This window comes from Amborella trichopoda, chromosome 8 (genome assembly GCF_054954075.1).
Source record: "Amborella trichopoda isolate Santa Cruz 75 chromosome 8, AtrichopodaSantaCruz75HAP2 v2.0, whole genome shotgun sequence".
Taxonomy (NCBI): Eukaryota; Viridiplantae; Streptophyta; class Magnoliopsida; order Amborellales; family Amborellaceae; genus Amborella; species Amborella trichopoda.
Genome location: NC_142343.1, coordinates 2,236,241 through 2,297,587, shown reverse-complemented (window position 1 = coordinate 2,297,587; position 61,347 = coordinate 2,236,241). Strand labels below are relative to the sequence as shown.

The following is a 61,347-nucleotide window of genomic DNA, read 5'->3' as shown; positions in this document are numbered from 1 at the left end:
AAAATTAAAAAAAAAATTATATACGATTGCACCATAAAATCCATAAAAAAAAGTTATTTTAAGGTTGAAAAACCCTCTAATTAATCATCTTGACATCGACATATATAAATATAAAAAAATAAAAAATATTTTGAACCTTAAAAATAGTGCACCTTGCAATACAATATCCAGGCCATGCATTTTAAAAAAAATTATATGTTTATAGGTCTACTTGATTTTAACCATTTATTGAGTTTAAAATTTTATAATTAGATATAAAAATAGATTCTCAAATAATTCTAAGAATTTTTTAGACCGAAATTACATGCTATGATAAATTTAGAGGTGCACCTTAATTGGATTTTTAAAGTTTCAACCTTATAGAAACCACACCAAAAAAAAAAAGTAGGTTTTTAATGTGGAAAATGGTTCGATAGGGATGCAGCCCCTATCAAAAGCAACCAAACCACCACCTCTTAAGTCATCAAAAATTACAATTCCATCATTAGAAAACCTTTACATCGATTATCTCGGCTTTAACATTATGGCTGTGAAAAATTTTAAGATTTTAAGCTCTAAAAATAGAGTATATTGTAACAAATTATCTAAATCGTCCATTTCACTCTAAAAATAAGGGTTCACATATCCGCAAGATTTGTACCATTTTTTTAGTTTCAATTTTTATTGTTGGTGTTGGGAATTAATTGTATAGCCATCATTGAGATTTTCTTTGGCGAAAGTGTTTTATGGACGAGGATATGAGAAGAGGATTTATTTTATTTTCATAAAGCCTAGGCCTTACAGAAACCCCATCGTACATAACTTTATGATGGTTCAAAAATCAACTTTTGCATCTATGAAATTTGAATATTAACAAAATGGTAGAGGGCCACGAATATGTAGATAACGTTATGATGGATAAAAAATCAATTTTTACGTCCAATTATGATATTTGAATATTAGAAAATGGTAGGCCACGAATATGTGGAGATAGATAATATGTTGCAAGATATATTGTATCCGTGACTTTGTCTTTTCTCGTATCTATAGTAGTACAGGTTGAAATGATTAATTTACATGTTTTCGAATACCAAAACTCCAAATTTTGGTGAGATTGATATGAGGCTTTACGTTTTTTTTAAATACCCATCAAAATACACATAACTTTGAGTTGGAATAGTAGAAAATGGTAAAATGTTAAATAATTGGAAAAGAGGCATATTTGGAAAAAATTTCCATAATTTAATTGGGTGATATTTTGTGATTATGAGTGAGATACATTGGGCTAATGTTGATATAATTACACATGCCACTTGTCTGTGTCACGGGCATGTACAATGCTGATGAAGAAATGACTAGATAAGGTGAGTAGCCGGTTTTTTGGAGCTCTAATGTTTTAAACATCAGACTAACCAATTGATTTCTAAGCTCCCAAACGCCTCTGTAATTCGAGGAAATTAAAAAATATGACAAGATTTTTACGAGTCCTAGGACTCGCATTAAATATGTGGCTTCTCTCTTTAATCTATTTCTAATATGGAATTTGGACCTTATATTTTAGATTTGTATAATCTCTAATCTATTGAGGACACAATTTCTATGCGGTCAGCCTGCATATTGTATAAATAAATATAATTTAATCCTAATTTTTAGAGAATACACAATATTTAACATGGATATCATGAATATGAGGGAAAAAATGGAAACTATAAATGATAATTATATTTTTGAACCGTTAGTTGCACTTGTTTTTAGATGTAACACATATCTAGCTCCATCTTTGAGATGGATGCTTTATACCTTTGGACTGCATATTGTAAAAATGCGATCCAACTCACATGAAACAATTTTCCATCTATTAATATACAAAAAAAAACTTTAAAAGCAACAAAAAACCATTGTTTGGATAAATTTTTTGAACCTTTGTATTTTATTCTTTTAAGATGGACCATAACTTTACATCCATCTTAAAGATTTATGTTTGATATCTCGGATAATGTAGAAATGCGTCCCCTGACATGATCATCATAAGATTTTTTTCTAATTATTTGGGGTCGGATACATATTGAGGTCATAAGTCCTCATGTTTTTCCGCACTACTTTAAACCATTTATTTTTGGGCCTACTCTTGCCCCTTTCAGTCATTCCACTTGAACTAACTCGAACTTCCTAATAAATGATGTACTTGGTTATAGCCACACATGGTCAGCCCACCCAAGTCTATTATCTCTCATCTTATCGCCTATTAGTGCCACACCTAATTTATCCCAAACGAATTCATTTAGAATTCTATCATTTATTGTCTTGCCACTCATCCATCTCAACATCATTATCTCCGCTAGACTCTTTCTTTGGGTATATTGTTTTTTGTCCATCCAACATTTAGCCCTATAGAACAATGTTGGTTTCACAATTGTGCTATGGAATTTGTCCTTCAACTTCATTGGTATGCGACGACCACATAAACTTCCAATTGCACGTCTCCACTTTATCCACCCAACTCTAATTTTTTGTACGACATATTCCGTAATCTCTTCATTTTTTTGGATTATCGTCCCCAATATATCAAAAGTGCAGTCCTTCTTGTATTTTTTGACCGAAAATCTTAACTACTTCCTTGTCTCTACTCTAACTATTACTAAACTTGCATTCCATATACTTTGTCTTAGTCGGACTATTTTTTTTTTTTGACAAAAGTTCAAGAATATTATTAAAATATCAACAAATTACATCAGGAAATTACATCGTTAGAAACCATCAACTTTGTAAGGGAGGTACCAATTTTCGCTAGATTGTCCTCCAGATCATTAGCTTGAACAACGGAAAAAAGAAGTGCGGAAGAGAGATCTAAGACCTGAAGCAAGAGTTATCGCAATTCCCAATGAGGCTTCTTAACCTTATTGTACTAGTCAATGACATTAAGAGAGTCACCTTCAACTATACAGCTAGACGTTATGTTTCTGGGTTTGAAAATCTTCAACCCATATAGAAGGGCAAAGATTTTAGCATAATTAGCTATTTTATCACACAAAGGGCCAACATTGGAGAACACAATGTTGCACTCGCAGTCTCTCACAACTCCACCATACCCTGCAAGGTTCGGATTACCAAGGGAACTCCCATCCAAGTTAAGTTTAAGCACCCTACTAGGCGACGGAGACCATCGAAATTTAGGCCTGCATTTACGAATACCCAATTGGAAAATATTGCAAAGGTTAAACCTAACATCAATTTCCACAATGTCCTTCCCAAACTTAGAAATAGATAAGAATTCCAGATAAAGTGTTGAATTTTCCCCAAAACGAAATCCTAAGAACAACTCGTATCCTCAAATACTCTTCTATTTATTTCCTTCCAAATCTCCCAAAGAGTTACCTCCTTATCAATTTGCCAAATAGTTGATCCAATGGGAGGCAAAGTAGGCACTGATAAAGCCCCCAAAATACCTTTGACCAAAGGAGATACTACAAGGGGCACCCCAAGCTGTCTAAAGAACCACCTCCAAATCTTTGCAGAGAAATAACAATGTAAGAACAAATGTGCAGAAGTTTCACTATCCGCTTTACTGAACAAACAGATATTAGGCAAGATTTTACCTCTCAGAATGAGATTATTCATGGTCAAGACTTTGTCTTGTACTACTGGCTAGGCTGGATCTTCAGAGGCAGAAGCAACTTCCATATCATGGCAATATTCGACACGGACCACCGCCATCGATCATGAAAGAGTAAGTGCTACATAGCTTTCACCAAGAATAATCCATCTTTGGAAAGGTCCCACACAACTTCATCCTCTGCCATTTGTGAGATATAGACCTCACTTAAAGCAGCTAGGAGTTCAGAAAACTGATTGAGTAACTCATCCGAGATACGGCTGTAGTGAAGACAAACCTGCCACTCAACCTTATCACCCCTTAAAATGAATAAATCTCGAATAACTACATCGCAGTTTTCAACCATTTGGAATACCAATGGAAAGACATATTTTAAAGGATAATCATTTAACCATTTATGATGCCAAACGGAAATATCAGTCCCCTCTCCATGTAACCAGTGAATATCCATCTGGATTAAGGATTTGCAAAAAGTTATTGCTTTCCAACAAGGCGACATGTATCTCGAATTCCTTCCTACCCACATATTGAATTTATCCTCCCTGTATTTAGCAGCGACAATCTTATACCATAAATGGTCATGGAACTTGAGACTCCACCACCACTACTTACAAAGCAATGCCTGATTAACTAAATTAATTTTCCTCACTCCGAAACTGTCACACCCCATGAATTTACAATATTATTATTCCTGAGATGTGACGGACAAAACATATATACATCTATTGATAGGACAAATTTACAGTGGCGAGGTCTTACATAGTAAATAAAGAAAGCTAGCACAACAACAGTATCTTCCAAGGTTGATCTTGACTAGCACTCAAAATGAATCCGTAGTTATCCTGAAAAAATGTTTACCATAGTTTGATGAGTTTGGCTACTCAGTAAGTGATCATCATAATCCTAAAAATAATCATGATTGAAAGATATCAATATTTTCCAAAATGAGATCTATTAAAAGAAATGCATCAACAGTTTCACTTTCAATAAATGCATAATTAAGTATAATCCGAGTAATTGAAATGCTTATAACACTTTTAACGGCAGTACATAATTCAAAGGATTTCACAAAATACCCTACTGGCGTCCCAAGTAGGTCACCTATATACCTCATTAGCGTCCTGATGGGTCTACTTAATCCCTATCGGCGTCCCAGATAGGTCCACTTAATCCTGGAGGTCCACTTATACCTCACCGGCGTACCGGATGAATCCACTTAATCTCTACCGGCGTCCCAGATAGGTCCACTTATACCTCACCGGCGAATCGGATGAGTCCACTTGCATACTTAAATTATTTCTAAATCTCTTTAAACATTCGAAAGCAGCAATATCATGTACTCAACATATCACTAAAATCATTAATATGAATTTCACTTAAACCATTAATAACAGTCACTCTCTATAACATTTCAAAAATAACCAATCAAATATTTTGGGCTCAAATTTAGAAAGGTAGCAGTTTGTAAAGGCATTCTAGCATAATTGCCAATTTAATATGTATAGAAAAACTCTTATAAAAATTCAAGAATACGGAGTTATCACAATTTATGGGATATCAATCCACAAATAAACATTTCACGACAATACTATAATCAATTGCAAAAATGTCAATTTTTTTTTTAAATAATAAGGCAGTCATTTGCACATGAATTTTACAATGTCTAAATATTCAAAACAGTAGAAAGAAATATCACAATTTACTAAAAGCAGAAATATCACATTTATTTCTAACAATAGACAAGAAAAATAAATAAATTTATTTTTCTAATTTACAGCATTCAAAATTTCTAACATAGATAAAATATCACAATTTTTATTAAAAAGATTATTTTTCAAGATAATGAGGTCACGTGCGCATAAAATTTATCGCGCCTAAAATTCATGATAATAAGCAGAAATAATTATTTCATTTTATTTTTAAAAAGAATGAATTATTTTTCGAGACAATGAGGTCACTTACACACAAAACTGATAAAATAAAGATCCTAGACGGAAATATCACTATTTATTAAAAATAGACTATTTTTCAGAAAGACGATGTCACTTACCCACAAATGTTTGAGAGGAAGCTTCCGATAAAAAATTCGGTTCGAGAGAGGAGTTCACTTTGTTTCGACCAGAGAGAGAGAGATCTCAAAATTTTGTTTTAGGGTGGGAGTGCTCACATCCCCTATTTAAATTCTTATAACGTATTATTATATTATTTTATTACGCTCTACCTCATACCTGAGGTGTCGCGTTAAAAGTCTACTTTTATCGTACGAAAACCACGTCCGCTAAAGGACATTGCCAGCTGCAAGCAGCAGGAGGCAAAAGCAGGCAAAAGAAAAGTAAAGGCAAAGGCAAAATCTTTTGAAAATAGTGATGGTCCTCAAGGACCATCATATTCAAACAGAACATCACCTATTTAAAAGCATATTTTCTCCTCTTTTTTTTTTTTTTTTTTGTTGAAATTTTAGGATTGTTACAGAAACGCCCTCCATTTTTTGGAGTACAAACCCTATCCCATCGCAACAAGTGGAATTTATTGGAGTCGCCTAGAGAGCCCCACCAGAAATTCCTCATAAGCCTTTTGATTTTACGAGCCACAGAAGCTGGAACCTGGAGAAAGGACATTTGGTAAATGGGAAGGTTAGACAGGCACGTTTTAATCAAGGTGATTCTTCCTCTTGATGATAGATATTTGTATTTCCATAAGTCCAATTTCGTTTGAATCCTTTGAATCACCCTATCCCAAATAACAATAGGGAGTCGACCATCTGAGATAGGGAATCCAAGATATAATATTGGGAATTGTTCAACCTTCGCACCCAAAACCTCAGCCAAGACATTCACCAAACATTCATCACAGTTAACACCAATAATCCCCGTCTTCTTAAAGTTAACCTTAAGACCAAGAGCCACTTCACAACAATGTAAAAGGGTAGCAATATTAGAAATCTGATCAACCTTCGTATCATAAAAAAGCAAGGTATCATCAACATATTGTAGGTGAGAGATAGAAGGGCCATCATTGGGCAGTTGGAAACTCGAAAAATAACCCTTGAAGACAACATTACGAACAAAAAGGCTAAAACACTCAGCATAAATGGTTAATAAAAGGGGGACAGTGGATCACCTTGTTTACTACCCCTTTAAGCTCTAAAGTAGCCAAATGGCTTACAATTGAACATAATAGAGAAATGAACAGACGAGAGACAACCGTAAATCCAGCTTCTCCATTTGTCCCCAAATCCCATATTTTTCATAATCTCCAAAAGAACACCCCATTCGACTCTATCATAAGCCCATTCCATATCAAGCTTGATCACCAAGCCAGGAGTCCCACTTAAAACTCGTGAGTGAATGCATTCCTGAGCGACCATTACTCTATCAGTGATCAGTCTGTCCTTAATGAAAGTAGAATGAGGGACCAAAATTATATACGAAAGCACCACTTTTAACCGCTATGCTAACACCTTAGCAACAAATTTATAAAGGCTCTACATGAAACTAATAGGTCTGACATCCCTCAAAGAGGCAATAACATATTTCTTAGGGATTAGGGTGATAAAGGTGGAGTTAACCCCTCAAAACAAATCCCCACTTCTTAGAAAACCTCTGACCATATTCAAGAGCTCAACATTGACCACATGCCAAAAGGTATAGAAAAATATTAAAAGAAAGCCATCAGGGCCCCGCGCCTTATCACCTGGTGAGGAGCAAACTGCTTTTCCTAAGTTCTGACATAGTAACTTCTTCTTCCAAGAAAGAAACCCCAAAAGATGGCAAAACTCGAAACCCAACTCTAGCTAAGCTAGGGGTGACCTTAACCTCAGAGGTAAAGGCCAGCGGGAAGTGGTTATAGACAACTTCAGCCATGCGATCCTTGTCGTCCGAACCAACATCCTGAATACGGAGACTATACATATCATTATGCCTAGTACTAGCATTAACCATGGCATGGAATAATTTCGTATTCAAATCCCCTTATTTGAGCCACTTAACACGAGAATGTTGTCTCCAATAGATTTCTTCGATCCTTCTAACCTCATGAAGCATAGTCAAGCAGTCATCCCACTCCCTTTTCAACTCCTTGGATTAAAACCCCACTGATTCAATATGATAATCTACCAACATGATTTTATTAAGAGCTTCATCAATCTCACTCCTAACGTTGACACGAGTATCCCTTTCCAGGCCACTAACTTATGCCTAATATTGAGTAGTTATTGTGAAGTTGGAAATCGAATGAGCCCACTGTAATGGTGTTTCCCCAAGTACTATTAATTAATTCAATCACCTCCTTCTCCTGCAGCCACCAAATTTAAAACCTAAAGGGAGCAGGGCCCCTAGAAAAATTATTTGTACTCAGCAGAATGGGAACATGATATGAAGAAAGCCTAGGCAGCGCCTTAACTAAAGTTAAAGGAAATGCCTCAGACCATTCTTTGGAGATAGAAAATCTATCGAGCTTAGACATAAACAAATTAATCATACTCCCATTAGACCAGGTGAAGGAAGCACCAAAGATTGGTAAATCGATAAAAGCATGGGATTCAATAAAGCGATTAAAAAGACGCATCGCCTGATTGATTGTACCACGAGAGTTACTTTTATCCGGCCATCTAATGAATTGAAATCCATCCCCCCCCCCCCCCCTCCCAAGTAAATAAGAAATTCAAAAGATTGAATAACGTCAGACATATCAGCAACAAAACATTGTTTAAGAGCATATTCATGGGGTCCATAGACATTGAATAATCCCCATCCAAAATTAGAATTGGGGCCCACAAAACGAATAACAAGAAAGTTTGCACGTTCCACCACACAGAAGGATTGAATCCACAGTCCCCCAGAAGCCCCAATAGCATCATGACCCACAAAATTAACACACACCGAACCCCAAACTTCCCTAACCGCATAGAACGTAGGGCAGGGAAGTTTGATTTCCTACAAAATTAAAATTGTCGGCCTAAACTTAGGCACAAAAAACTGAACATCCTTTTCCCGTTTGAGGTCACCAAGACATATAACATTCCAGGAGATAATATTTCATCAAAAGTGGGAAGAAGAGGATGAACTTGGTCCATCCCTTGGAAAACCGAAGTAGGCAGCTTCCAGCACCATAACCTTAAGGCTTTCTCCCAGTATCCCCTCCCCATCCGGAGAGTCAGAGTTGACGTCAACCATATGGTCATAAGCAATCACCACCCTACAAGACGATGCATTCAGCGGCATACAGCCTTACGCCTGCAGCCTACCGACGATCTAGTACCCTTAGCTATCCCTTTACCCTTACACTTAGATTTACCACGGGCATCACTTGGAGACTTTGGCTGCGCTAAATCAGCCTGCACACCATTATCCTTGTCCTTTTCGAAGTACTCAATCTTTTGCTTCGCCAAAGCTTCCATTCTTTCCACCTTCTTCTTAGCAATGATCTCCTGAAAAACTACTCCAATCAGAATATTAAAATCCATCCCACAGTCAGCCGCTAACGATTCAACCTTTTGAGCAACTGGGTCAACTGGGTCCTCCATAATAGCATTGGACTCAAACAAAGCTTCATGAGGGGCAGCAATGGAGTGGACCAGTAGAGTGCGTTCCTCCTGAGTAATAGAGTTCAAGGGAACCAGATGATCAGCCGGTACCATAGCACAACTCAAATCTTCCTCCACTGAAGCTAGAATTTCACCTTCTTCATCTAAAGGGCCCAAAGCATTAGTACCCCCACCCAAAGCACCCTCCTCCTCCTCATTGATCACCACCACCAAAGGATCCATAGCCAGCGGATCAAAGGAAGGTATAGGGTTATTACAAACCCAATGAGTAGCACTGCTGTGCACCAACGGATACATCTTACCAATAAAACCAGAGTATAATGGATCGCAAATGATGAAAATTTGTGGTGGTTAAGAAAACCTAACACCGATAGCAGAAGAAAATGGCTCCACTTACAACCAAAAGGAGCAGCTAACTTTGATAAAAAATTGCTCACCGTCTTAGGGTTCACCAAGGGAGGAAGGTGGCATAATGATGCATCTGTCAACGACATCATAGAAACCGGCATTGCCGTCACCTCATCAACCTTCGGGAAAAGTGCCTCCACCTTGTCATGCACGAAAATGGCGTCAACGAGTGGATCAGTTTTAGCAGGTGAGGGCGCGTGACCACCCAAACTTGATGATCCATCTTGCAAAAAGGAAGTAGTTATTGTATCCGTAGTTGACAAATCCATGAAACGGCCTACTGGGATCCACCGTTTTGTCACTTTCAAATTTTGAATTTTCGTAACGTCAATCCCAACGCCGCGTCAATCCCTATTCCGATGGAGCTGCTGGTGAAAGTCAGTCGGAAACCTAGCCGGAGCAACTGGCGTTGCTATCTAACGATTATTTTTATGGTGGGGGACCATCATCCAACCTTCATCATCAAGGACGTCTTCCTTAGGCAAACTACAATTGTTCTCCTTATAAACCTTAGCTACCCTGCCACTCTTTACAACGCTAACCACAGTGACCAACAACCAATCTCACTAGGGTTGGAATTGGGGCACCTTTGATTTTCTAAATACGAACCTTGACTGAGCTAAGATCAACACCAGTAAAGGTAGTTTTATCAAGATCACATAACTCCCCACAACAGTTGGCCACCATTCTGATAGTTTCTAACGTCCAAGCATGGAATGGAGTACCCTGAAGATTAATCCACAAGTTCTCTTTCTGTACATAAGACATATGAGATGAAGCCTCCACTGATCAAGAGATAACAGTTTGCCTTGGATACTATCAAAGCAAATTTTCAAAGCAACTGCAGCGTCCTCTTTAGTTTGAAGAAGGAACACAATCTTAAAGGAATCCATGATTTTCACAATAGGGGCGTTGGAGAGACCCCATCCCTTTCTGGCCCAATCACTAAGGCAAAAAATGGTCGTAGAAGGAGGAGAGAAGGAGCCCATAATAGGAAAACGAGCATCTTCAAAAATACATGCGGCCAAATAGAACCGAATCTTAACAATAGAATCATCTACAAAGATCCCATCATCTTTCACTCCTCTAACCTTCAATGCCCCTCCGCCTCCTTCTCTTCTTCATCTCCGCCTCCGAGTCGGGCTAATTTTAAAACCTTCAAATTCTAGAGCATTAATCTAAAGTTCTAGCTTTGTGTTGATACAATTTCGGGTTTCATCAATCAAAACTATATCTTTTATGAACAACATGCACCACAATATCTCATCCCATAGGTGCTTAGTTAAATTGTCAATAACTATAACAGAGAGGTGCGACCTCATTGCTAACTCTTGATGTAGACCCACTGTCACTCAAAGCACACATGTCTCTTCACTGTTCGTTGGTACACTAATTAGTGCTTCATTGTATATATCTCTCACCAAGTCGATGTAATGTCTCGAGACTCGTTTATTTTCCAACACCCGCTAGTCAAATTTTGACGTATTTTATCATAAGCTTTATCTAGATCAATAAAAACATGTGGAGGTATTTTATCTTCGACCTAAACTTCTCAATCAATTGCCTAAGTAAGAAAAATAGCCACAATTATTGATCTTCTTGGCATAGAACCAAATTAATTTCCAGATACATTTGTTTCGTGCTTTAGTCACTGCTCAATCATTGTTACTCAGAGCTTCATAGCATGACTCATAAGCTTGATCCCTTGATAGTTCTCACAATTTTATGTCTCATTTATTATTGTAATTATGTACCGTACTTTTCCTCCATTCGTCTGACTTATTTGTTCTAAACACATTGTTGAACAACTTTGTCAGTTAGTCAATGTCAATCTCCCCCATGCACTTCCAAATTTCTATCGAGATACCATCTAGTCCTAAACTATGACTTATAGATTATTGTTCATAAAAAGTAATATGAGAAGTTGTCAAAAAAAAAAAAAAAAACGAAAAAAAGAAAAATGGGATGAGTAAAGCCTCACCTCATAATTCGTAAAAAATTACAATTCAAGCATTGGAAAATCCTTAAATCAATAATCTCGACTTGAACATATTAGTTGTAATTTTTTTTAGGATTAGAAGCTCTATAAATTGTGTGTATTATCACAATTTATCTAAACCATTAATTTCACCCTAGTTCATAAATTCGCAAGATTTGTACTATTTTTTGAGTTTTAAATTTTATTATCTGAGTTGGAAATCGTTTTAGATCCATGGAGATTTTCGTTGTCGAAAGTGTTTTACAGTCAAGGATTTGAGGTGAAGCTTTATTTTATTTTCATAAAGCAAGGATTTGACGTGAAGCTTTATTTTATTTTCATAAAGCTTAAGCTTGCCAAGAGAAACTTCATAAAAAAAAGAAAAAGAAAGAAGAAAAAAAAAAAAAAAAAACCTAGGAAAATTGGAGTTTTCCGTTGCACCGGAAATGTTTCCCGGTGACGACTTAATTTTCTCCATTAATAACTATTTGATCCGAATCCGTCATGTTCGCAGCTCCATCAGAAGGAAATCCCCCTCCGATCGGCCATTTTAGACTTTAATCTCTCTCTCTCTGCTATTTTAGACTTCAATTTCTCTCTCTCAGGTCATCGCAGTTTACTTTCTTCTGGACTCTACCCTAACCCTGCTTGGTCCTCCACTGTGAGTCTCTCTCTCTCTCCTCGTTTGCTATTACGTTCGTTCCCCATCTGCAATTGCGCGGGTTTTTTGTCAGAATGCTCTTGATTCTCTGTACCGCGCAAGTGTTTATGTTGAGCTTCTCTCTCTCTCTCTATCTCTCGTTCATTTTATATTTGCCTATAACCCCATTCTGGACTTTATGTCTCTCTGGTTATATGCGAATCTCTTTTTTCATATCTCTCTCTATGCATTTATTTGTATATGTCTAGTCACGCAGAGAACTGCAGTCCATCTCTCTCTCTAAATAGATATGCACGTAATTATATATCAAGGCTCTCTAAAGTCTAATTAATTGGTTTCCATTTTGTCCAATCTATCATGCTCTTAATCTTGGGCTGTGTTTTTTAGCTTCAGATCACTAATAGTGTCATAATTTGTGCAGTTTTAGATCTGATGAAACTCGTAGACAAATTTTTGCTGTGCTGGTTTATTTTATTGACCTTAACAGCCTCCATTTGCGATGGCGCTGGATCGAACCCTGATGGTTCGACTAAGAACAAGTTCAGGGAGCGCCAAGCTACTGATGATAACTTGGGGTATCCCAATATGTAAGTACTCATCACCCTTATTTTTTTGGCCAATGCAATCATAGCAAAAAAAAAAAAAAAACGTTCCTGTGTTTCTGATAAATTTTTGAACTTACTTCGTATCTAGACCCCTCGTAGATATTGATTTTGGTCAATTACGTATTTGAATTATGATAGAGTAACATTTGTGATCAATGTATCTATTTGTTTTAATGGAAAGAATTAGCAAGAAAGCAATTTCAATGTAAACCCAACTATCACATATCAATGAAACTTAATTTGCACTGCTATTCCAGAATGTTAAGATCTTCCAAGAAGGTGTTATTTTCCTTGGTTTCATTTGTGAATTTGATTTAGAGTTTTTTTTCCTTACCCTGATTTGTTTCGGTGAATTTTTTTCCCAATAAATTTTTTTCGAACTTCGTTTTTAAAGCTATTGGATGCATGATGTTAGCTGTACAGTATTGATTTATGCTGCTTATTTTCTTTGTTGTAATACTTTAAGCTTTTATATGCACATGCTATTTTGCACAGAAGATTCTCTGATTTTTTCTTGAAGGAAGATTGCTGACCTTTGTTGTTTTACTTTACTATTCTTGGAAAGGAGTTATTCTATTAATATAACTAATCAATTTTATGTGTTCCATGATGTTGATCACTACTCCTTACCTTTGTAGAGACGAAGACTCTCTGTTAAACTCCACTTGTCCTAAGCATGTAGAATTACGGTGGCAGGCAGAGGTCAGCTCAAGCATATATGCAACTCCTTTAATCGCTGATATAAATAGGTACTTTCTATATTAAATGTAGCATAAATGTGATGTTCAATACGATTGCATCAATGCAAACATATGTATTTTGAGCGATGGCTCTTCAATTTGTAACTGCTGAAATCTGGATTACTTGGGTTAGAATTCATTGGTTAGCTCATCTAATGGGCCTTATTCTCTTTCATTGGTGAACTTGTCTAGAGTTCATTTCCTTCTAAATATGATTGTAGAGATTTTCATATCCATGTTTCTCTACTCCACTTCATTCTATTAGATGCAGGTAATCATGGCTGGCATAGTATTGTGAATTTGTGATTTAGATTGATTGCTAATAGCCTGGACAGATCAAACATTTAATATCATAATTTTTGATAATTAACTGATAGGATGGAACTTTATTGATTTTGAACCATTGCTGGTCGGATCTAAAGATCCGACTGTTAATTACATCTCCATTGATTGAGGAGACCCTTGATTCTCCATCCCTAGGACGAGAGAAAGTGAAAGAGATTGAAATCTTGGGTCAAGAAGTGCCGGTTTTCCTTCTGGACGTCTATGGAGTGGTAGTGCGTTGTTGTCACCTTTATGAGATTGAAATCACTGGTCAAGTCACAAGTGTGCCGATTCTCCTACTTGAGTCTAGCGGAGTGTTCTCAAGGCTTCACCATGGTCTTCGCCTTAAAGGAGCTATGGAACTCCTCTTTGTTGTTTACTCCTTACAAATCTATTTTTTTCTCGCATTTTCTCTCTGATAAGCTTTCTTTACACGTCTTTATGGGTTGCCTCGAATGAAGCTTAGTCCTTCTATTTATAAAGGAGAGGGTGAGGGGTAATGAGCTCCAATTGGTTGAGTCCATGAGGCCTCTTGTAGGTGGAGGGATCCCATTGATTGAGCCCATATGGCCTCTTATAAGTGGAGGGTACCCATTGGTTGTGATGCAGGAAAATAGAGAAAAGATGCCAAAAGCAGTTCAATAACTATCAAAACAGGGCAGATTTAAGTGGATTTGGCTTTCATTGCACAAAAAAGTGATAGGGCTTGTTGGCACTATTCACTATCTGTTTTTACTATTTGTGCCCCAAAAGTGTTAGAAACCCAAACACCCCAAATCCTTTTGTTACATTATGATAAAAAAAAGACCAAAACTATCCACACTTAAGTTAAAACATTATAAAAATACCCCATAAGTCCCTTTACTTAAAATAAAACATAAAAAATCTATAAACTGCCCTAACTTTACGTAAAGCATTAGAAATAATTAGAAAACTGCAAAAACAACAATAAACTAAAAACAAATTCCTTTAAAAAGTCTGCCTTCTCTTGGATCTCTTGGTGACCTTGGGATGTGGATCATCATAAAGGGGGTCGTCAAAGGATGGATTGATTGGGTCAAAAGGCTCATGGGACTTTCTTGACTAGTCAAATGATTGCCAGGCGCATCATTCTCCCCCAGTTGGGGGAACTCGACCTCGAGTTCAGCTCTTCTTCTAAAGCTAATTTAGGTCTGTGGTACTCGAAAAGATCATCAGCATTGAGCACATTCGATGTCTCAATCTCAGCTGGAAGGTCGATCTGATAGGCATTAGTCCCCATCTTCTTCAGCGCCTGAAATGATCCAATGTTCTTGTCAGTCAGCTTGTTGTATTTGCCACAGGATGCTTATCTTTGTGTAGATAAACCGTCACCAAATCACCCACCTGAAACTTTTTGAATCGTTCTATATTTATCTGCAACTTCCTTGTACTTGGTAGTGGCAATCTCCAAATTAGCTCGAGCCTGGTTACAGTCATCCTTCATGTCCTCAATCATATTGTCTGCATCTAAGTTCCTTCCTCATTAGCTGGTAAAGGAGCAAATCCAGCATATGGGTAGGACTTCGCCCATCCACAACCTCAAATGGGCACTTACCAGTTGACCTACTGCGGGAAATTGTTGTAAGTGAACTCGGCTTGCGGCAAAGCCAAGTCCCACTGTCTCCTCTTGTCAACCACTATGCTCCAAAGTAGGTTACCAAGAGTTCAACTAACCACCTCAGTTTGATAGCTTTGTAACCCACCTTGCTCCATAAAGTTTCTAAAAGTGGTTGAGAAACTTGGTATCCCTATTTGATGTAATTGTTTTGGGAAACCATGAAGTCTCTCCACCTCACGAAAATATAAGTTGGCCATATCAGTTGCATCTGGAGTTTTCTTGCAAGCAATGAAGTGCGCCATCTTTGAAAACTTGTTAACCACAACAAATATAGAGTCCATACCTCGTTGAGTCCGCGGAAGACCCAACACAAAGTTCATGCTAACATTTGCCCCATACTGCATTGGGTATGGAAAGTGGAGAATATAAACCTGTGTTCTGACACTGCCCCCACCATGTAGCTCTAAAATAAGGACCTCTCTAAGAGAACAAACATGAATGCATAATTGATTCCCTTTGAAGAGAAACCCATCTTGTACCACTTAATCTCCTGCAACTCCACTTTGGCACTATGCCCAAATATCTCCAAAATCGTCATCATCAACACACAAGTAACGTAGACACTCAAACCGGGTCACCATAGCTGCCATAGTGGTCAAAAGTTACACTCCGACTCAAGGCATCTGTAGCTTTATTTTGACTTCCAACATTGTGACGAATTACGAAGGTAAACTCTTGCAAATATGCCACCCACCTAGCATGTCGGCTATTCAGCTTATGTTGCCAATTAATATATCGCAACGCCTCTTGCTGAATAAGATATTGACTCCCGTGTCTTAAAGCCTGAATGAGTGCATAAAATTCCATGTTAAATGTGGAGTACCGTTGGTGTGTATCATTCAACTTCTCGCCGAAATATACCGTTGGTCTGCCCTTTTGGCTCAAAACAACCCCAATACCAACATGCAAGGCATCACACTCTATCTCATACATCTTATCAAAGTTTGCAATGCTAGCACAAGTGCCTCAGTCGTGGCTTGCTTAATCCTTTCAAAGCTCTTTTATGCTTATGGGGTCCATCTGAAAGAACCTTTCTTCTAACAGTCAGTGAGTGGTGCTAGGATGGTGCTGAATCCTCTAATGAACCATCGATAAAAAGTGGCCAGCCCATGGAAACAACGCACGTCATGGACGAATGAAGGGGTTGGCCATTCTCCGATCGCTGCCACCTTTCTCTCATCCACCTTGATTCCCTCAGCGGAAACCACGAAACCCAAGAAAATTAAATTGCTGGTCATGAATTTACACTTCTTTAGATTTGCATATAGCTGCTCCCCTCGTAACTCCGACATAAGCCTTAGATGGTCCATATGCTGCCTTTTACTAGTGCTGTATATGAGGATATTATCAAAGTATACCACCACAAACTTTCCTATATATGGCTTATAGACTTGGTTCATAAGCCTCATAAAGGTGCTAGGTGCATTTGATAACCCTGAATGGCTTAACTAGCCACTTAGACAATTCTTTTCGTGTCTTAAACGCTGTCTTCCATTCATCACTTGGCCTGATTCTAATTTGATGGTAACTACTTATCAAGTCTATGTTAGAGAAAATCGTAGCCCCTACCAACATGTCCAACATATCATCCAGGCGCGGCATCGGAAAACGGTATTTTATGGTGATTTTATTAACTTCCCTGCTGTCCACACTCCACACACATGTGCCAAGAACCATCTTTCTTGGGTGTCAACAATGCTGGCATTGCACATGGGTTCATACTCTCCTTGATAAACGCCTTTTAGCAACTTTGAAACTTGCCTATGTAACTCCTCATGCTCCTTAGGGCTCATTTTATAGGCTGCTTTATTTGGGAGGCTAGAACTAGGGATGAGGTCCATGTGATGATTTATGTTTTGCATAGGAGGTAATCCCTCTGGAATGACATCAGTGAACTCCCTCATCAATGGCTCTAGCTTAGGAGGAACAAAACTAATGGGCATGTTCTTCAACTGGCACCACAAAATACAACACACCCGACTCACCCAAATCCCTCATGAACTCTGTCAAAGACAAGAGATTAGTGTTGCTGCCATCTTCTGATTTTGAAGTACTTTCCATCTTAGAGTGTCCTAGAATCACTTTATCTCCATCTTTGACAAAGGAGTAATTGTTTTTGAAACCATCATGAGTGGTAGGCCTGTGATACTCCCATGGTCTCCCCAACAACAAATGGCAAGCATCCATAGATACTACATATTCCCAATTTGATCTTTGTATGTTTTTCTAATAGAAAAAGAAACAAGACTATCATTTAGAAACAATTACCTCAACGCCCTTCTTGAACCATGCAATTTTATAAGGCTTTGAATAGTTTTCCCTCTTGAGCTTAAGCTTGTCAACCATCTCTTGAGAAACTATGTTTTTGCAACTCCCTCCATCAATGATTATATCACACACTTTCCCATATGCAGTACAACGTGTGTGAAATATGTTTGTACGTAAGCAGTCATTTTCTTCCATGACCCGAGGCGTAATCATGCTGTGCAGGATCACCAATGCCTCCCCACGATCATTGTAAGTTATTTCTGCGTCTTCTTCATCAACTGGTTCATTGTAAATGAGATCACCTTCAAAAGAATGCGTGCTGTCCTCATCAGAAAACTCATACGAAGGTTAACAAACTTGTGGTTTGGGCACTGTGATGAGACATGTCCAATCCTCAAACACTTGTAGCACTTGATGTTGCTACCTGAACCCCTTTCGGGTCACCCGACTCCCGAAACAACCCCTTTTTGGTCCAAGGTGCCTTACTGGTTGGCTGTTCCAGTAGTGCGAGATGTCGAACCTGCAGTAGTCACACGTTTTTTCTTCCAAAATACCACCACGGGCTGCCCCATCACTCGCACTTGCACCCTACTTGTTCGAGGGTTGTTTTTGCTGAGTTTCAGCCCTCTTTTTAAGGTTATAGACCTCATCAATGGTCCAACACTGCTGCAAAACTACCACATCTTGAATTGATTGGTGCAGTCCATTCACATATCTGGCGGTGGACTGCTCCTCCCACTCGATCACATCACTACAGATAATCAAAAGGTGAAACTCATCTGTGTATTCATCCACCAACCTATCTCCTTGGTGCAACACATGCATCTTTTGATATAAAGAACGTAAATAATTTGCAGGTATATACTTTTCCTTCATTTTTTTTTTTATCTTCTTCCAAGTGTTTATTTTGGGCTTCCCCATTTTCTCTTGCCTTGCTCTCAGCTGTTCCCACCATAGCGAAGCATCTTTCTTCAATTTAGTCGCAATAATATTCACTTTTTTATTCTCTAGTGCATCCTTGTAATCAAAGACCCTCTACTATATTTAACCAGTCTATGAAGTCGTTTTGGCTGTGAATTTCCTTCAAAATCTGGAATATCCACTTTTAGATCTATGGATTTTGAGTGCCGCCCATACCTCCAATCATATTCCCCTTCACTCGACCATCCTACGGAGCACGATAGTGAAAGGGATTGTACTCAACGCGATCTTGGATGGACAAACTTCATCTCGCTCACAATCGAAGCCTGCAAGCCACCTTATAAGTTCTTGAACTTGTTGTCTCAGATACTCTATCTCCTGATCCCGTTCGTCACGAGGTGGATTCATATGAATACCGTTGCCTCGACCTCTTCTTGCTGCCACAGGTTCAGTGAATTCACAAACCCTAGGCAGAGAACCAACAAAACCTAGCTGAAACCAGCAAGGTCTAGGCTGATTTGGTGAAAGTTGGCCTAAAATCAGCAAACGCTAGACTTGTTGGAGATTCTTAGCTTTGTTGTTGAAGAAAACCTAGACTCTGATACCAATTTGATGTAGGAAAATAGTGAAAAGAGGCAAAAAACAATTCAATAACCATCAAAGGCTAGATTTGAGTGGATTTGGCTTTCCTAAGTGACCTTAAAACCCTTGATAGGGCTGTTGGCACTATTCACAATTTGTTTTTATTGTTCACTCCCCAAAGTGTTAGAAACCCTAAACCCCAGGTCCTTTTATTACATAATGACAAAAAAGGACCAAAACTACTCCCACTTAAGTTAATACATGATAAAAATACCCTGTAAGTTCAAAAAATACCCTATAACTTCCTTCACTTAAAATAAAATATAAAAGGTTCCTAAACTACCTCTAACTTTAATTAAACACTAGAAATAACTAGAAAACTGCAAAATGAACAATAAATTAAAATTCCTTAAAAAAACGTCGGCCCTCTCCTCCTGGATCTCCTCGTGACCTTGGGATGTGGATCATCTTTAAAGGGGTCGTCAAAAGATGGATTGATTGGGTCAAAAGGCTCATGGGAACTTTCTTGACTAGTCAAATGACTGCTAGGTGCATCATGTTGAGCCCATGTGACTTTCGGAGTCGCAATGTCTTTCCATTGATTCATCTTAATCATTGTGAGGATGTAATTAACTCTCACTCTCATGCTTTTAACTGGCCCATGAGAAAGGAATGCCTCTTTTAAACAAGAATGTGCTTTATTCCTCTCCTCTTATTTGTGGATTGGCCCCACAAAGACTCTGCTTCTATAGAATGATCCCGTCTTTATATGACCTTCTTCTCTATATGATCTTGCAAGGATTACAGAAGGAGAATGCTCTAGAGTCATTTGAGGACTATGCTTGTAGATAATGATTCTCCCTTTATATAGTTAAGGATAATAACAGGAGAATGCTCGATAGTCATGTGAACCCCAATCAATAGGAGGGGAATGGTCTCCATATGACCTCAAAATGCTGCTCTTTTGTTTCTAGGAGGAGCATACTGAAAGTCGATGGACAGAAGGGACTCTCTCTCTTTTAGGAGGAGCATAGCCCCCAATTCTATAGAGAGAGAGGCATGGGCGCCCAATTCTTTCAAGAGAGTCTGAGGCATGGGCTTCAATATTCTAGGAGAGTGTGGGGTGGGCTTTGAGAGAGAAACTGGGGTATTGAGGCCTTTCTTCTAGAGAGAAAAAGTCGGATGTGAACCCTGCCTTCTAGTGATAGAAAGTATGCATGGACCTCCTCTTTTAAGGAGAGAAAGTGGGGCATGGTCTCCATATTCCAGAACGACAGTGGGAGGTAGCCCTGTCTTTGGGAGCGAGAAAGTCGTGTGCAGATCCATTTAGATCATATGGAGAAGTGAAGGCTGACATGGTTCTTTTCTCGGGCCTGCAACCATTGAACCACCCGAAAACCCTGAATGGGTATAAAAATGATTAAACATAATGAGTAGCCACCAGTTTATTTACATGAAAACTAACAATATGGGAGAAACAAAAAGAGGGGGGGGGGGGAATCTATTTAGAAACTAACAAAACAAAACAATGGATGCAACTAGCACAGAGAGAGAGAGAGAGAGAGAGAGAGAGAGAGAGAGAGAGAGAGAGAGAGGGACAAAAATGGAAAGCAACTGACAACAAGGGGGGAAGAGAAAAATGGCAAGCAACTGATAGACTCCATTGATGTCCACTGGAAGAGAATAAAACAAAACAAATCCAGCAACTAGGAGAGGTAGAGAAAGAAGAGGACAAGGGAGAAATGCCAATGACTAGGACGGTGATCTAAGGAAGTTAAGATTAAAATCATCAAAAACCCAGAAGACAAAGAAAGAGGGGAGAGAAGGTCAAGGAAATTAAGTCCAACGTAGCTAAATGACTAACGCAACACATATTCATAACAATATTACAATTCCCATAATAAATACATATTCATAGCATGCTCACAATTCCAGTTGATTGAACAATAAGACTTCTACAATTTATTATTTACTATGAAGGTTGAGTTTCCACACAACAATCTTGAAGGATAGAATGAAGACAAAAAAGGAAAAGGAATGGAACAACTATATTTCTTTTAAATTTCATGACTTTTATATCTGTAGCATTTACAAAAACATCCCTAGGTGTTTATATTGTGCATTTAAGTCCTTACAAGAGCTGTAGATAAATGTAAAATAAGCATAATACAAAAATACACATAAGGGACAAATGTGCCCTTGTAAGTTACTCTATCTGCACTTTCCCTGAGGTTGGTGCATGAATGTCATGAAATCCCAACTTGCTAACAAGTTCTTGCAACCTTCCTCTCCGAATTACGTTAGTAAAACTTTCTGCAAGTTGTTCAGCGGCTCTCACATGAGGATTAGAGAAGTCTTTGAAGTCATTCTCTCACACACGTAGTGACAGTTAGCTTCAATCTGTTAGTGAATTTGTGGAATACTAGCTTGGTTGCACTGTGGTTGGCAGCCTGATTATCACAAATTCACAATAGAGTGGGATAGACCCCCTGAAGCGGAAAACCCATATCTTTAAGAAGTGGTTCAATCGCACCAGCTCACATGAAGTTGATGCCGTAACTTGGTAGTAATCTGCCTCTACACTAGACTGAGCTACAACATTTTGTTTTTGGCCACGCCATGTAATAGAATTACCCCTAAGAAAAGTGTAATAGCTACTGGTGGATGGCCTATCGAGAGGTCATCTCTACATCGATATATCCACATTGATCAATGTGGGCTATGTCGCGCATAAGTATCTCCTTCCCTGGAGATGATCTTAAGTTGAGTAGTATGAGATTGACTGCCTCGAGATGGCTAGTTCATGGAGCATGCATGTATTTGCTCACTAAGCTAACCGAAACATGATATGGTGTCGAATAATGGTAAAAAGGATTAGGCGACCCACGAATCATTGGTACTTACCAACATCCTCTAATAAAGTGTTAGAATTTGGTTTTGGATTGAAATTTGGGATCACTACAGAGTCTATAGGACAGGCTGAATTTCGTTCAAGGAGACCTAAGGTATACTTATGTTGGGATATAAAAATCCCTCTCTTCTGATGTGCAATCTCAATGCCCATATAGTATTTAAGCATTCCAATATCCTTAATATCTAACCGCATGCACATATACTCCACAACGTTTTTGCATTTCTTTAGTACCCCTTGTGAGAGTGATACAATCAACATATAGTAATAAAATTGTAGTTCCTTTTCTTCTTTTCTGTCAAACTAGGAGTAATATTACAAAATACATGTATATCCAGCATGTATCGTGTGGCTGAATCTTTCAATCTATTCTTGAGGAGATTGTTTTGGAATTTAGACCCTATAGAGTTTCTTAAAGTGATATACAAGTGTGGAGGAACATGTGGGCACTACATGTAGACTTCTTCGTCGAGATCCCAATGGGGGAAAGAATTTTAACAAATACTACCAAAAAATTCAGCCCCCTAGGCCGCCAGGAGAGAGAGAGAGACAAAAAAAAAAAAGCCGAATATGGGCCTAGGCAAGCGCCCTAGGCGAACATGTTCCAAGGCGCCCAAGGCACATGCATCCTCCGAGGCAGGCGTCTAGGCTGGCCAAGGTGCTCACTTAGTGGCACCCTTAGAAAACAAGAACAAAGAAAAAAAAAGAAGCAAGTCATCTTAAAAAGAGAGAGTTAAAGGCGTATTTAAATGTCTCTCTCTCTCTCTCTCACACACACACACACACATATACACACTCATTGGCCCATGTTCTCCCTCTCTACATATAAGAAGAAGAAGAACAAGAAGCAATGTTCCAAAAAATGGAAAGTGGCGCCTTGGCGTCCTAGGGATTACCGGCCTCCAAATTTCTAGGAGGCCCAGGTAGAAGAATAGGGGTGGGAGGTGTCTGAAAAAATTATTTTAGATCCAAATTGCATGTAAAAAATGCATATTGATGCATTTTTTATACATTTTTTATGTTCAATTAAATCCAAACTCCAAAGACAAACCCAAAGTATTTGAGATTTGAACCATTAGTTAATAACACATTAAGAAAAATAGGAAAATAATGCCCAACATGCAAATTCAGTACTAGACTACTAGTAGACTGGACTACTAGTACTAAGTACTAACACAATCACAAGAAACTATTATAATCCAAACCAAAAGGATGATGTTTGGATCAAATTTTCAAAATTTTGAATTAACTTATCAATCTAATAAGAAGGCCAAAATGTGTATTTTTTTTTGCTTTTTTTTTGCACTCTAATATGTAAAAAGAAAGGTTCATGACACATAAAAACCTAAACTCCCCCCCTTCCCCCTTATTTAGGGGGGAGAGCACAAAAATGCCCTTTCATGAGGGGCATATTCTCCCTTGGGCAGGATAGTCCCTTGGTGCCCGCCCAAGGCTAGGTATTGGGCGCTCAACTAGGCATGAGCCTAGCGATCCAGTAATTAAGAGGGCCGCCAGCCTAGGCCCCACTGGCTTGCATTGGGGCTAGGCGCTCGGCGAGCCATTTTTTGGAACATTAACAAGAAGATGACCTCCAAGTGTTTGATGGGGGGCCTCTCTTCCTCTTTCTCTCTCTCTCTCTCTCACACACACACACAAAAAGATACACATGGACCCATATGCTCTTTCTACATGTAACAAGAAGAAAGAGAAGAAGATGGCCTCCAACAGTTCGATACGAACCCCCCCCCCCCACAACCACAAACTCATTCTCTTCCTCTCTACATATAGGTATAAGGAAGAACATGTCCTCCAAGTGTTCGACACCTTTCTCTTAGGCATACACACACACCCATATGCTCTATCTCGGTGACTCTAAATATAAAATAACAAAAGAAGATGACCTTGAAGTGTTTCATGTTAGGCCTTGTGCATACAAATATACACATACACATAATATATATACATGTATACATACAACACAACACACACACACGTTTAGTAATAATTAGGGTAGAGACGAGGAAGTAGTTAAGATTGACGACCAAGAAATACCAAAAAGAGCGCATTGTCGATATCTTGTGTCGATAATCCAAGAAAATGGAGAGATTGAGGAAGATGTTGCGTATAGCATTAGAGCTGGGTAGGCAAAGTGGAGATGTGCAATCGAGAGTTTTATGTGATCATTGCATACTAATGAAGTTGAAGGGGAAGTTCTACAGGACAACTATGAGACCAGCATTGCGATACGGGGTAGAATGTTGGGTGGTCAGTAATCAACATACTCATAAGACGAGTGAATCTGAGATGAGGATGTTGAGATGGATGGATGACAGACCAGGATTCGTGTAGTCAACCCCAAATAGTTGGAAAAAAGGCTTTGAAGATGATGATATTACAAAAGTGTACATAATGGGCAAATGTGCCCTTATGGGTTGTATATGTTCATAGCGGGGTTTTAAAAATCGCCGATCCGGAGTAGCGATTCAGATTAGGAATCATCGCAAATCGATATGGTTCCATTGCAAATCGATATGGTTCCCACTTTATATCGAGAATTGGCCGGTTCTGTCACCAATCGGCTGATTCTATCAGAATAGAACCGGCCAATTCTATCTTGAAATAGCTGGCCGGCTCCATACTATTTGACAAAGTTTATTTATATTTGCAATTTTTGAATTTTTTTTGAAAGTTGTGTAATTTTTATTTTTTTAAAAAAGAGGGGCGGTGGCCCACCCCATATTTTATATTTTACTAAATTTTTAAAGTCATTATCTCACCAGCTCATCATTTGCGGGCCTCAACCATTGGCTGACCCTAACCACAATGCGTACGCATGGCTCAGCGAGCGGCTTGCACAAGTGCTTAATGCTGATGCCATGATATGTGAGCCTAAACCTTTTGTAGAGGGTTTTGCTTCTTTAAATCCCCGATGTGGGATGTTTCTCTCGCTTCTTTACTATGGATGAAACAACTTTGGGGTGAATAAATTTTGGGATGAATAGCACTAGTGCATGAGACATTTAAAAAAGAAACAAATAACACTAGTTCATAGGGCACCTTTAGTCCATATGCCCACTTCAAAATTTATTTTCAAGTTGCTCTATCCGTTTTCCTCACTGGAAACATAAATTTGTTTTATTTATTTTTCTAATTTCGTTAAAATGTGAATGCAAATTCACGTTGCCAGATTCTCTATTTCTGTCCGTATTAATTATTGCACCTTAGACCTATTTAGTTAGCAACATATACTTTTTGCTTGTTAAATCTCATGTAGTGGAGATGATTTATTTTTGTAATTGTAAGCATGTGGCTACACTTGGAAATGACTTAAACTAATATGAAATTTGAGGTTGTTTAAAAAAAAAAAAAACTGTCCAAAAAAAAAAAAATTTGGTATAGCGAAAGTATGTGTACTGAGAAAGCAAAAATGGAGGGACATAGTTTTTTCCATTTTGGTTTTATATTGTTGTAATTGTAAGCATGTGGCTACACTTGCAAATGATTTAAACTAATATGAAATTTGAGGTTGTTAAAAAGAAAAAAAACTGTCCAAAAAAAAAGAAATTTTGGTATAGCGAAAGTATGTGTACTGAGAAAGCAAAAATGGAGGGACATAGCTTTTTCCATTTTGGTTTGATAAACACACGATAGGTCATTGTGAGGGTTGTCTCTCTATTAAATCAAAAGGTCCAAAACTTTTGTACAAGTCCTGTTTTTATTATAAAAATTTGAGTTAGAGAGATCCATCTTATTGCAATGAGTTGCATTGTAAATCTTATTTTGACCAGAAAATGGATGTAATGGATAACAAACACTCAAATAATGCCGGATCTTGCCGATGCATTCGATGCTCCGATCCAGATTGCAGATCCACCAATCCGACACAGTTTTTGGGGTGGCCGATCCGGGTCACCTATCCGTTTTTTTAAACCTTGATCTACAGACACTGGAATAGATTAGCATGTCTATCACAAGATCTAATTAAACTAATTACAAAGTAACCCATGATAAAGGGAGGAAAGAGAGGGTGGGTGATCCAAACAAAATCGGTACCCCAACGAAAACCATGAAAAAGAGAGAGAAGAGGGTTGGGTTTTTGGAAATAGAACAAAAAATTGGTTTGAGGTTCTCTCTCTTTAGATGGAGAGAGAGAGTGAGAAGGGTTTGATGTTCTCTCTCTAGAGAAAGAGAGAGTGAGAAGCTCTTCAAACCCTTATGTCTCTCTATCTATCTCTTACCCATCTTGTCTGTCAGTTTGTTTTTATATTTGAGGGGTACCTATTTTGTTTTGGTCTAAACTCTGTACATTTCAATCACAACCCCAATGTAGAAGATTCCTATGCCCTAAAATCAGTGGACCTCTCCTCAATAATGACTATATGCCTTCAAATGGTCATAACTTCTCGCCTATGACTTCTAACGGGCATTATTGATGCTCTATCGGAAAGCCCTTTTAGACTCTAACGTTTTGTTGCCAAATACCCCCACACTGAAACCATGTACATTTCAATTACCCCATGCAGAAGATCTCGCTGCCCTCAAATCTGTGGATCTCCAAAATGACTTATGTGCTCGCAAGTGGCCATAATTTTGGCTCCTTCAGAAGCTCTTTTAGAGCCCTAGAGTTGTGTCACCATATACCCCTAACCGAAACTTTGTACATTGCAATGCCTACAAAGGATCTTACTACCCTCAAATCTGTGGTCTTCAAGAATGACCTATGTGCCTTCAAACAGCCATAACATTTTGCTCGTGACTTGAAACGGGGCATACTGGTACTCTACGGAAAGCCCATTCAGAGCACTACATTTCTGTTACCAAAGGGGATGTAGTTTTGGTATTTTGATCAAGGTCTCTGACCTAAGTATCAAACACTAGAGATGGGTATGGCTCATTTGAACTTGTAGCACAAAGGGATTGATGCACCTTTTTTTTGCGTTATATGTCCTCCTGGTAGTGTCCAGTGATGTGGCGCATTGCGTGAGATCAGGATCTCATCTTAGGCTCGCTGGGTGGACAAGAAATGTGTATTTTTGGTTTGATTGGATCTTGTGACAGACCTGCTGATTAATTTGCGTTTTGTTGTTCAATCAATTGGAACTGTGGATATGCTATGAGTACTTCTCTATTGTGGTAACTGAGAAATTTTTTATTAATACATGTCTCTTTTGTCAGTTTGGACTTCCTTTTTTCTCTTCTTTCTTCATATCTTCGGTTTTAATGATTTTCATTTGAACTTTGTTGGATCTCTCTCTCCTGGCTGTGGGCATTGCTTATGTCCTTCTCCCTCTTCTTTCTCTACAGTCTCTCTGTCTCCTAGTTGCGGGCATTGTTTTGTTTTGCTAGTTTCTAATGGACATCAATTATCCTGTACAATTATATCAGTTTTATGTGGTGTTATGTGTCTTGGAATGTATCAAGTGGTTTATATGCATAGATTTGCAATTGTAAGCCATCTGGTAACTTATTGTGTTTCTCTTTTCTTTTTCTGCGTGGCTTCGAACTTAACTGCCAATGAGATATTTTCATTTATGGATTCGGTAATATTCTATTGACATAATAATGACTTGGATTGCTTTTTCTGATATTTCAGTGATGGCAAGCTTGATGTTGTAGTTCCTTCTTTTGTTCATTACTTGGAAGTATTGGAGGGTTCAGATGGAGACAAAATGCCAGGTCCAGTGTAATCTTGTTTTTATCTCTCTGTCATGTTCTCGTTGAATTGTCTATTTTGCCCATGAAATGTATCTTTTCTATCTGTTTATTAGTTGGTGAAATCATGCTTAAGATGGAAAGTGGCATTCTCTTGACTGAGATGAGCTTGCTTTAGATTCATGTCCGACAATAATGCCTACCCCACTCTTTTTAATGTAGAATTGATGTTCAATTTTCAGGATGGCCTGCTTTCCACCAATCAACCGTTCATGCCAGTCCTCTTCTTTATGATATTGATAAGGATGGCGTAAGGGAGATTGCTTTAGCTACCTACAATGGTGAAGTTCATTTTTTCAGGTGGGTATTATAGGCATCTCATATGTTTTGTCTTTTTTCTTTTATGTTTGTTCAAGGACCCCCTAACCATAGTTTGAATATGCCATGAGATTTCTGGAACTATGTCTTCGATCCTTGTTGTGCAGGGCCTCTGGCTACCAAATGACAGAAAAATTGGAGATTCCTCGCCGGAAAGTTCGAAAAGATTGGTATGTGGGCTTGCATCCTGATATAGCAGATCGTTCGCAGCCAGATGTCCATGATGAGGCTCTTGTTCAGGATGCGGCCGATATGAAGAAAACATCAAGTAAGTATATTTAGAAAGTCTAAGTATGTCTTTGTGCGCTTTTTCTTTTGTGGGTACAAATAGGTCTTTGATTTGCAGAATCCATCGTACAATAACTCCTTATTGAATTTTCTAATAAACCATTGTACAAATTGAAGTTCATTGATTCACTGCTCTGGAGCCAGGTTATTTTTGAATGGCGTCACTCAACAGTGGTGATTTGTAATGAACATTTCAGACTTTGTGCTTTGCCCACTCCTGAATCTGGCTTAAAACAATGACTTTAGATAGATTTAGATATGACATCCTTTACTGCTTCAATCTTATTTTTATAGGGATGAACACTTTGCTTATGCACAATTTTTCCTAGCACAAAGTAGCATCAGATCAAGCAACTTCAGCTTTGAAGTAATTACTTTTGTATTGCATGAAATGTATTATGTAGTAGCAATTTGACTTAGTACGTCTATGTGTTTAGGATATGAACAGAAGCTCAAATGTTCCTTGACTCTATAATCTATATTCTTAATGCTCTATATATTTGAAGTAGTCCCTGATTTGATGGTTTTGATGGTGGGGACTCTGCAGAACTTTTATTTGTTACTTGTATGAAAATCATCTGTTTAATTACCATCTCATTTATTCTGGTTTTGATTTCAGATATGAATGAAAGCATGGGTGCTTCAAACGTCACCAGCAAGTCTTCCACAAACAAGTCTGATACCTCAAAAGAAGGGCAACAAAATGCCCCTTCAACAGAACAGAATCATATAGATAATAAGACAATGAATCCAGTCTCTACGGGCACCATTTCTTTAAACACTAGCATATCAGAACATGCAACACATTCCCAGAGGCGTCTCCTTCAAGTTTCAGAATCTAAAGGTTTTCAGGAGGGTGGTTCTGGGTCTAACATTAATGCCGGTGAGAATAATGGTGGAAATGAAGCAACTGTGGAAAATGATGAGACTTTGGAGGATGATGCTGATGCATCATTTGATTTATTCCGAGATGGAGAAGAGGAGCTAGCTGATGAGTACAATTATGATTACGATGATTATGTTGATGAGACTATGTGGGGCGATGAGGACTGGACAGAAGGAAAACATGAAAAGATAGAGGATTTTGTGAATATTGACTCACACATCCTTTGTACTCCAGTAAGTGTGAAATCAAAATTTTCTGGTTTTGATTTTTGTCCCTCCAATTTTATGGAAGGTGTAGATGGTTCTGGACAATGTATTTCACAAATTCATGAGTAGCACATTCTCGTTCTTCAGGTCATTGCAGATATCGACAATGATGGCGTGTCAGAAATGGTTGTTGCAGTATCGTACTTTTTTGATCACGAGTAGGTTTTCTCTTTTATGATTTTACATTTAGCTTTTCTTTCTTTCCTCTTTTCATTTTATTGTTATGTCCTTTAGCAATGGGTCTGTACTGGATTACACTGTTATTGGTTAACTGTTAGTTTGTAGCTTTCCTTTTCTCTGCTCGATCATTTATGTGATGTCTAAGATTCCTATGTCAGGTAGTGGTGCTAATATGATTCTGTCTTAGAAGATTTTCCAGATGTGATCATTATCGTCTGTTCTACTTCATGAGCCGGCTGGCCTGTGCCAAGTATAGGCTGGATGGTTCAGATTCAATCTGAGCACATCCAACAGCCGGCATGTATTGTCACTTTTTCATTTATTAATTTCTTTCCCATGATATCATTCTGAGCTGAAATCTTAAAGAGAGGTGTGCTAGACATAAGCACACAAGAAAAATAAAAAAAAGTACACGCAAAAAATAAAATGGCGAAATTTATTACAGGCTTGCTCAAATTCTTTCGACGATGTGAACTTAATGAAAATGTTGGGATTTCGATTTCTGTGAGAACTCCTGCGTTGAATGTTTTGTTCCTTGAAAACTTTACCAGATCAAGTTGAATCATCTTCTAGTCCTGTCATTATGTTTGTTGGTGATATATTTTTGGAATGTAGTATAGCCTGGGGGTTTGAAGAAAATATGTGTGTGATATATGTCCAATGGCCTTTGGTCCAGTGGTAAGTCACTGATAGCATAAGCAGTGTAAAGGGTTCAAGCCTTTGTGTTTGTCCCCAAAAGAACTGTGGTGACCTACCCCGTTGTTCTGCACATGGCACTCAATTCAATCAGATTTGTTGGCTTCCTTGTTGATCATGATGTCTTTGGCTAGTGCAGTGCACTTTTTTCCTTGATAAAGTAGATTTAGGCTTATTAAGATGTTGATATACTTGTCGTTTATGATTATGATAAATCTGACATTTACATTGTTTTTTTTTTAACTTTATTAAGTGGAACGATTGTGGCCTAACTCATGCCATGGTTACTTGCTGGCTGATAAGTTGACAGGTACTACGACAATCCGGATCATCTGGCAGAATTGGGTGGTATAAATATAGGCAAATATGTTGCTGGTGGCATTGTTGTTTTCAATCTTGATACAAAGCAAGTCAAGTGGTTCGCACCGCTAGATTTAAGCACAGATACTGGAAAATTCCGGGCGTATATTTATTCTTCTCCTACTGTGGTTGATTTGGATGGAGATGGAAACTTGGACATTATTGTGGGGACTTCTTTTGGCTTGGTCTATGTTCTAGACCATCATGGTAATTTGCTGATTGAAATTTTTTGGAATCAACACAATTTATTGTGCATTGTTATTTTTACAGTTGGACTATATTTTGATTTTGAGAAGATCACTATCCCTTCAATTTCTGTTATTTAAATCTCCTGTTATAACATTTGTACCCGTTATACCTTTTTCTAAAATTGTTTTTCCAAAACACTTTTTTTGGATTTTCAAAATCTGTAAACTAACCCAATTTTGGACTTTCAAAATCCGAAAATTTTGATTTGGCTTTGTTCCCCAAAACCCTTATCTCCCTCTCTCTCTCTCTCTCTCTCTCTCTCTCTCTTCCCCCCTCTCATGGTACCCCAATATCACTGTGCTCTCTCCACCCCCCCCCAAACTCATTGCGCTCGCTCTGTCCCCTGCACCCTTATCTCCCTCTCTCTCTCTCTCTCTCTCTCTCTCTCTCTTCGCCCCTCTCATGGTACCCCAATATCACTGTGCTCTCTCCTCCCCCCCCCCCCCTCAAACTCATTGCGCTCGCTCTGTCCCCTGCCCAAACTCACTGGACTCTCTTTCTTCCCCGTGCTTCCCCAGTCTCAATACTCTCTACCCCATCTCCTTTCTCTCCTGTGCTTCCCCAAAGTCCATCTCCTCTCACTCTTTGGTCTTTGCTTCCCAAAACCTAACTTCTCTCTCACTCTACGTTCTCCACTATTCTGAAAATGCCATCTCCTCTCTGACCATGCCCCAGTTCCCCTGAATCCCCATCTCCTCTCTCTGTGCCCCACGCTCAAGCTCGAGGGTTTTGAAGATTGATCTTGATCCAACAACTCGAGGGTTTAGAAGATTCATCTTGATCCAATGTATCCCCATCTTCCACTTTCAGAGTGAATCTAAAGATGTTCCTGGAAATTTCTAAACTTTTCGAGGAGCATTTTTCGATGTTCGAAATCAGATTTCTAGGAGCATTTTCAGATGTATAAAATCCATATTATTAGTCAGAGGTTAAAAATTCGATAATGTTCCTGGAAATTGCAAAAGTTTCCCAGGAGCATTTTCAGATGTTCAAAATCCAAATTGCTTTTTATTTTATTTTTGGAGTTTAAAAGTCTGAAAATGCTCCTGGAAATTTCAAAACTTTTCTAGGAGCTCAATTTTGGATCTTGAAGATGTCAAAATATTTTTGGAATGCTCAATTTTGGATCTTGAATATCTGAATTATGGGCTGTTTGGTGATTTTAAAAAAATGATCAACAAAATGGGTATGAATGTAATAACAGGGAATATTTTGGTAGAATTTAAATGTGGATACAAGCGTAATTTCCTGTTTGATTTTTTTCTTATTTATTTGGAATGTTCTGTTCGAGGTGAATTGGGACTGTATAAAATATTTTTGTTGCTTGGATGCATTATGACTTGTTAGATTAAATTTAGGTCTATGGTTAAACCATGATCTCATTGTAAGGGTTCTTGTTTCTATTATGCACGCTTACACACAAACACATGGTCAAAATGAACAAATGTGCAATTCTGTGCCTGGGCGGTTATAGCATCATGTTGTAGCATTCCAGTGTTAATTTGCCTGAGAAAGAAGACCACATACCCTTGAAAGAGTAGAAAAGACCAAAATGCCCCAAATTCTGCATATATATACTAATAAGGCTACTTTATGTATTTGTACAGATGGAGAACCTTAATTTCTTTTTTGGACATTTTTAGACCTTTTGTGTTGTGTGTGTATAGGATGAATTTGAAACTAATTTTCCTTTGAGGATTATGTAATCAATATATATTGAGTTGGATTTGCTTTTAACGCGAGTTTTTTTTTCCCTCAATGAAATGATTGGACCATAAAGACGTGATTATCACTTCAAAGTTCAATTCCATGTATGGGATCTGGAGGATCTTGTACAATAATATTGGCTTGTTCTCTTGGAAACTTCTATCCAATTTCTTTTCTGGATGATTATGTATTTTCTGATGAAAATGTCAATGAATCCAGGCAATGTAAGAGAGAAATTTCCTCTGGAAATGGCTGAGATTCAGGGCCCAGTTGTGGCAGCTGATATTAATGATGATGGTAAAATTGAACTAGTAACGGCAGATACCCATGGAAATGTTGCGGCATGGACTGCTCAAGGAGATGAAATTTGGGAAGTGCACGTGAAGAGCTTAATTCCACAGGTATGACATCCAGAATCTTTTCCTTCCAGTTGTTTCCAAAGTATTTGCTGGAGTTAGCAGGAGCTGTTTAGGCAGTGAGAAAAGCTTTGCTCGGGCCTGGGATTCTGCCCCTGCCTAAGTCAACTAACTCGGGCGAATCCAAGTGGACTTGCCCCATCCTGCACAAGCCCAGAGAGGGCCAAAAATCCCAAAAACATATATAAAAATTGGCTAAAAATAAAAAACAGTCTAACGCAAGATAAGTTATAAAATGCATTAAAAGTCTATAAAAGAAGAAAAAAAGTACATAGAAGATGGAATATGGAAAAATGGATTTATGGAATACGGAAAAAATGGATTTATAGCTTGAAAATTGAAACAATTTAGAGTAATCCAAAAAAACAGAAGACAAATAGAAAATAGAAAAGTAGTGTATGATAAAAAAATTCACAAATCATCATAAAACACATGAAAATTGTATGGGAACATATTAATACAGTGAAAAACACTATAAAGAAAAATATATCATATTTCTAAACCCGAGTTTATGCACCAAACTTGCCTCAGCACCCTGCCGAGGCTGAGTTACCTGGCTGTGTCTAAGTCAACTAGATCAAGTCTTCGAACATTGGTCGAAGGACATTTGACTGCACAGCTTAAGCTAGTATGGAAATGAGTTTTTTATTCATTCATGACCAACCAAGGCTGGAGTCTTTACATTTATGAATAGTGATAAGTGGGAGATTGGGCATCAACTGAAACTGTGGGACTCATGGCACTTACAAAGAAAAAAGAACTGTGGGATTCGTGGTTTTAGAAATCTCGTCATTTTTGCCAAGAAACTGCCCTCACTTGGAATTATTTGCTCTCAGTGCTGCAGACTAAAGGAACCTGATATGTTTTACCTTCTACTTTCTCAACTGTAACATTTATGTCCTTGATTTCCTTTCGAAATTCATCTCTTTTTCTGACTTTTTGCATTGCTTTCGCAAACAAGTTCATATCTTTCAGCATGGCTCTTAATAAACTTGGCTCATATTATCGCTACTTTCAGGGTCCCACAGTTGGTGATGTTGATGGTGATGGTCATACTGACATTGTGATTCCGACAATATCAGGGAATATATATGTCCTTAGAGGAAAAGATGGGTCAATAGTCCGTCCATTTCCTTATCGTACCCATGGAAGAGTGATGAATCATGTATTACTCCTCGATCTAAGCAAACGAGGCGAGCAACGAAAGGGCTTGACTCTTGTCACAACTTCATTTGATGGTTATCTTTACCTCATTGATGGCGCTACAGCATGTGCAGATGTTGTAGATATTGGTGAAATCTCGTAAGTCTCCCAATTTGTTTAGTTCTTTCTTCTTTTTTGTCTCGGGTGGGGGCAAAGATGGGATTTGAACCTTGGATGTTGTACCGTGGCCTGATATCCAGAGTGGAGAGCAAAAAGTTTGTTTTTTGGGAAGAAACTTTAAGGAAGCTTTTTCCCAAAAGTCTACTGCATTTCCATGTTTGTTTTCTGAAAAAGCAGACTTTAGTGTAGCATATGTAATAGTGCTTTCCCAGCTTTTGCCACTTTTCTTGAGAAAGCGGCACTCCACCTTTCGGGTTGGGAAAGTGCTTCGTCAGGGTGGTGGGAAAGTGCTTTTGATCAAAAAACTTTCCCAGTGTGATGGCAAAGTGTGTCCCACTAAACAAATGTGTGCTCTCTCTGTCTCTAGATGTTAGGCCTCTGGCCATTATTACCTACCACTAATTTCGGCGGCCTCTCTCCTCTCTCTATCCTTTTTCAATCTGTCCATTCCTAAAGTTAACAATGCAAACAGATATTCCATGGTCCTGGCTGATAATGTTGATGGTGGAGATGACCTTGATCTTATTGTGACAACAATGAATGGAAATGTCTTCTGCTTTTCTACTCCTGCTCCCCATCACCCTCTGAAGGTATATTTACTGTTTCTTTTATCTTATTATTTTCCTTTTATTGGTTTGGAATTCCAGTCATCAGCTCCTAGGATCTACTGTTTTTTTTGTAAAATAATATTATTCAACTAATTTGTTTAGGTTTGTCTTTTTTTGTTTTCATCTGATAAAACCTAATTTAGTAGCAAACATTACTTGTAATGGGTGTATTAGTTGATAATGATACAAGGACTGGATGTCTTGGGAGTATCTTTTGTTGACTTGAGGCCTTGGGTAAGTCAACTCGGGAAGTGCGTGGCTCACTAACTTTGAAATTTAAATAGATAAATAAACAATAATAAAGATACAAACATTAAGTAGTAGATGTATATCATACAAATAGAAGTACCAGAAAACTGAGAAAATGTGTGAGAGAGATGATTTTCCTCTTGGCATAGAAGCGAGAGTTAAGAGTTAGCTAATACCTGCGAGAGCTGGGGAGGGGGGGAGGAATGAGGTTGCTGTATCCGTATTGATAAATCTTGCTGCTGGTTTTCAGGCTTGGAGATCACCTAATCAAGGTAGAAATAATGTAGCTCCTCGCCACAACCGTGAAGGAATATACATCAAACATGGATCACGGGGTTTCCGGGATGAGGAAGGCAGTGACTTTTGGGTGGAGATGGAGATTGTCGACAAATATAGATTTCCTTCGGGCTCTCAAGCACCTTATAATGTCACGGTGACACCTCTCTCTCTCTCTCTCTCTCTCTCTCTCTCTGTGTATCTGGATAAGTTGCGCTGGTATTTGAATAGTTGGCATTGGGGTTTAGGCCCTTTCAAATCTCTCTCTCTCCCCCCAAAGGCTAACTGTTTCAATACCATTTTAGACCACGTTGCTGGTTCCCGGTAATTACCAAGGACCGAGACAGATTAAGCATAACCAGATCTACAGCCAGCCTGGAAAGCAGCGGATCAAGCTCCCGACTGTGAATGTTCGAACCACTGGCACAGTGTTGGTTGAGATGGTGGACAAGAATGGCCTCCACTTCTCAGATGAGTTTTCTCTCTCTTTTCACATGCATTATTATAAATTGTTGAAATGGCTTATGGTCCTTCCAATGCTTGGTATGTTCGGTGTACTTGTAATTTTTCGGCCACAGGAAGGTGCAGCGTTGCCTTCCTTTTCGAGAAACACGGAGCTCTAAAAACATGATGTTGTTGTTGAGGCTGTGTTAGCAATGTTTTATATGGAGTTTTGAAGGGATAGGCTTGCTAATGAAGAAAGTTTCTACCATTTGACTTGAGAGAGAGAGAAAGAGAAAGAGAGCGAGAAATAGAGAGTTGTAATTTCTTTGATTATAGAAAATACTAACTGAACATGGTGAATAATTGCTGTCGTGAACAGTCTAATTCATGGGTGATCGTACTTGTGGACATTGGAGAGAGCGAGAGGAAGGGAAGGACGGAATGGGGGTGGGGCACGGGTGGTTAGGGGGGCGGATGCCTGGACATAGCGTCCTGCCCTTCCATTCCCACCATTGATATATGTTGTTTTTTGATTTGATCGTGCTCTTAGATCGATGCAAATCCGAGTGTAAACAGTATGTCTCAAAGCGGGAGAGAGAGAGAGAGAGGCAATTTCTTCAATTATAGGAAGCTTGAGTAACAAATCACAACAATCATTTGTGTGTGCAATTTTTATTTTTTTCTTAAAAAGAAAACCCATGTTCCAATTATCAGCCAAAATAGCCCCCAGAATTATTTTCACAATATTATGGATCAAAATCTCCTCAGCTAAAAAGAATCTCTCTCTGGAAAAAAATCTCACGAACACTCCTCCCTGTGCTCCATGTATTTCCGTGACACTTTCTTCATTTCCTCTCTCGCCCTCTCTGGATAGCGAGCTCTTGAGAAACTATATTTTTGTTTGATTCATCTATCAGATCCAATTTCCTTAGGCCATATGGTGTTTATCATTGCATCCTCTTCTCTGCATTTACTTTGAATGGCAGATTGAAAAAGACATCGGGGCACATCTCTTACATTCACATGTATCAGCTGCATATCTTACGTTCATTCCCTTGGGTAAAACCTCTTTTAGGAATGCTTTTTGGATATCAAATTTTGGGGATATAACTTCATCATGTTATGCTATTCTCAGACAGATCTTAAGAGTTTAAAATCTCAAAAAATCTAGTAAAACTCAATCATACTCGTAGCAATTTCAAAGCAGGTCCCAAATTTTCACATCAAGAAAATTCTAAGTAGCCGCAAGCACATGTAATTGTGAGGGGACCAGCCAGCCCAATGGTCCCCAGGACCACGCAAAGGCGGAGACGTAGATGCAATTGAAGAAGACCACCAAATCTGCATAGGTTTTAGAGAAGGTTCCCTGGCCTGTGAGCCCGAAATTAACTGCAATGAGAGCAGCAACGACAATCTGAAAATGCAAAGTAGAGTTCAGTTAGTGGGAGTTGTATGAAAAAAGAAACAGAGCAGGGGCGTTGAAAGGAGTAGAAGAAAAGGAGAAAATAGAATAGATATAGATAGATAAGAGATACTTAAAAAAGGATAATAGATAGAGAAGAGAAGAAAGAAGAGAATGAAGCATTCTATATAAGGGAATGAAAAAAAAAAACATATGGATAGAACAAAAATAGGAACTTCAACCAACTGTAATTTCGAGTGGGAGCAGAGAGATAACTACTGAGCTACCAATCTATTCTATTTCATAACAAATACTATATGATCTCAAAAAGAATATTGAGGAGTGTTGCAACTTTTGATTCATGTAGATGGATTTGCAATGGTTTTTGAAGAAAAAGAGAAAAAAAAGTGGCGCAAACATGGCAGCCTAGAGCTGGGGTTTAGCAAAGAAGATAGGGAAGATCTAAAATTAAAGCAAGACTAAAAAATCAGAAATAAAAAGAGGAGCACTCTAATGGTTTAAATAAAATCCACAACACTATCTTTCATTATGTTTGAGTACATTTCTGATATAAGAAAATCTTAAACAAGATTTAATTATGGCTATCGAACTAATCTAATAATGATAATTTATTATAAAAGACTTTAGGTCAATAAAAATGTTTTAAAAACTTTCGAAATACTACTTATGTCTCTAAGTGAACAAAATGACTCAAGCAATATAAAATACATAAAAGACAGATTCAATAATTTCTATAATTTTTTTTGTAAACTTTAACTTTGTCTCTCTTATCTGGATACTCAAGAACAGTATCCTGGGTTACATCAAGAAGAAAAGCCATTGGATGGGACTAAGGGGGGAGTTAAGAGAGAGAAGATAGAGCTCTTTCTAGGTTTTTTTATAGGTAAGGAGAGAGCATAGAGATCCTTTGTTAAAAAAAAGATTCAATGGAAATAATATTTTGATCGATAATACCATGAAAATCTAATTGTGGTTATTGTTCAAAAAAGTAAATAAAAAAGGCAGTTATTTGGTTGAAAAGTTGAAATCGAAATTTAAGGGCTTTTAATTGTGCAAAAAGCTTCTAGGATCTTTTTAGGTATATCGGTTGGTAGGAACTAAGATCTATGTAACTTCGACATTCATGTCTTTTGACTTTTTTGCTAACACCTGTATAACTTGGATACATGTATCTATGATTTTATAGACTGTTTCAACATATTGAGAACCCAATGCTTTAGAAATTTAAACATTTGGGAACCTGATGCTTTAGAAATTTAATCACTTTTTATTAATTTTTTTTAATGAAATACCACCACAACACCACCAAATGTCACTTAAAATGTAACATTTAATTCATACGCCGACATTAGCCTCAAAGTTCATACAAACAAGGCAACATGTAAAACTCATTGTTCTCGCAGTAGATTGGCAGTGAATGGAGGAAGTAATGGAGCTAGAACTATAATAGAGCTCAACGGGAAGAAAGCTTGCCTACCTGCTGTTATTTTAATATTGCTATAAAAGATAATCGCGTGTGCGAGTATCGCTTGCGTGCACACACATAGACCCTTAAAAAAAGAAAAAAAAAAAGACAAAAAAGAAAAAAAAATGGTTTGAATCAAAATAAGTAAATCCTCACCTCCTAACTCATTGAAAATTATAAGTCAAGCATTGAAAAACCTTTAAATCAATCATCTCCTTTGAACATTATAGTTGCGAAAGAAAATTAGGTTTTCAACCTCTAAAAATAGTGTGTATTATAATAAATTATCTGGACCATCCATTTTGCCTTGAAAATAAATGTTCATAGATCCCCAAGATCTATACCATTTTTTGACTTATTGTAGGTGTTGGAAATTGATTTTAGAGCTGTTATAGAGATTTCCGTTGCTCAGTGCTTTCCCGATGAAAATATGAGGTGAGACTTTATTTTTTTTTCATATAACCTAGGCTTATAGAAACCTCATCCAAATAAAAACACGAGGAAACCACATGGACCATGGTTGCATTAGCAACGTAACTATTGCCACATGGGTTCACAAGAGCTTCATCAAAAAGAAAAAGCATAGAGAAAGGGTTCTTAGAGGACTCTCTCTCTCTCTCTCTCTCAGGTGTATTTGCATGAACCTCTCCCCCTCTCTCATGTAAAGGAATCCCAAGGGGGGTTACAAGAGACCCATATGGATCAAATTTTCCAGCAATAAACACCCAAAATCTCCCCTGGAGATGAACTATATAGGCTTGGATAATGATTCTATGCTGCATCAAATGATCTATCTCGGGATTATATACAATGAGACTATCACCTTTTGTGCACTCCTCAAGCTGTCAAATGTAAAATCGAATGGGAAGGGCAAATAATTTCTATGCAACGTCCCGCAAAAAATTTCTCAGACTTCAACCATGGTCAATGATACACCTCAAATGCTCAATTTCACATTTGAAGGCTTAGGGTAATTGCGAACTGTTTGTACCAAAGCTAAAGCTTAAGGTAATTGTGACCTTTTGTACCAAACATAAGCAGTCTCATTATATATTTTGGTAGTTTCCAATCTATCTCGTGCCTAACTCGGTTAAAATTCATGCAAGTACTGTAACTCTCCGGAGTTAACGGCAATTTAAGCTGCATCTACCCTCCACAATGATAGCCCTTCTCTCAAACTGCAGATATCAATACGGATTTACATGATTTTCTATCCTAGACTAAAAGCATTGGCCTAGAGGATACCATGCAGCAATGTCTTGATAAAAGTAGTCAAGAACAAGGGACTAAAGAGGTGTAGTTAAAAAGTGCACCTACCACTTAAGGCAACTACACAAGTATCTCTGATAGAAGTAACTTTGATGGGTAAACTTTGTTATCATGGAGATTGACTTGCTCTTTCACTTCCCTTTTCAACCAGTCATTTGACCCTATAATTTCATGGGCATGGTCATGAAGGAAACATGATCCTTCGTCATCATTTGAGGCATTGCAAGGAATATGAATGGCCAGAGGCCCAACTCTTTGATTATTAAAAGCCAAACTACAAAAACAAAGGGGGGATATAAGGCAGTTGAAGGATTTGAACCTCTCAACTATTTCTCCCCCGCAAGAACCAACCTCAACCAAAAACAATAGTAGTAAACTGTATGTTATGAAATACTAAGAAGAGTAAGAATCGAGAATCGTCAGAATAGCGGTCTGTCCCCTAAATTAACAGTGAGCTTTTTAATTCACCAACTACATGCATTGTGTGGTGGTAAATAGGGCGTGGAATTCCACTCTTAGTCGATTCAAACACCTGGGATGCTTTCGTTTCAAATACATTTTCTTTACTGAGGTCATTACTTCTTAGTGGGTAATTTTCTCAAGTGATCACATCTTTTGCTGTGGCACCATTTAAACCTAGCTTCTTAGGCCCAACATGTCTGATCACAGTCGAACAACAATTCTTTTTTTTCCCTTTTTTTTGTATACAATTTTCCTTCTTGTACTTCAACATGCCCGATTGTTAGTAGAACTCAAACCCTTCTCTGTCTTCACTTTGTACTCTCAATGGCCATGCATAACACAGATCTCCATCTAAAGTCTTTGATTGGAAACTCTGTATATGTCTCCCTAGCAATATACAAACAGTCTCAAGTTCCTTTTCATGTGCTAGTAGGATCATCATCTTAATTTTCCTTTCACAATTAAGTTACAAACCTTGACAATTGTGATTACTGGCCTCTTTTCATGAACTATTGACATTCACCCTCGACGTGCGTATGCCAAAATGTGTTGCGTTAGTTTCACATGCCAAACCCTGCGATTGCACCCTTGACATGCGTATGCAAAATGTGTTGTGTTAGTTTCACATGCCAATTCCTGCAATTGCACCCTTGACATGATCTTGATCAATGTAGTGTTTGTGTCCTTGCGATCTCCTTGAGGATAAAATCACACTAGGAAATGACAAGATATGGTTTCCTTGCACAACAATAAGTAATTTCCACCCTTAAGACACTTACAAATATATGATGATCCGTACCCCAATACCCCATATGAGCCAATGATGTTTACTATGAACTTAGGGGCATGTTACCCTTGAATGCTGTTGAATGATGTTGCGTCACACCACTCAACTAAGTACCTTGTGAATATAAGCATGATATAGCAGTTTTTTAAGTAGTGCATGATGTGTTACGCATCATATCAAGTGCCCACATCAAAAGGTGCACAATAACAATCTCTTGCATAAATCCATTGTATAGCCCTCCATGGTCTTTGCTTTAGACTTGGAGTGCCATCAACTAACAATTTCAGAATATCACCAGAGTCCTTCAATCCAAGACTTGGAATGACCTCACTATAAACCACCCAAATAACATGGAGATCACAAGCAATGACTTCAATTGCGAAGTTTGACAGGAAACCTATTTCACAACTGTATCAAATGCGTCTAATATCATTTTGTCTCTCTGTCACTGATTTTGCCACTCTTTCACATGCTACCAAATTGATGAAAACAAAGTTTCAATAATGTTCTTTCTTCACCAGGCAAAAGTTCTAAACGTCTAAATGTGGTCCTTTGCATCATTCTCAAATGCCACCTAGCTGACTTCAACATTTGGGAGTGTACATCTCTCTCTCTCTCTCTTGGTTGAGAAGATGACCGTTCAGTTATTCTAGAAACATTTTTCTATTTCTGATGATGGGATGTCTAAGCTCACTTTATTTAGCCTCGCCCCTTGCCTTAACGCAACATTGGACTAATAATGGGCATATCATACTGAGCATCCATAGTCCAAGACACGATACAAGAACTCTTGCACCTGCTAAGGCTAATCTGTTGCTGCACATAAGCACATAGATATGTGTGTGTGTGCCATGTAGATCATAAGCATCACAGCATCATACCATATTACAGAACCATGATCATCGTGAAATAACTAATTGTATGTAAATCAAGATCAAGAGTACCACTAAAATATGCCTAAACAAAACCAAGACCTTAAGCATCCACAATTAAAAACCGGAGGAGGAGTAGAGCAACCATTTCCTTTTGTTTATTTTCTCGTTCCTTAGTCATGGGATGCCACCTGACATTCCCTTTTGCAATCGTAAATTATGTTCACTATATTAAACAAACCCTGTATAATAAAACAACCATTAAATTCTGCAAAAAAAATGCACAAGAACAACCATGGCATTGGAGCCACTAGTTATCAATAAAAGAATGCTAACAACCTCTAACTTCATGACTTGCAATGAAAAGAATATAAAAGACACATTGCAATAACTAATCTTTGGTACAGTCACACCTCATTTGGCAGGTTTTTTGATAACTGAGGTCCCAAAATCCTTCTCCTACTCTCCACAATCAATCTTGTGAAAAAGTATTTAAAAAAAAAGGATTTGGAGACCTAGAAATGTTCCAAATCGAATGCCACCTCAAAATCTGATCTGAAATGCAAAATCAATTTGAAATCCAACTTTTTATGATGCAGAATAAAGTACAGATGTTTTAGAGTGTTTCCGGTCCACAATCATGGAAAAAATGGACTTTTAAATCTAGAAAAATTAGGGCTAGAAAAACGATCATTGATTCTGAAAGCGAAGTCAATTTGAGAAAATTGAGAGAGTTGTTTTACAAGTTTCACAGAAATTGATCTACAGTCAAGATTCTTGACCAATAAATCGTACTGATCCTATGACCGGGAATGACGCCTAGACTAATCAATGGACCAACTAATCATATGTTAAAACAAATTATACAAAAAATCATATATAAAAGAGACAAGTTGTATATTAGGGGGCCAATCCTCAACTGATGTGATTCCAAGTGTTCAATTTTTTCTTTTTTGAGACTAATCAATCTGGATTACCAGTACATAAAACTCTCCATTTTTAATCAAGCTCTTAAACAAAACACCAACCCCAAATTACAATAATAATTGACATAATGCCTTCACTTCATTAACAAAGTGTTATCTTTTTATTTTTTTTATTGTTAACAGAGTGAGCGCCCACCCAAGAAAACATAGAGAGCTTCAAAAGCATAAACATAATACACCATATCCATCAAATTATAACACTGAATGACAGAGATAAATGCACCATAACCACCATAACCAACAAAATGATAATATGAATCAGAAGAAAAACAAGGAACATACCCATCAAAATGGAACACTGAATTACACAGTAAAACCCATACATCAAATTGATTATCTGAATTACATAATAAATCTCAAAGTAAAGCATACATGACCAATTAATTCACATAAATAAGAAAAACCATCAATCAAATTACAGTGAAAGAAAGTGTTGAAAGCAATTTTCCATCGATTATGAAAATACCATATTATCCCATTCGATTGATGGACCGGTCAAAAAACTGATAAAACAGGCCGCTTTCCGAGACGCTTTATCTCTCTGTCCATCTGACCAGTGAGCATGAGACTGAACATCTTGAGATCACAGAGAAAGGACCAAACAGGATGGCCAAAAGTTGCAGGCGTGTTCCCCTCAACAAAGAAGTGGCTATACCATGCAAGACCATAGCCAGAGATAGGAGCGATAAAGATGAACCACCATCTAAAGAGGAGAGAGAGCAATAAGAAGAAGAGAGCAGAGAGAGTAGCGACAAAGTGCCATCGCCTGGTCGAGGCCTTCGAGTGCTGGTTCATGTAGAAGGGCCAAAACTCATCTAAGCTCCTAAAATGCATCCTGTGAGGCTGGAACTCAAAATGGGTCTCTTGGGTTTTCCTTGTTGCTCTCTCTAACTCTGGTTGAGCGTTATGGGTAAAGGTCTGAGGGGGAAAGATTGCATCTTTGGAAGCGATAAAAACAGGGGACTAAGATGAAGAGCCAATCCATTGAATTGGGTAAGAATTGCAGGGAGTTCCTGTTTTTCTTTCCTGATGTTTGGATTCTATAGAGAGAAAGGGCAAATGGGTTGAAGATACAGAACTGTGGGGCTGTTGTTTAGAGAGAGAGGGCAATTGGGTTTCGTAAGTTATTGTGTTTCCTGCGTGCCCGCATGTGTGGGAAATGACGAAGATACTTTCAGAGTAGGGTTGAAGAGATTTTGGGTTTCTGCTGTCTCATATAGAGAGAGAGAGAGGGGAGAGAGAGAGAGAGAGAGAGGAGACGGGTTCAGATAACCAGGCGTCATCAGAGGGGGAGGGTATTAGATGGCTATAGACGTCATAGAGAGAAAGGAGGAGGGGAGAGAAAGAGCAAAGAGGAGAGAGAAAGAAAACAGGGGAGAGAAAGGAGGAGGGGAGAGAGAAAGAAAACAGGGGAGAGAAAGGAGGAGGGGAGAGAAAGGAGGAGGGGAGAGAGAGAGCAAAGAGAAGAGAGAGAGAGCAAAGACTGGAGAGAGAGCAAACAGGAGAGAGAGAGAGAGCAAAGACTGGAGAGAGAGCAAACAGGAGAGAGAGAGAGAGCAAAGACTGGAGAGAGAGCAAACAGGGGAGAGAGCAAAGAGGGGAGAGAGAGAGCAAAGAGGAGAGAGAGAGCGCAAAGAGGAGAGAGAGGGCGTCGGTTGTAGGTCACAAGGATGATGCAATGAGACGCTATCTTGGCTCTCACACAAATTTTTAAGCTTCTGTTTTTCAATCATATTTTTTCTATTCCCACCCGAAATATCTGCAATCCACGTATATTTTGGGTGTGATTAACAAAAAAAAAAGGTGAAAATGGCCCCTGGTTTTTTAAGGGAAACCATGGATCAGTATCCTGTTTTATATCAAAAAATAAAAAATAAAAAATACTTCGAGGTCATTCTGACCTGGTCTTGAACTTGGATAACTACACCGGACCGGAATGGTTCCCTTATTTTTTTTCTTTTTTAATATTTTCTCATTTTTTGGCTCAAAATTTTTTTAAGTTAATTTTTTGAGAAAATTTTCAAAATATACTTGATTTGGCAACTATTTAACGTTTTACGGTTTTTAACTATTCCAACTCATAAATATGTGATTAGGGGTGGCAGCGGACCGGATGAGACCTATGTGGGTTCAAAAAATGGACCCGATAAGTCGGTGTGACCCGAACAATATTCAGGTCTGGTTTTATGCGGGCTCGACCCGAATAGTAGTATTATTTAAATAATAAAATAATTATATAAAAAAAAATGATTCTATAAGATCCTCCCCCACTTATATGTGTAGGACACCAAAAGATTACTATTAAATTTAACAACATCTCTAAAAAAGTCAAGTGCCACACCCATGAGATAACTTTTTTAGATATTCATGTCAAATTTAATGGTGATCATTTGTGTCCTACATACATTGGTGATGGAGGATCCTATAGGTTCATTACTTATACAATTAACACAAAATTTACAAAACGATATATATTATATGATAAATGATCGTATATGACCCTTCCCCACCCATATGTATAAGACTCCAAAGGACCACCATTAAATTTGGCATGGATCTATAGAAAAGTCAAGTCTCACAACCCATGTGATAATTTTTTTAAAGATTCGTGCCAACTTTAATGGTGGTCTTTTATGGTCCTGGAGGAGGATCCTATAAGATCATTACTTTTATAAAAAAACACACCTTAATTTTTTTAAATAAACTTTAAAATTTTCAAAACCTCATCCATACCCTTTTCTATATTTTTTCCATTCTTTTATCAAAATAGCCTTCTGGTAGTCTTACAAACATGAAGACATCACGGTAGCCTCAATGTCATGATAGTCATAGGTAGTTTGATGTTTTGAGACATCACAGTACTTAAAAAGCCGCGATAGTTGTTAAGGGTTCGTATGCCATGTGGCAGTTAAATTAGAATCGTGATAGTCCAATAAATCATCATTGTTCTTTAAATGTCGTGATGCTTCGAGACTACATGATTCGTCATGACCATCATAGTTTTTAATAGATTGTGATGCTTTCATAGTTCTAAGACTACTGTGAAAGCTATTTTCATCTACTCACCCAAAAGAGGGATATGAATGAGAGTTTAGAAAGTTTGAGGATTATTTCTAATAATCAAAAAATTAAGGTATAAGTTTGATAATTTCCCTAAATAATACTTAATATATAATATTTTAATAATATAACTATATGTTTTACTTATAATATTAAAATAATACATGTATATATTCAATATAACAGTTTAAATACTAAAATTTATATATTTTAATTTTTTGGTCGGGTCTGGGTTCCGCACCCGGACTTAGCCTGAGCCGTTGCCACCCCTAGATTTGATGAGTTTTTATTTCCCTTCTATTCCTTTTGGTTAAGTTTATTTACTAAGAAGTTTGAAGGAGAAATGTGATAGAAGCAGAGGGAGATCATGCTCTTGAAGTAAATGTAATTACCCTTTTTTTTCTTCTCTTTTAATAACATTAATGCCTTGCCATTTCATTAACATTGCACCATGTACCACTTTAATAACTTTAATGTGTTTCCATTTCATTAACATTGCACCATGTACCATTTCATCATTTACATAGCAACATACACCCAAAGTTAAAAAGAACTGGTTCCTTAAGAAGAAACCTGTGAAAACAAAACTATAGTCTAATACTCAAGGAGAGCACCTAGCCTTGCCAGCCAACATGATCCTGGTTCGCTTCTCTAAGGGCATGGAAATGGTGATATGGCTATTCCCCTGGTATCAAATTTCCTCAAGGGGAAAGTATAGAATGAGACAATTTACCTTTCATACAAGGTGGTTACATTAATCTTGACCATTGGATGTGAAATTGGGTGGTTGTAATTATTTCATTGACCAAGCTCAAACTTCAAAAGAAATCTTTTCAAACTTTGTGACGCATGTAAGCTATCAAATTTCACATCAAATGGCTGTAAAGAATTATGACCGCCTTGTATCAAAAGTAAATGGTCCCATTGTATACAATCCCTTCATCGAAACTGATACCATGAACCATGATAGCTGCAACTATCCCCTACATTGTTTGACAACATTTATAGAACCCCCTTCAATTATGAGTTGACTGGGTCTATTTTTAATTAATGTTAGACTCTGATAACGCTCTGAGGTCAGCCTCATTTGCAATCATCATATAAACTGGACATCGGTGATTTATGATCTTATTGAGGGTACGGCTCTTGATAGAACAAAATGACAAAGGATGCTCTACTTTGTGTCTCCACATCATAGAGACCTCACGTATCGTGTAAAAAGAGGTCACTTCTTGGCCCCCACTACATTCTTGAGTAACCCCAAGTATGGCAAATTCCTGAGTAATAACACTATTCTCCTCATAATTCTATCAGCATCAAGAACCACTTCCTCATAAAGTGATATGATATCTCTCTTTTCAAGCCTCCTATAAAAAGGCAGCTTTCATTATCCTAAAAAAAAACATTCCCCATCGAAGTGAGCAGAGTTAAATCTAAGGCATAAAAAATCGAAGATGCATGTTTCGACACATCGATAAACATCAATGATTACCCTGGCTGTCTGTTTCAACATGTTTATTGCCGATAACTTTTTTAAACTTAATAGCTCAATAAAAGCATGTATTTTATGGGGAATTAGGAACCTTCTACACCCTTATCAAATTTGGTCGACTCTATCTTCACCTATCATTATAAAGAAATAAAAGGTTTTTATACTTCCCCTACAAACAAATCAATCTCCATCACCTGAAGGCTCCCGTATCAGCTGATCCCTCCTGTTCAGGCAATAATCATGTCCTCAAAACATACCTACAAATCATGCATATTGTTGATCAATTCGACACCGTCTAAAATAGATCACCAAATAAAAACCTTAGAGGCTCAGCTCAACACCATTTATGATGAAAGGATCAGTCCTTCCTACTTGACATTGCCATTATTTGGAAGCATCTGTTGACATTATTGCATTCCTCTGCAAAACAGAGGATTGCACTTTGCAATCTATTCCCAATCAACAACTACTAATTTCTCTCAAGGGCTCCTTGTTTGTAATCTTGGCAATTGGTGACTTCTAAATTCACCAAATTCATTGTTCTCCGATAATTTTGAATAATTTTGAGAATATGATGGGACATCGGTGGTTAGGGGGACTTCTATTCCCACCGTTACCATATAAAAATAATAATAACTTTGAATCATGAAAATATGCCTTGTGTAACAACAAGCAAAGAGGGGAAATGTAAAAAAAGCCAATGTGTAACTTAGGAGCATGCGGTGTACTCACTAATTTGAATTTGCTTTTTTGCTTCCATGAAGGATGTAAGGCCTAGTGATTTAAACATTTTTTCATGGTCCAATTATTTAAAAATGGTCAAGAAGACTTGAAATTGCCCTAGTCAGTATAGGATCAACAGCCTAAGTGATTTTGGGTCGAAAACCCACGAAAGACAAAACTCTTAACCATGCCTATGGCGAAAGTGTACAGTGATTTCGCCCCGTAATAGGTGAAAAATCTACCGCAACGGACATAGTATTTTTGTAGCGGCAGATTTTTCCTCGTCATCTAAAAAAATGGATAGTGGCTAGTCCATAGGCAAAAATATTGTTCATTGTCTCCTATGGGCATTGCGTAGTGGTATCTGGACTTTATGATGTGTTTATATAATTTAGTTTTTTATTTAAAATAACTGTTCCAACTGAGATGGAGTCAAATTTAGGGCACTTGGCTAAGACCCTTTGTGAGCCAGATCCTAAGTCCAATTTTCAAACACTAGTCCTAATGTATATGCTTGTGCACTTTTTGAGAGAGAGATGAACATGGCATTCGCATTAATACATTTTATTTTATTTTTCTTTTTGTTCCTCTTTCATGACCAAACCTTATGTCTTTGAATCATAAAAATAACAATAACAAAATAAAATTAAAGTGCTTCGAGTGCTACACATGAGGGAGAGAACCAGGGATGGAAAAGAATAGGGAGAACATAAACATCATGTCGCCATGACTCTATATATGCTTATGTATGGGTTACTTTTGTTGGGTTTATGTGGCATTTAAAGGCCTTATGATTGCTTGTAAAATAAAATGATATAGTGGAACATGAATTTAGTGGGAGTGTGGTCCCTCGTGGGCCATACTAAGCAAACGATATTTGCAGATACCAGATTGTGCTTGACGTTCTAGGCCAATCGGTTGGAAAAAAACCATGTTACATGGGCATAAAGAATAAACCGATAAGGGTTCTAATGGGTTAGCCCTTGATGAGGTCGGAGAATATGCCCGGATGGTGAGCCAAGGGACTGTGTGACCCTTGTGTGTGATGGTGGCCTACAGAGACGGGGGCCAAAGCTTCATCCATATGCCATCACATGGCATGCATATCGATAGATCGTTTCGAAAAGCCATAAATTTACCTTTTAGGGTGAAGCGTATGCATGTGCGAGAGATACCCCTATGCACCATAGGAACTATGGTTGCATTAGGTCTAGGTGACCTTGACTCGTCTATATGAGAGGACCTGAAATCCACAGACTGGGATTACTATCCCTTGGCTCATAGGCCGGACATTAGTGACCCGCTAATGAGCCCCTGCTTGAACTATGGGTCATGAAAAACATTGGGTCGGTCTAATAAAGCAAGTGTGGTCTGTAGTCCACAGTTAAAGGTAAAGTGCTCCATGATTGTTGATTCCTAAACCATATGGATCATTTTCCCATCAAATTAATTTAATTGTGTTTGTTTTTTATGGAATTTATTTTAATATTATTATTTGAATTTTTTTGAAACCCTAGATATTTTTATTTATAATTTTTGGATTTATAAAATTAAAGATATTGATCTTGTAATTGCTTAAATATTCAAATAATATTCTAAAATATTTTTATTAATTTTAAATATATAAAAATATCATGGGGGCCCATTGTGCACATGAGCCCGCCATATTTTTAAAAGGTAGGGCCCACGAGTGCCTCCTTTGGGTGGCACGCCCCACCTTTATTCTCTTTCCTATTTTTTTGGTGATATGGCATGTGGTCATATGGTTGGAAGATATTGACTAAATATTAACTTGATATATCTTTGAAAGATTTTGTTGAAAGATTGAGTAAACTTGTATTATTTTATGGTATGCACAATATTTTGATTAGATTTAATTTATTTAATTTCTATTGATGAGAAAATAGTTTAAGAAAATGGGATAATGGTTCATGCACCTTTCATAATGTTGATGGCCCATCTATGGAATGGATGGCTCAGATCTCTCACTTCACAAGTCACCTTTGATCGATGGTCTATGTTCAATCTCACAAGAAGAGGCAAGCCAAAGAAAACTCTAAAAAACCCTAATCTTATTCAAAGTCTATAAAATGGATTCTCTATCAAAAAATCTATACACCTTATCTTTCCATCTCTCTCTATTAAGAAAGTTTATCTCTCTCATGTTTGAAGTTTCTCTCACACATTGTGAAAGAACTTAAGGGATTAGGTTATAGAGTTATTCTCTCCCATCTTTTAAATATGGATTTATGGCTAAGGGTTTTAGGGTTTAGCAAAAAGAGAATCCATCTCTCTCAAACTAGGTTGCTAAGAGAATTCACTTAGGGTTTGAGTTTGTGATCAAAAGGGTTCATATTCCATAAGTGTAGCTTGGCCAAAATTTGATTTCCCGGTCCGCGATTGAAGCTAGACCATTGATCCCGTGCCATCGGATGGTGGTCGGTGTGTGATGTAATAAGCTCGGTTAAGGTAATCTCCGTCACTCTTCCTTTTGTTTCTTACAATCTTATATTTTATTCTCAAGCATAGTACATAGTTGTTTCAATGACATCAAGTTGTTAAGATATTGGTTTTATTGTTATGTTGATTTTATTTTGAAATTTATCTTATTATAATAAAGACCACCTATAAGTAATCTTTTGCCAAAAGAAAGGGATAAATTTTTTTTTTATAGTAAAGATCACAGTCACTTTAGCCATCGGATGTGAATTTAACAGCTGCAGTGTACCCTTGACATTATTGAAATATAATAATTTTTTTTTTTATCTTGTTTAGAAAAATGGCACACTGCAGCTATCCGATTTTATATTGAATAGTCAGGATTTTTGTAAGCTTTGTATATGGAAGGCAATTATCTCATTGCATTTCATCCTATTTGCAAAATCTAAAACCACGAAAATGGATTTGTTGAATGGTTCTAGTGACAGACTACAATTCGAACTTATTTTGTGTAGCCAATATTATACTTCAATGTGAGTACTATTCGTATAAATTATTTGTCCATGTTGACATTTGGTGATCACTTCAAATCAATGGCTCCAATAGGCAATAATATGAGAGAAAGTATACTTAAGTAGGTTGATTATATGCAGAGAGACTTAGTACATAGTTTGTTAAGAGGTGTGAGTTGGTTTTAGTGGAAGGCTCAAAAAGGGGAAGAGGCAGACCCAAAATGACATAGTTGGAAGCATGAAAAAAATATATGAGGACTGATGGCCTCATTGAGAGTATGACCCTTGATATAGTCGAATGGCAGACTAGAATTTGTGTAACCAATCCCAAATAGTTGGGAAAAGGTTTTGATTATGATCTAATAACACAATATCATGAACAATTTACGTTGAATATTAAGTTATATTTTTTTGAATAAATATATACAATGAGACCATTTAATTTGAATATAAGAAAGTCACAATCATTGTTGACCATTAGATGAGAAATCAATAGTGGATATATAGAAAAAATAATTTCAAGGAAAAAAAATAATGCATTTTGTAACAAGTTATTTGAACCGTCTATTTTCAAGATTTTCAAATATTTGTGTATTTGCTGGATTTGTTCTATTTTTAGAATTTTAAATTTCATAATTAGTGTTGAACACGGATTTTAAAGTCATCAAAAGATTTTCAATACCAAAACTACATCTACTGGAAATATTTTGAGATGTGCCTTACTTGTCTTATATAAGATGTGCACCATAGTTAGCAAGTTAGGGAATAACAATAAATAGGCATATACCAAAACATACATACAATAAATCGGTTTTGCTCCAAAAAGTCGGAGGTCTAAAATCGAGTAAAAAATACCCATGACAAAAAACTAGGAAAGTTACGGATTCGTGAATATTATGGATTTGGCCAAAAAAAAAAGATGTGAAAATTTTGGAAATGTAAAGATTGTTGGGTTTATGTGGCTTTTAAAGGCCTTATGAGTGCTTGTAAAATGAAATGATACAGTGGAACATGAACTCAGTGGGAGTGTGGTCCCTCGTAGACCATACAATGCAAACAATGTTTGCAAATACTTGACTGTGGTTGACGATCTAAGCCAGTCGGTTGGGAAAAACCTATGTTACCTAGGCATGAAGAACAAACCGATGATGATTCATGGGTTAGCCCTTGATGAGGTCGGAGAACATGCCCGGATAAGTGAACCAAGTGACTATGTGACCCTTGTGTGTGATTGTGGCCTACAGAGTCAGGGCCTAAAGCCTCATCCATATGCCATCACATGACATGCATATCGATAGATCATTTCGGAAAGCCAGAAATCTATATTTTAGGGTGAAGCATATGCATGTGCGAGAAATCCCCCTATGCCACATAGAGTTGTGGTCACATCAGGTCTTGGTGACCTGGACTCATCTCAAGGGCAGGACCTGCAATCCACAGACTGTAATTGCAACCTCTTGACTCATCGACCAAACTTTGGTGACCCACTAATGAGCCCCTGCTTGGACTGTGAGTCATGGGAAATACTGGACCGGTTTGATATAGCAAGTGTGGTCCGTAGTCCACAGTTGAACGTATAGTGCGGTACGATTGTTGATTCAATTCCTAAACCATATTGATACATTTTCCATTAAATTAATTTACTTGTGTTTGTTTTGTGATAATGATTATTTTAAAATTATTATTTGAATTTTTATGAATCTTTGGCTATTTTATTTATACTTTTTGAATTTATAAAATTAAAGATATTGATCTTACAATATTTTAATATTCATTATCAATTATTTTATTAATTTTAAATGCATAAAAAAATAATCATGGGGAGTCATTGTGTACATGAGCCTAGCATGTTTCTAAAAGGTGGGGCCCACATGTGCCTCTCATGGATGGCATGCCCCACCTCTTACTATTTCTATTTTATGGAAAGTTTTGTTTTGTGGTCCATATAACTTTATGTTTTGGTAACTTTAAATTGTGATATATGGTCAAATTATGGATTGAGTATGTATTGACCATATATTGACTTAATATGGAAGGAGATATTGACTTGATATATACTTGATAGATTTTATAGAAAATATTTGTAAAGATATGCTATTTTATGAAATGCACAATATTTAATTAAAATTAATTTAACTTCTTTTCTATTGATTGAAAAATGGTTTAGGAAAGGGGGATAAGGGTTCATGCATCTTCCATAATGTTGATGGCCCATCTATGGAATGGATGACTCGGATCCCACAAGTCTTCTTGATCGACAGTTCATGTTCAATCTCACAAGAAGATGCAAGACAATAAAACCATAAAAAACCCTAATCTGGTTCAAGCCTAAAAAAAAATGATTGTCTCTACCCAAAATCTTTACACCTTATCTTTCTATCTCTCTTTCATGTTCGATATCTCTCTCCCACATTGTGAAAATGGGCTAAGGGATTAGGCTATAGAGTTCTTTTCTATCTCCCATCTCCCAACTATGGATTTATGATTAAGAGTTTTTGTTCGGGTTAGCAAAAAGAGAATTCATCTCTCTCAAATTAGGTTGCTAAGGGAATTTACTTAGGGTTTGAGTTTGTGATAAAAGAGGTTCATGTTCCATTGGTGTGGCTTGGCCTAAACTTGCTTCCCTGGTTTGAGATTAAAGCAAGAACGTCGATCCCGCGCCATCGGATGGTGGTGACTCGGTGTGGGGTGTAATAAGCTCGGTGGAGGCAATCTCCGGTACTCTATTTTTTTATTTCTTGCAATCTAATTTCTTTATTTTTTTATTATTTTCAAGCATTATGCATAGTTATTTCAATGACATCAAGTTTTAAGATCTTGGTTTTATTGCCATGTTGATTTTATTTTGAAGTATATGGTGTTATAATAAGACCACTTGTAAGTGATCTTTTGCCAAAACAAAAGAAGTGATATATATATATATGTGTGTATGTGTGTATAAGACAATTCCGTGGTAAAAAGATCACATATGTCTTTCTTTAAAAAATAACGTAAAATGCGATTATGAGTGGTGGTCATTGTATGAATACGTCAAAACTATTAAACTATAATTTTAATAGAAAAATTATGCAAAGATATCATACTTTTGATATAAGGAGGTTACAATCATCTTGTCCGTTAGATTTCCAATTTGGTAGTTGTAAGAGTGCCATTGACATTATTCAAAGCTCAAAAATAAATTTTTCAAACTTCTTGACACACCCCAAGCCATTCAATTTGACATCTAATGGCTAAGAGTAATTGTAACCTTCTTGGATAGAAGATATATGGTCTTATAGTATACAATCCGATGTTTATGCCCTTACCTTGTATCATTAGAGTCATACTCAACAAGTTTTTATCTAAATTTTCAATAAAGACAACAACAATGCTTAGTCTATTGCCACGACAAAAAATATATGATAGATTTATTAGGAGCATACAAGAAACAACAACAATACCAAATACATGAACTACATTAACAAACAACAAGCTCGAGGTATGGGATTATTGTTCGAAGAAAAAAAGAAAAAAAGACCCCCAATATTAGATTGTAATTAAATAAAATAATAAAAAACACACTAGTGGATTGCTATGTTGTATATCTTAATTAAATAAAAACATTGAGGAGGTCAAATTATTCAAATTTATGTATGCAAAAAAGAAAGCAATAAAATGGTTTAAAAAATCCAATTATTCAAAGTTCACCTTGAATTCTGAGCTGCCTAAACCTTTAATTCACTTAATATCTCCCTCTTGCTCACTATAATGATGCCCTGTGTTAAGAGAAAAAAAAGATTTTCATTTGGTTACTTCTTCTCTAACTGTAGCCTTTATCTTTTAGATGCATAGTTATTTTGATGGATTGCACTTTTTTTAAGATGAAAATTTTTAATGCAATTTTTTGTTAAATCAAGATACTTAATTGTCTCTTACTTTTAATGTGGTTATCTCTAAACTAAAAGTCAAAGATATTAAATCAATGAAGCATTAAAGTTATAAGGAAGAAGTTATTTTTTGAATTTTTTTAAAAAGTTAAAATACGGATATTGCTTCCCGTTAAAAAAAATTGTAAATTTTTGAAGATCTTTTGAAAGGCGAGAGTTCTTAACTGATGTCAAATAATCGAAGATCTTTTTAGAAAAATTCGTGCTTTAAAAGGAGACTTGCTAAGTATAGTGGGCGGGCACCCCTTTGTTGATGCGCAGGGTTGTTTTGGTCACTTTAGTTGGATTCTTTGGATCCTTCATTCGTACCATCAACCGTCGATTGACATCAGACTGAGATAGACGGTTCCAAAAGGGTCCTAGAGGCGCAAGCGGCCTCGAAACCTCACTATTCATAAACGGTTTCGGATCCGGTTGAAGAATTCAACGAATTGTAATGTAATTGGCGTCCGCCTTTCCAGAACCTTCACAGTGATCTCTCATATATAAATCCTTTCTTTACTCTTTTCTTCTCGTTTGTCTCTCTCTCTGTGTGTCGAGCAAATTTGGGTTTCACTTGTTATGGTGCGCTATCTATTTATTGATAAATCTTGTTTTATTCCTTCGAATTGGAGTTTTTTGTTGCAGGGGATTGATTGCTGTTTACGAAAAATTGATATTATGTTTTTCTTCAGTCAGATTAACGGTTTACATTTCAGTGATTTGGTTGTAGTTTATGAAAACTAGGGTTCGAAAATTAGGGTTGCTATTTCATTTTAGGGTGCATGAGTTTTTCTTTATTATTCTTATTATCTTTTGCTATGATTTTAGGTGGGCTAGTGTGATATATATATATTGAATGATTTTGGATGGATGAGTGAGAATATTTCTGTCGCTATCAGTGCATTCGTGCAAGTTTAAGGTTTTTAGTTCTGTGAAATATATATATATATATATATATATATATATATATATATATATATATATATATAGAGAGAGAGAGAGAGAGAGAGAGAGAGAGAGAGAGAGAGAGAGAGAGAGAGAGAGAGAGAGAGAGAGAGAGAGAGTTTTGGGAGGAGATGATTATTGCTATGCAATTTTGAGTCCTTCGTTCTTTATTTATGGATTGGTTATTGTATGTTAGTATTTAATCATCATATGCCTAGCTTATGGAAATCAAGGCAATAGATCTTGTCTCTTTTCTCGAAAATAATATTGCAATTTGCTTGATTTCCTCTTTTATCATTTGATCATTGCAAAGATGTTTTGAATTGTGTCATCTGCAGTTTCCTTGAAAATTAGGGAATTGATTTTGTGTTTGTTGCTAGAATTTGAATTTATATTTGAATAAGCTTGGTTGGAAATTGGCAATTTGTTTTTGATGGCGACAAAAGCTTGTTGGTGTAGGAACATGTTTAAATCTTTTTAGTCTGAGCAAATTTGGTTTTCTATTCAAGTAATTCATGTGTGCTTCATAGAAAAATTACATTTTTATTTTGTTTTTGGAAGGTGGATGGATACTGTAGAATATATTTTGGGTCTGCAACTTTCTGTTTGATCTACTTATTTGCATGAAGCTAGGATGCCCTTTCAATATCCTTGGTGCTTTTGAAATGTGGATTGTGATTTTCATCTTTTGATGATCTGATTGTTAAATAATGGATTTTTTTTGTTTTCGCTTTGGTTCATTGTGTATCATGAATAATTTCTTGTGTTGCTCATTGAAATCTGGCTTTCCAGTTTGTTTCTGAAAATCGGGGTCTGGAATCTGTTTCTTTGGAAGGTTGTGTTGCTGAAGGTGTTTTGAGTGTTTGGTTTATCAATTGTCTTTTGATTCATAGAATTCCTGTTCAATTATGTCTGGGAAGGGTTTGCAAGTACTTGTGAGCGGTGGACAGCTGAGCATACTGTCGCTTCTTCTTTATGCCTATTTTTATAAAATTCTTACTTTGTGTTGCCTATCTTTTCTCGTAACTTGTGGACAGGAGGGTTCTATCTAGTTCTATGTCTCCGTATTGTTGACCTTGTGCTTCTGGTGTGTTTTTGAGATTGTTATTTTTCCTCTGATGTTTGTGGAAGTCCAAATGTTTTCATCTGCTTCTCTGCTTGACTGTGTAGGGTTTTTCTTGAGGAATTGTATTTTTGTTTTGGTTTTTTTTGGGTCAGCATTTGGTTCCTTTTGAACTTTTTTTCCCAAGTTCTATTCTTCAATTGTGTTTCTTTGACGCCCATATCGATTATTGGTCCCTCATGTTCCAAGGTTTGTGCTGTAGGGGTCATGGTGACTGTACATATCCACAGGGTTTTTAAAGTGGATGCTAGTGTTGCTGGAACCCATATCTGAAAATAGTGAAGTTCCAATATCCTATTTAGGTTTCTAACTGGGTTTTGCAACTATGACTTTGCTCTCTATCTTTCACTCATATGCCTTCATTTGAGGGATAGCTACTTTGTGTCTTTTTACTCAAATGTATTTAATAAAAGACAATCTAATTTATTGTTTTCTAAGTCCTAAATTTTTTTATTGTGATCACTGCTTTGCAGATGTCGTACTCTCGGAGGTATTCCCGCTCACGATTGCCATATATGAATGGCCGATCTGTTTCCCGGTTCTCGTCAAGTTCAAGAAGCCGTTCTAGGTGGGTGATTTACAGTACTATCCTATTTCTCGCTTCTGTTTTGAACTATTTAATTGGATCTGTGAGATATTATATTAAAGGGAAGTAGTGTTTTATAACTTGTTAGTTATGACTTGATTTCGATGGATTTCATTTGCACTTTTTTGGTTATTGTGGTCATTCCTTCTTTTTTCTTTGCTCACACTATGATCATTAACATTTCGTTTTACGGAAATCTGTAACAGGAGTTCTGATTCGAGTGAAGTAGAGAATCCTGGGAACAATCTCTATGTCACTGGTCTATCTTCTCGGGCTACTAGTAGGGATCTTGAGAAACATTTTGCAAGCGAAGGAACGGTAAGATTCCATCCATACGTTCTCATTGAGTACCAAAGACTAGGTTACTTTCTTTAATTATTACTTTCCAACATGTGGTTTGTCTCAAAGCTGTTTTTAGCCCATAAATGATATTGGAACTTGCACCTCAAATTTTTACCATTTCGTTTTAGTAAGATATTCTCACTTGAATGAGAGTTTCAACCTGTTTTGGTGGATGATTGTGTTATTCACAGGTGACCGACTGTCACCTTGTTGTTGACCCCCGAACAAGGGAATCTCGTGGCTTTGGTTTTGTGACAATGTCTACTGTTGAGGAAGCTGATAGATGTCTCAAGTACCTGGATAGATCTGTGCTTGAGGGTCGAGTTATTACTGTTGAGAAGGTAACATGGTCTTAAATCTCGTCATGTGCAATACTTAGAATCTCTTTTTGAGATGGTAATAGAAATGGCATGTTTTGTGTGATATTGGTAACCGTTGTGCCCATGATTTGAGTAAGTGTTTTGTTCGGCTCTTAAGTGTTTTTGGCAGCAGGGTTGCTGTGTGTAGCCAGCTTCATCGAACTTCAAAGTCTTTCTACCCCACATAATTTGCACACCAAATCAAACTCAAGCAAACTTCGACTATATACCCAGAGGGTTGTATGCCCTGCATTTCTTTTACTTGAACAATTAACATGCTGTATTTGCACGAAAGAGAGAGAGAGAGAGAGAGGGAGATCTTACCGATGTGGTCTTTTGTACTGTTCCTCTATTGCAAATTGACTTGGCTCCTTTTGCAGGCGAGACGGAGGAGAGGCAGGACTCCAACTCCTGGCAAGTATCTTGGTGTGAGATCGGTCCGAGGTAACAATTGTATCTCACCTTCGTCTTTTGGTTTGTGAGTTGTAACTCTTAGGAACTATCATGCTTTGCCTTGTACAAAAAACTGCAAAAGATAATATGATGTTGGCCTCAAATCTTATGACCTTAGATATCGCTTTGATTTATATGGTGGGCTTCTAAGCCTTACCGTATTTTCGTATTTTGGGAAGAGTTTTGCACAAAGGCTAGCACTACATGCATTGCTTTTTTTCGATATTTTTGTGTGTTCATGTTTTGAAGTTAGGTGTCAAAATTCTTGAGGTTAGAATGGCATGTATTTGTCTTGTGCATGTTTTGGTCCAATTAGTTTTGTATATCTTATAATGTGATCTTGTGCAGCTCGTCGCCGTTCTCCGAGTTACTCACCATACCATGGCGACCGATACTCCTCTGAGCGTAATCGCTCTTACTCCCCTTACGAAAGGCGTGAACGCGCCAACCGTGATCGTTCCTACTCCCCATACTACCGAAGAGACCGTTCCTACTCCCCATATGACCGTAGGGATCGCTCATATTCCCCTTACTATAATAGAAGCAGGCGGGATCGCTCGTATTCTCCATATGACTATGATAGGAGAGATCGGTCCTGTTCCCCTTATGAGAGGAGGCGCTCATATTCTCGCTACAGCAGCAGGCGTGATCGCTCTTACTCCCCTTACGATAGGAGGCGTGGCCGTTCTTATTCCCCATGTTATAGAAGGCACGATCGCTCTTATTCCCCATATGATGGAAGGCATGATCGCTCTTATTCCCCATGTGATGGAAGGCGCGATCGCTCTTATTCCCCATATGATAGAAGGCGCGATCGCTCCTATTCCCCTTGTGTTAGAAGGCATGATCGCTCCTATTCCCCATATGATAGAAAGCGTGATCGTGCGGTGAATGGGAGCCCCACTACATGCAGCATTTCTCGTAGTTTTTTGAGGAGCCGGTCTAGAAGTGTTTCAAGGAGCCCATCCCGCAGCCGCTTACCCACCCAAAGGAGTGGCACTCGGAGCCGTAGCCCTAGCCCAAGGTCAGGATCAAGCGAGTAAGATTGTGAAAACTGAGTAGTTTTGAGCCCTGTGAATGATTGCTACTTGGAGATGTTCATGTTTTGTTTTTCTTAGCTAGGCATGGAACGTGTTTATTAAATTATTTATGATTGGGTTAGGGTGGTTGGTTCTTTGCTTGGGTTTCTCAAAAAAGTCTAATATGGATTGGATCATATGTAATCTCAGACACTTGGGCTATTCGTATGATGTCCGTCTGTTTGCTTCATTCAATTATGTTGGATGAGTGTTTGCTATTTGTGATCTCATGCAATCCACACGCTCGAAGACAGGCACTTGCTTGCTGCATATGTGAAATCATTATCGTTTCCATCTTCTACCTAAAATATTTGTTTTTTGACAAGCTATCATGAACCTCTAAATTATGGGCAACCATTTTCTACCTAAAATCTAGCGAAACCCAAATCAAATCGATGTCATGCGACCATGTATACCCAACTTTTCTGATCTTCTTGGAGTTGCATGAAACTTATGTTAATGAGCATCAACCATGTCTTCTTGTCAATTAAATAATTTGGAGAACATATGCACATGCAACTATTGAGAAACTTCTATATGCTCTGGTTCTCAATTGGAAACCATACGTGCAATGGTGGAACCCATTGGCATCCCTCACTGTGATCTCCTCGACTACTTCATTGATGCTATTTGGATTTTTGTTAGCCTTTTTGGGGATGTGATAGAATGTTACACTGTTGTTCACATGGTGACAGATGTCATTCGGTCACCAGGTCCCCAGTTAATTTCATCATCTCACCAGGTCCCGAGTTAATATTTGTTGGGCGGGTGGCCGGATTCGAGCTTTTGAAGTTCATGTCTACGCTCTGATGGTTACCTCTGACTTACTTTTCATTTTATAATATAACTTCTATAGTCTTTGGAAACGTGGTTGAGTTTTATCTCGGGAAAATTACAAATACCCGTCAAA

At 37.5% G+C, this 61,347-nt stretch overlaps 3 protein-coding genes and 1 long non-coding RNA gene across 16 annotated transcripts; 2 read left to right on the top strand and 2 right to left on the bottom strand.

The window, feature by feature from the left end:
• The first annotated feature begins 12,033 nt into the window (after positions 1-12,033).
• On the top strand, positions 12,034-36,420 carry DEX1 (defective in exine formation protein (DEX1)). The gene is made up of 14 exons (XM_006848025.4): positions 12,034-12,184; positions 12,606-12,771; positions 13,428-13,538; positions 27,768-27,850; positions 28,069-28,186; positions 28,312-28,472; positions 29,112-29,611; positions 29,732-29,802; positions 30,831-31,087; positions 33,056-33,237; positions 34,271-34,554; positions 35,048-35,165; positions 35,683-35,865; positions 36,014-36,420. The coding sequence occupies exons 2-14, from the start codon at positions 12,617-12,619 to the stop codon at positions 36,329-36,331; spliced, it is 2,541 nt and encodes an 846-aa protein (XP_006848088.2). The 5' UTR covers positions 12,034-12,184; positions 12,606-12,616; the 3' UTR covers positions 36,332-36,420.
• On the bottom strand, positions 14,986-15,301 carry LOC148780700 (uncharacterized). Its single transcript, XR_016060328.1, has 2 exons — positions 15,219-15,301; positions 14,986-15,126 (listed from the first exon to the last, which is right to left on the bottom strand). It is a non-coding gene; the product is annotated as an uncharacterized LOC148780700 (long non-coding RNA).
• Positions 36,421-37,431: 1,011 nt separating the features above from the next.
• Positions 37,432-44,506, bottom strand: LOC18437827 (transmembrane protein (DUF962)). The gene is made up of 2 exons (XM_011626415.3): positions 43,883-44,506; positions 37,432-37,566 (listed from the first exon to the last, which is right to left on the bottom strand). Exon 1 carries the CDS (start codon positions 44,248-44,250, stop codon positions 43,912-43,914), a length of 339 nt encoding a protein of 112 aa, XP_011624717.1. The 5' UTR covers positions 44,251-44,506; the 3' UTR covers positions 37,432-37,566; positions 43,883-43,911.
• Positions 44,507-56,086: 11,580 nt separating this feature from the next.
• On the top strand, positions 56,087-60,627 carry SR45A (RNA-binding (RRM/RBD/RNP motifs) family protein). Of its 13 annotated transcripts, none has more exons than XR_016060326.1 (8): positions 56,087-56,132; positions 57,821-57,896; positions 58,092-58,186; positions 58,411-58,522; positions 58,738-58,887; positions 59,039-59,142; positions 59,286-59,349; positions 59,707-60,627. XR_016060326.1 is itself a non-coding variant. In XM_088873327.1 (8 exons), the coding sequence occupies exons 4-8, from the start codon at positions 58,092-58,094 to the stop codon at positions 60,399-60,401; spliced, it is 1,116 nt and encodes a 371-aa protein (XP_088729453.1). In that variant the 5' UTR covers positions 56,087-56,132; positions 57,533-57,582; positions 57,821-57,896; the 3' UTR covers positions 60,402-60,627. The 13 variants fall into 13 exon arrangements, 7 of the variants coding, with proteins under 7 accessions (XP_088729453.1, XP_088729452.1, XP_020525192.2 ...); XR_016060327.1 differs by having other exon boundaries at positions 57,821-57,920; XR_016060325.1 differs by lacking the exon at positions 57,821-57,896 and adding an exon at positions 57,533-57,582.
• The last annotated feature ends 720 nt before the right edge of the window (positions 60,628-61,347 follow it).

Bases quoted from the DNA above. Each gene is read 5' to 3' on its own strand.
- DEX1 (XM_006848025.4), top strand. From the start codon at position 12,617: ATGAAACTCGTAGACAAATTTTTGCTGTGCTGGTTTATTTTATTGACC. The intron at 12,772-13,427 runs GTAAGTACTCAT...TTACCTTTGTAG, and splicing joins AACTTGGGGTATCCCAATAT to AGACGAAGACTCTCTGTTAA. The intron at 35,866-36,013 runs GTGACACCTCTC...ATACCATTTTAG, and splicing joins AAGCACCTTATAATGTCACG to ACCACGTTGCTGGTTCCCGG.
- LOC18437827 (XM_011626415.3), bottom strand. From the start codon at position 44,250: ATGCATTTTAGGAGCTTAGATGAGTTTTGGCCCTTCTACATGAACCAG.
- SR45A (XM_006848027.4), top strand. The intron at 58,187-58,410 runs GTGGGTGATTTA...AATCTGTAACAG, and splicing joins AGTTCAAGAAGCCGTTCTAG to GAGTTCTGATTCGAGTGAAG. The intron at 58,888-59,285 runs GTAACATGGTCT...CTCCTTTTGCAG, and splicing joins GAGTTATTACTGTTGAGAAG to GCGAGACGGAGGAGAGGCAG.